The sequence below is a fragment of the Panthera tigris genome, chromosome D1 (assembly GCF_018350195.1).
Source record: "Panthera tigris isolate Pti1 chromosome D1, P.tigris_Pti1_mat1.1, whole genome shotgun sequence".
Taxonomy (NCBI): domain Eukaryota; kingdom Metazoa; phylum Chordata; class Mammalia; order Carnivora; family Felidae; genus Panthera; species Panthera tigris.
In genome coordinates this window covers 1,465,891-1,537,290 of record NC_056669.1, presented here as the reverse complement: position 1 = coordinate 1,537,290, position 71,400 = coordinate 1,465,891, and the positions used below count along the sequence as shown (strand labels likewise).

Sequence of the window (71,400 nt, the reverse complement as noted above, 5' to 3'; positions counted from 1 at the left end):
TCTTTCCCTGCATCTCTCCCTTTTGAAACTCTACCCACTGTTTCGAATTAACCGGAAATACCATTTAACCTCAAAGTCTTTCTGGAACCCTTGAGGCTCTCTCCCTCCTCATGTACTCTCATGGCACTTTCTGCATCCTTGTCACGATGCCTAGCTTCTGTTGCTTAGTGTTGCGGTGTGCCCAGGTCCTAGCCGTCTCCATAGGTCAGTGGCTCTGGTCTCTCACCAATCAGAACGTCCCTCAAGGACAAGAGACTCATCAGCAACAGTAACAGTAGTACATGATGGACGGCTGCTCTAGGTTGACTTCAGGATGTGTGTGGTTGGCGGGGGTGCCCGTGCGGGGGTGGTGAGTTTGGCAGATGGAGACGAGCTGGTAACTGTCTTTACAAAGATGGCCTTTGCCAAGTCAGCAAATACTCAGGAAACACCCATCACGCACTGAGTATCGTAATTACTCATTTGAAAAGGCTCCCGGATATTTTAAACGCGCCTAAAATGTTAATACTTTTGTCAGTTTTGAAAGGCGTCCTGATATCCTTTGAGTCATTTTTAAGAGAATTTCTAAGCAATGCGACCTACTGAAGAGTTCCTTTTCCTCGCCACCTAGCTATGATGACAGCAACCACGCCATGGATCAAGACTCCCCCAGGCTGATCGAAGAGGACTTTCCAGGGATTGGTGATAAAGTGGACGCCGTCTACGAGAAAAACGGTAACGAGTTCCATCACACGGACCTTAACGGGGGGCTTCTGTACCCCTCCTAATCATTTCTCCTACACAGAAGTTTTATCCAGGACTTAGATGTGCTAGTAAATGTGTGGCAGGTAAGGAATTACTGTGACTACTCACACAGGCAGCAAACAAAACATAACACGCTTAGTTAGAATAAATGAAAACGGTGCTTAAATGACTGCGAATTCTCCAAATAAAGGGTGCCGAACTTGAAACATTATCTTGAATTGTGCTTAACCGTGCCAAGAGGCAAAGATTATTGTCATAATTTAAATCAGGGGTAGAGTGGGGTGTCATTTATAAGGAAAATGACCCCAATCACTATATTGTTGTTTTTGCTTTAATCTTGAAAAGGGGTATTTTTCCCCACTTAAATAACTAATATCAACACGTGAAGCATCCACACTGGAGCTCATGGCAAGGTGACGATTTCAAGGTGACCACTCAGGAGACCCGGGAAACCTTGTACATTTTTTCCTCCCTGAAACTATAAGCAATGTAGTAAAGCATTAGAAGGGTTTAAACATAAATGTTGCCATGTTAAAAAAAATGGGACCCAACAGGTTGCACTTTTAACGTGAGCTGGCATAAACCCTTATTGTTTCCACACGGTGAAATTTTCTTTTTGGTCTTTTTCTTACAGGTTACATCTATTTTTTCAACGGGCCCATCCAGTTCGAATACAGCATCTGGAGTAACCGTATTGTTCGCGTCCTGCCAGCAAATTCCCTGTTGTGGTGTTAATTGTCGTTTAAATACTGTTGTTATTTAAATCCTGGAGAGCATTTGAGATAACACTTCCGGTGATACTGGGTGTGGGGGACGACCGGGTGTCAGGGGAAAGCTTCGTTCTGTGAACAAGCGTCAGTAACTTATCTTTGAATGGGTGGGATGTGTATAGCTAGACGTGGCTGGAACCACAGCGAATCTTAAGGTGATGGAACGGATCCTCTGTAAGGATCGCCTCATTGTTGCACACACTGCAGAGGTCGTACTCAACAGTGCTTCCCGCAGCAGAAATGGGACATATGGGGTGTCAGAGTCAGTTAGCATCATTTTTTAAAATATATTTATAAGGAAACTTTGCAAAGGTATAGAAGTAAATCATAGTTACGTAATTAATGAATCATCTTTATGAAAAAGCATCGAAGAGTATGAAAGTGGAATTTTCTTGGTAAGGCACCAAGAAAAGACAAAAACCAGAGGGAACTATCTGTCATAAAGATGCTGTAGACAACTTTCCAAAGAAGCCATTTTGGGTTTGCACTGACAACATCCGAATGTACATGGCCCCGTTCATAACACTAGGATGTATCAAAGTCACTAAAGAGGAGAGACAGAGGCCAAGGCTAAGGATAATACATGTGCCTGTGGGTTCTGTTTAATTTTCCCTTTGACCGTGATTCCAGAGCTACTGTCAAAGAAGACGTTTTTTGCCTGTTATAGAAGATAAAGAGAGACAGTTTCTTTTTGTATCCAAACATTACAGGTCTCTCAAAAATATCAGAGCATTAAAATTCTTATCACGATGATCTAAGGCCATGGTATCACTCTTTCATAACTCATCTGATTAAGACTCAAAGTCGTATTTTAGCCCTATTTCGCCCAGATCATTGTTTTAATCGTCCAGTTTACCTTGGATACACAGGCTATGTTCCGAAGATAGAGACTCGAACATATCTTATAAACTGGAAGTATGCTAAAATGGACACATCCAAAATAAAAGCATTCTGCATTCAACACGACAGCAGTCTCCTTGAGGGTGTGAACTAGCTTTCTCTCTCCTTCGTTCCCATTCCTGCGATCCCTCAGCGCGTTTCCCTGCCCGGCACAGTGTTCACACTGAATATAGGAATGACCACCGAGGGAGGAACATCTTGTTCACAGAAGTTCAGGCAAAGAAAATAAAGTGTATTATATTTGCAGAATGTGTTAGGAAGCGTCTATGTTGTTTCTAATAAAAAAACATGTTTTGAACAGAGAGCAGTGTATTTTGCCTTTCGGTGTAATTTTAGACTTTACTCACACAAAGAGGGTCCTTTTAAATCATTCCTGTTTCTTGCCCATTTCTCGGTGAATGTAGCTCGCTCACTTTTTTTTGTTGTGTGTGTTTGTAGGGAGACTCAATCCAGAATTTAGAATGAACTGTCCCAGGCTGTGTTAACAAGATCCCTGGCGGGGTTGGTGGGCGGGCAGCTCCCTGCGTGGAGCACAGGATCCTCAGACTCTCCCTGCTGAGAGCACTGCTGGGAATGAAGTGTGAGGGTCCCTGGATCTGGAGCGAGGAAGACAGAGTTCTGCCACTTACTCTGCCATGACCCCTGGCGGGGGACCCTAAACAAGTCCTTGAACCTCTTGGGGCCTGACTGTCGTGATGTCTACCACGAGACCGGTGCCACTTGGTGAGGTTGTGGGAATACGGGGGGCAGGGGCCTCTCAGGAGGAGGGCAAACACTGCCGTCCCCAAACATTCGGTAAGGGTCCACTACAGGTCAGGCAGCCGAGACATTGAGACTGATGAGAAAAACTTGCTCCCTACCCCCTGAAGAACTTATATCCTACTGTGGAGGCAAAATGATCAAAACTCAGTAAGTTAAATGATTTTAGGAGAGCATGACCGGTGGCTGCGGGTGCAGAAGCAATGCTGGCTATTTCCTCCCAGGGCGCCCCTCAGAGTAGGACTTCATGCATTTTGTCTTCCTTGACTGCGCCATAGGGCTCCTGATTTCTAAGCCTTGCTATCGGAGTAGAACATGCCCGTTCATCCATCTGTTCATCCACCTGTGTATCCATCTGTCCATCCATCCATCCATCCATCCAACTGTCCATGTGTCCGTCCATCCATCCATCCATCCATCCATCCATCCATCTGTCCATCCATCCATCTGTCCATCCATCCGTCCATCCTCCCCTCTCTCCCTCCCTCCCTCTCCCTTTTCCTCCCTCCATCCACCCAGTAAATCTTACTTGAGCACCTCTGCTGTGTCAGGAACTTCAGTAGATGCTGTGGATACGATGCAGAGTAGAACCTTATTATTTTCTTGGGGCTCACAGTCTGGTTGCTGAGATGGGCATTAATCAAATAAGCATGAAATACAACTATGATACATGCTGTAAAGAAAAGACACACAGTCCTCAGAGACCCTCCAGGAAGAGGGATTTTACCTACTGTATGGATGGGGCAAGGGCCACAGGAGGGAAGCTCGGGGAAGTCCTCCTCGTGGAAGAGACGCCCAAGAGCATCCAGCACGAGCATCTCTGGGGTGGCGAAGAGACTCAGGGAAAGGGCTCCAGGTCAGCCCTCCAGACTAAAAAGGACTTGTTGGAGCCCAGTAGAGAGTCACGGGGATGTTTATGATGAGTTGCGCAGCCCTCGATGGGTAAACTATACCAAGGAGCCCCTGGATTCCACCCTGTTCCTCCTACTTTTCCCGAAGCTACGGAGGAATCTGCACGTTTCTCTGTGACAAACATACAAGCAAGCAAACCGAAAGTTTATGGAGTGCTAAGGCCTGTTAGTTGAAAAAACAATACAGGGAGGTCATTCTAAGGATCAGCATATGACTATCTAGTTCTTAGTAATTTAGCCAGTTGATGGAAATCCTGACTTATTGAGCACATGGGTGCATTTTCAACATTATTCTGGAAGAAGGTGGGCACCTGTCTCTGTAAGAAGCTTCGAGGTCTCTCCTGGTGGCCTCTCTCTAGTCCTGGGCCAGTGGATTGCCCTGGTGTGGTTCAAGGCCGCTCACTGCCCCCGGACTCGGTCTTCAGCAGATGACTCCGCGCTGGGGGACACTCCAGCTCCTCTCTGAATATGAAAGGCTGCTTTAGAGAGTTCTTCTCTGATGTGTTCCTCAGGCCAGCAGATCAGCATCACCTGGGAACTTGCTAGAAAAGCACATTCTGCACCACCCTAGACCTGCCGCACGAGGGACCCTGCCTGGGATTCGGAAATCTATGTGTGAGCAAGTCCTGGGGTTCCACGGGCCCTCAGGAAGTACTTAAGGAAGCGCTCTGAGCAGCGCTTCTGAGAGATTGCGTGACTGTTGCTGGGGCTCCCGGCTTCCTGGAAAGGTCTTGAGATCAGTGTTCTACCCCTCTTCCAGGAGATTCATGGTGCACGCTGGCGTATGAAAGGCTATAAGTGGTCTGTGGAGAATAAACTGTTTAAGTTTGTGGAACAAGATTTCCCAAACATATCTGAACATGGAAGGTCATTTTCTTTCTTTCCCTTTCATTTTTAAAGAGAATCTTTAACTTGATTTCAGAAAAAAACTTCCTCATTTGCTTGTATGTTTTCTCTTCTCTAGATTAGAGAGCTAGATGATAGATAGATAGATAGATAGATAGACAGACAGATGGATAGACAGATGATAGATGGATAGATACATAGACATAAATAGATACAGACCTACTGTCAGGATTGTTTCCCAACTCCTGTCTCTGCTCCAGTCTCAGTTCCAAATTCCCAATTTGATTGGTGTTACTTGGATCAGTGTCCTTCCGTTGGGGCCAGATCATCAAATCCAAATACCAAATGTCTATTTGGAGCTTACCGATGGGGGTAAGTGTGGTATTTAAGAGAAGCTCGTTATGAGTTGGGCAGTCGGTCCTTGTAGGATCTGCTGTAGAATATGTTAGCTAAAGCACAGAGAGCCGGCTTGTGCACACAGATATCCGTGAATGCCGCGAGGAACCGAAGCGACTTTTTCTTGAGAAGCAATAGCACGTCCACAAACGTTGGAGGCCGAGTAAGAGCTACCGTCCAACATCACTCAAGTGGCCTTGCGGCTAGTAAGACTCTGTGTGGCACATAATCGGGGGACAAGTCTGCAGAACCTCTTGACGTGAATCCGTAGGCCAGACGGTTTTGAAACCGGAAGACAACCTGATTTTAGGGACTCATCACGAGGCGGTGGGATTTACAATAGTTCCACTAGGTGGCACTGACAGTACTCTTTCAAAGACTGTAATTGGATTAAGTCACCAAAATAGTGCTGTGTTGTTTAGTGTGGGGATGAGAAGCACGGCCAAATCACAGATGGTTTAATTCCTGACACAATGCCATCGATTTTGGATGAGGTTTGTGCCCCTGTCACGGACCCCCTCAGCTACAAGGCTTCCTTCAAGGAGATGGGAGTCAGAGTGGGGTGTCCTGCCAAGCCACTGAGACTGTGGCCAACGCTTGGAGCCGGGACTTGTGAGTCACAGGCCTTGGAGGGTAGACTGGAAGGCGAACCACAAAAATACACAACGTTCGCAGAACCTGGAGCTGCCCGCTAAAGAGGAAACAAAGCAGCCGTCAGCAAAGAGGAAGAAGTCCCCAAACCGCTGGGCCGACCACCTGGGACAATCACTTCCCGGAGGAAGAGAATGCTTGAGGTTTCCAAAGTTTCCTTCTCCCACGTGACTTAGTTTTTCTCATTTTTTTGGACTTTTCATACCTGATGTTCCGGAGTGTGCCAAATGCCGATCTAGAATTCCTCACTGCTCATAGAGCACTTTGATTCCACCCGATGGGCAGAATTATGCCCTAAGACTACATACTCAGAGAAGGAAAATGTCCATATGTTTAAAATTCATTATAACCCACTCTGGAACCAACCTTTTCATGATGTCACCACACGTCAACGGAACAAGAAACATCATTAAAGTACGCGGTATCCAGCCAGTTGCTGAGCGTCTGAAGTCTTGGTTGTCACGGAGCTGGGTTCACATGGATCCGCCTGCTAAATGTTAATAGTTGTTCAGGAATGAAGATATTACGGTTCCTGTTTGTTGAGCTCCACGTTGAGTTCAAGACATCATCCAAGCTTCCCTAGCTATGTCCCTACCTCCTATGCCAAAAAGACTTAAAAAATCAGTAATGAAAGTGTGTTTTCATTTATTTGTTTTGTAATTGTTATTATTATTTTTAAAATAGTTATTTAGGGGAAAGCACAAGTGAGGAGGGGCAGAGACGGGGACCGAGGATCCAAAGCCGGCTCTGTACCGACAGCAGAGGGTCCAATGTGGGGCTCAAACTCATGAACCACGAGATCATGACCTGAGCCAAAACCAAGAGTCGGACGCTTCACCGACCGAGCCACCCAGGCACCCCTGTGACCCTTCCAGTTCTATCTGAAAAGGACTTACTTTCTGTGGTTAAAGGCATGGACCTTCCGGGTCGTATGATTTAGCCCGCCTGTGCCTCAGCTGGCTGGGTCCCCAGTGGCTTGTGCTGGCAAAGCAATGAGAGGGAAAAAGGATTCTGAGAGCTCTAAGTACCTCTGAGCACATGGGGTACTGTGTGTATGCTTATGTTGGCTCTGTTTCTGGAAAGTCCTGGCCTGGACCATTTCAAGCTGAGCTGCGGGCCTGGACACCGAACAGAATCTTCGCCTCTGGCCACGCTCACTTTTCGGAGTCCACTCATCAGGCTTTATCCCTTAATAAGTAAGATCCCTGCTAAGTAGTTTGTTCCCAGTTTCATAGGGAACTTATAAACTGATGTATGGCTTGAGTAACAGCAAGATAAAATGAAGGCCAAGGAAGCAGGGCCACGCGGAAGTGAAATGCTGGGCCATATTTTACAGCAGCAGCAATGGAAGCAGGCTATTTGGGCGACACACGGACTCAGGACTTTCTGTAGGATTAGCTGGAGAAGGAACTCGTGAGTCAGCTATTCTACTAGAATTGCGTTATGCACTGTGTATACGTGTTTTGTTTCCGTTTGATGTTTTACAGTTAAGTTTAAAACATTTCCTGAAATCTTCCAATGTGGCCAATTTGGGGGTGGGGGGATATGACAATAGTGTGTGTCCTTTGTTTACCGAAGATGAAAAAAATTAGAGGAACCGGCTAGATCATCTGATTCAAGTCTGTCATTTTACAAATGAGAAACTGAGGCCTGGAGGGAAAGAATGGTCTCTCCAAGATCATACAGTTGTCTTGGAGACTTTCCATAGAAATCATCACCGCCCTGTCTCCGATCGGCTTGTCAAGTCCCCCGCCTTCCGTGGGCCACATACTACGTGTGGACACACCCACGACTCGTCAAAGCTCACGAAACACACTTCTTTCTTCCGAGAGGAGACCAGTAATGCGATGTTTCAAGGGGAGCTGTATCTATATGACTTTGCGTAATTGTCGGGCCAGATTCTCAGCCTTTGTGGCTCATCATCTCCCCACAGCCAAGGTCATTTGACCTTGACTGACCTTGGTCAGGAGCGATTGAGGGAGAGCCAGTTCAGCCTCCTGGGACCCAGCAAAATATTTTCTCTGCCAGGACAACTTTGGCTTTGCATCCAATTTTGACAACTCGGTTTTTGTGTTCTTCTTGAGTTGGGGTCCCTACTTTGGCTGCAAATTGTACCCCTCTTCACTCCCCATACCATAGTCCCCACTTTTCAATACTCTGCGCCCAGCGCATTCTGTTTGTGATTTGGCAGACTTGGGTAACTCAAGTTCTGGTCCTTGCCTCCACCCTGAGGTTGGGTCCCCCAATTTATCAATGAGGGGTTGGCCTTTTCCTTCAGTGAAGACATAAATACTGAGACAAATACATACACCTGTCTCAGCTTTGTTTGGTCCATCCTGAACGTCTTAAATTTTTCGTCTCCCTCTTGCTCTCTGAGGTCAACTCAGCTTCTTCACAAAGAAAATAGCTGTCAGCTGCAAAGACCTGCCCCTGCTCGATGCTCGGGCAAGCAATCTGGAGCCTTACTCTGGACAGCGTCAGCACAAAGCCGATCACAACCTTTGCTCCTCCCAGCTATCAGTGTCGGCTCCTAGAACTATCCAGAACTATCCAGGTTCTCTGATGCTCTCACGACCACCTTAACCCTATACCTGTCTCTGACATCTGTGAGAGCCTCTCTTTCTAGCAGATTCTTTTCTCTCCCTCTCTGTGGCTTCGTTTGGCACTTCAGGAAATCTCAACCCATAGGTATGGACGCCCGATCCTATGGACCATCCCCACCCACTGTATGCAGCAGCCCCTCGGCCAGCACTCGGGACAAACACATCACTGAGGGGCCCACCCTGGTTGAACAGGCCAGTGTAGGAGCCCATCCAGGCCATGGCAGCAGGGAATTCAGGGGACCCATGATCTAGAGCAATTCTGTGCAACAAGAAATAAAACACAATTCACATACATAATTTTAAATTTTGTAGTAGCCATATTAAACAAATTAAAAACACACAGATAAAATGAGATTTCACAATACATTTTATTTAAGTCAATATATCCAAAATATCAGTATTTCAAATACAGTTCAAATTTTTAAAAATTAACGATGAGATATTTTACATCGTGTTTTCCGTATGAAGTCTTCGGAATCCAGTGTGTATTTTTACACTTACAGCGCATCTCAGTCCTGATTAACCGCATGTCCAGTGCTCAGTAGCCTAGTGGCTGTGAAGGAGACACGGCAGGAAGCGTGTGGACGCAGGAAGGCCACGTGGCCGGCACCGTGGAAGACTGTGGCCTCTCACTGTCCGTCCTTTCAGTTGCTCTCCTCTATTAGCTGCCTGCTGTCTTCCAAGTTAGATTTGTGATTCCACATCTAATCCCAACCGATGGGAGCCCTCAGCTCCTTTGTCCAGTTTGTCACCCCAGCCTACCAACCCTTTGCTCTTCCCGAGGTCCCGAAGGGGCTGTTGGAGGGACCTGCACAACCATGGGAGTATGAAGTCCCCACCTCTGGAGGATGAGTGGGTGATGGGAACACTGTACCGGGGAGGCCAGAGCTGGTGCTGTAACGGGTACAGGTACCATCTATGAAACTGTGTGCACCCAGGCAGCGCCTAACCCACCCGGGGTCCTGGTGCACAGCCCGCAGGGAGACTCGGCCTCTCGGGTCTCAGCTATAGAGCACATCCCGTCGTAAAGGAGGTTGTACTCACAGTACTGGACGTTGATACTTTTCCAGGTGCCACAGCTGTTGAAGTGTTTCACGTGTGTTCGTTTACTTACTGTCACAGAAGTTCCGTTTCCCTTCCTACTTTAGAAGTGAGCAACCAAGCACAGAGAGGTTAAGGGCCTTGTTCTTAGTCATACAGCTGTTGGGGGAGGCTTGGGACTTAAATCCCGGATATTCAGACTGAAATAATGCCTGTTCTGGCCCTCCGTGGACCCCCAGGCACGTAGCAAGGACAAGCACCAGGCTGCTACTTGAACACCGGGGAAGACCGGGTGGGGGTGGGGGTGGGCCGTGGGCGGCGGAGTCACGGCTCCCGCTAAACCAGAGACGCGGACGTGGAGCTCATGGTCAGAGCAGGAACTGAAGTCACGCTTTCGGATTTGCAGCCGAGATTTGTAAGCACTTCCTGTTCCCACAACGTACAGGCCACTTCTCTTCGGTCTGGTTGAATGAGTGTTTGTGTATCTTCTCTGCTTCTTGAGGATCTGAAATTCTATTTTAAAACTGCCAAGAAGGAGCACTATGGAATTAACAATAAAAACATCCATCATCCACTTCTCTACAGTCAGAAGTCCTGCCTCCCTTTGGTTCTGGGCAAAGCGAGGGTTGTTCCTACGGTGGTGGAGACCGACTGGTGAACAATCGTGCAGTCTATACCGAGAGCAGATGTCTGCACAGAAACGCACTATGCAGACAAAAGGAAAGAGTATCCAATAAGGATTTACTATTATTTGGCCATTATTTGTCTGCGAAATATGTCTTAAGGCTTATTGGAGGAAATAGGTTTTTTTTTGTTTTTTGTTTTTTTTTTTTTAACTAGATGTGTTATTTAGGCTAGTTTCAAATCTGATCTGTTATTTCCTAGATCTATCCTAGGGGAAAGACCCAGTGGCTTCTAACTGCACAGAGATGAGCCGGGCATGAAGGATTTCTCCCAAGGTGGGGTAAGGACTCGATGGGGTGACGGAGACGCTGACTCTGGGGTACGGCCCACCTGAGACTCAAACCCTGTTGAGCCCTCAGGACGGGCACACACGGGGGCTGTTAGCATCTGGTCCTTTACTAAACCCGTATCTTCCTGCACCCACACAGCTCAGCCATGCCCCGTGACCCGTCCGCAGAAGCACAAGGCGGTCACATTTTCCAACCACGTGCCTGTCTTTATTCGCGCACCAGGAACTCAATCAACTGAGCACTCATGCCATAGCCCAGAACACCAAATCCGGAGTCTAATCCCATTGTCATAAAACCATGTGGAGTAGATGTAGTCATTCCATAAACAGCACATTCACACGGCCTCACCCTCAGTTACGGCACGGGGAGCCTGTCTAGCGCTGCCGGGGAGATGTGCTGGCCCATCTCTGTGCCCATCTCCAGCCTTCGATTCCTTAATCCCACCTCCCTGGGAATAGAAAGAAGAAGGTGTTTCCCTTGGCGGTACAATCACTGATGAGTCTTTACGTGCTGAAGAAGAGCTAAGGCTTTGGTGCCGGGGGCAGAAACACACCCAGCAGGAGCCTGGGTTTTACACCCGCTGAATGCCTGTTAGTGAACACGAAATCACAGTAATCAGAGTTGAGTCACGCTCGGCAAGGCCCTCGCTAGATGCCCTCCAGACTACCTGTCACCCACATTTCTTAGAGTAAAATTCAACTTCGTTCCTCTTCTGCGGTAACTCTGTGTACATAGCCGACTTCTGCTTTACTGAGGCTGTTGGTATATTTCTCAGACAGGAGCTGCAATTAGGTTTGGATGTAAAACTGAGCCAAGCCACCCAAGCAAGGAGTTCAAGTAAAAAGTGACAGAAACATAGTCAATCATGTGAATTGATGTGCAGGTTGGAGTCACAAAATATAGGTTATTTTTAAAAAGAGGGTTTGGACAGCCGTGCACAGTAGGTGAATAAAGCCCCTGACCACAGGGAACACAGTTGGCGCTCAAGGGGTGAGGAGGGTGGAAAGTAATGTGTCCCTGGAATTGATTGGGCCAGTGAGTCTTTACCCAGCTGCTCCCTGGGGCCCTGGAGCTGTCATGTAATGTCCAGGCAGTCACCAAATTCAGACTAGACACAGGTGCTTATGGTTTTATGTGGCACTGAGCAGTTTCAGTCCTTATCTGCAGCAGAGGACAGCAACTTCAATGTGTCTTCCCATGGGCGGTGGTCCCCATGGCTGCTGGTCCCCATGGCTGCTGGTCCCCATGGGTGGTGGTCCCCATGGGCGGTGGTCCCCATGGCTGCTGGTCCCCATGGGTGCTGGTCCCCATGGCTGCTGGTCCCCATGGTCACTGGTCCCCATGTCAGCTGGTCCCCATGGGTGCTGGTCCCCATGGCTGCTGGTCCCATGTCTGCTGGTCCCCATGGGTGGTGGTCCATATGGGTGGTGGTCCCCAAGGGCGGTGGTCCCCATGGGCGGTGGTCCCCATGGCTGCTGGTCCCCATGGTCACTGGTCCCCATGTCTGCTGGTCCCCATGGGTGGTGGTCTCCATGGGCGGTGGTCCCCATGGCTGCTGGTCCCCATGGTCACTGGTCCCCATGTCTGTTGGTCTCCATGGGTGGTGGTCCCCATGGCTGCTGGTCCCCATGGGTGGTGGTCCCCATGGGTGGTTGTCTCCATGGGTGGTGATCCCTATGGGTGGTGGTCCCCATGGCTGCTGGTCCCCATGGCTACTGGTACCCATGTCTGCTGGTCCCCATGGGTGGTGGTCTCCATGGGTGGTGGTCCCCATGGGCGGTGGTCCCCATGGCTGCTGGTCCCCATGGTCACTGGTCCCCATGTCTGCTGGTCCCCATGGGTGGTGGTCTCCATGGGCGGTGGTCCCCATGGGTGGTGGTCCCCAAGGGCAGTGGTCCCCATGGGTGGTGGTCCCCATGGCTGCTGGTCCCCATGGTCACTCGTCCCCATGTCTGCTGGTCCCCATGGGTGGTGGTCCCCATGGGCGGTGGTCCCCATGGCTGCTGGTCCCCATGGTCACTGGTCCCCATGTCTGCTGGTCCCCATGGGTGGTGGTCCCCATGGGCGGTGGTCCCCATGGTCACTGGTCCCCATGTCTGCTGATCCCCATGGGTGGTGGTCCCCATGGGCGGTGGTCCCCATGGGTGGTGGTCTCCATGGGCGGTGGTCCCCATGGCTGCTGGTCCCCATGGTCACTGGTCCCCATGTCTGCTGGTCCCCGTGGGTGGTGGTCTCCATGGGTGGTGGTCCCCATGGGCGGTGGTCCCCATGGCTGCTGGTCCCCATGGTCACTGGTCCCCATGTCTGCTGGTCCCCATGGGTGGTGGTCTCCATGGGTGGTGGTCCCCATGGGCAGTGGTCCCCATGGCTGCTGGTCCCCATGGTCACTGGTCCCCATGGGTGCTGGTCCTCATGGCTGCTGGTCCCCATGGCCACCATCCCAAGGACGATGGTGAGTTGGGGACTGGATAACGTCAATTTCAGGCCAGGGCCAGTCGAATCCGGCAGTCATTCTACTTGTGCGAGAATCAGACTGACTGCAAAGCCTCCCAGGCTCCTGGCTCAAACTCAGAAAGACCTTCATATATGTTGTGTGTATATATAGGCTCAGTGGCCTGGAGGAGGGGCTCTCTCCCAGGACCCGGGGGGTCCTAGGGGTGGAGGGCATGAGGGTCCTGGAGACTAGAAGGCCTCTGTTCTTTGCAGCTCTTTATCCTGCTGGAGACAGCTGTGCCCAAATGACACCTGGGAAATGCATCTGCAAAGTCGGACAGATTCAACGGCACAGAAGTGGAGAGTGTTGTCGGGGGCGTGTTGTGTGTGTGCACTCGGCAGGGGAGGTGCTGGGAGCGTCTAGACCACAGCGTGGGCCACAGGAGGGGTGCGTACATCCTACATGCTCCGCAAGCTAAGGGCTTGGCTCCATGCACAGGGGAGGTCAGCGTTCATCCCGGGAAGTTAATGTTACACTATCTCACTCTGATGAGTTAGCTTCTTCCTCCCACAGTTAACCCAAGTTTTCCTCAGGAATCAGACCCTGACCGATAGGAAGGAAGAGAAACACAGCGAGCCCACCCACTGCATTTAGGGCTCATTTACTTTACAGAAGAGCACCTGGTGTATTGCCCACAGTGAGAAATATTCTGCCCTTTCTGTCTCCAGTCCTGCAAAACCTATTTCTGGAAAGCCTGCTGACTCTCGAGTGGGCATCTTGTGGTAACAATGAATTAGGACGAGTTTTGTTACTGCATGATGGCTGAGCCAAGGCAAACTGGACCGAGATGATACAGCCCTGGAACAGGCTGAAGCTTGTACCTCATTTGTAGTGTTAAAAGTGACTAATTTGGGAAAAAAGAAAACCAATGTACAGCATAAGCCAATTTTATTACAGAGATATGCTTTAAAGCAAATGCCTCACGAATAACCCAGACACTCGTGCTCCATGCTGCGTCTCTTGTGGCAGTCCACATACCTGACCTACCAGCCCGGAGCACGTGTTTTACCATCAAGGTCCCCTTCCAGGAGGGTGTAATATCATCCAGGAGATTCGGAATGACCAGGAGGGTCTTGGACAATGTGGGGGTTAGGGGTACCCTAATCAAAATCTGCATCTCACTTTTGACTCCCCCTCCCCAAAACTTAACTACTGATACCCTACCGTTGCCCGGAAGCCTTAGGATAGATCACATATGCAGTCAGTTAACAATCACGCAACGCAGTCAATTAACAATAACAACACGGTGCAGTCAATTGACCGTAGCAACGCATTGCAGTCAATTAACGATAACGCATTTTGTATGTTATACGTACTATATACTGTATGCTCCTAACGAAGTCCGCTAGAGAAGAGGAAACGTGGTTAAGACAACCCTAAAGAAGGAAAATATGTTTACAGTCCCGCGGGTGTATTTACTGGAAGGCGGTACAGCCGGGCTGGGCGGGGCTGGGCCAGACACTGCGCATGAGCAGAGGCGCCCTCACAGCCAGCCCGCAGGTGTAGTGGTCGCCTGGCGGCGGCAGCCCCGGAGACACCCAGTCAGGGAGGACCCGGCCTCCCTGTGCTGCGCCGACCCGGGCCCCCAGCGTCTCCAGGCCTGAGCTCCCCTGGGAACCGGCCCCTGCAGCCCAGGCCCCTCCTCCCCGGTGCGAAGGGTCAGCGCACAGGACCCCCGCGCTCTCGGACTGGTAAGGTCTTGTGCGGACGGAGTGGGGAGGGGGCGAGGTTGGGAACTAAGGCCTTGTGGCTTCTGTCGTCAGCACTTACAGAAAGAAAAGCGTAGAAGTGGACCCGTGCCGTTCAAACCCAGTCCTTCCAGGACCGCCTGTGTACCCCTGTCTGCCGACCCTCCGGGACACCCCTCTTGTTCCAGGGGCCAGCACTCCTGGAGGAGCGCGCCGGGGCATTCAGCAGTCTTGCTGGCACACTGGCCTTCACGCAGCAGGACGGTGCCTGACCCTCCAGTCTGCTCCTCGGACCCCACGCGCCTCGTAGTATTTATCCCTCGTTTGTCCTCTGCCCTTCTGCTCTTGGCACAAAGCATGCTCGTTGCTCCGTGGAGCCCAGTCCCCTGGTTCTTCGCACTGCGGGCGGGTCCCGGACGGGCCACCCTGTCCCCTGCCCACCTGGTCTGTCACATCGCAGCCCCAGCACCCGTGCAGGGCCGTGCGCCCTAACGGTCCACCAGTGGATTGTGCGTTAGGGAACCTGGGCCACCGTCCTGCTGATCAGCTGTGAGCCCTGAGAAAACGCACTTTGCCTGTTAGGGCAGCAGTCTTACCTGGGAGGGATGGAGGGTGATTCCCCCACCACTCTGGGCACCATCCAGGAGGCCCCCTAAGGCACGTGTGGAGGGCGGGGCATTGGTAAGAGGGACCCTCCCACCCAGCGCCACCTCGGCAAGGCCCACACAGTCCTGAGAGACGCAGGAGGGAGGGGGCCGGCGTTTGTCGGGCGGCAAAGGGAGGATTCCACCCACTGCTTCCAGCCTCCGTTGCCCCACCAGGGAGTCACAGGCCAGGAAGAGTCCAGTTCTCCTGGCCTGAACCCCTCGGCCACCCCGGGCCCGAACCGACGCTCAGTTCCACAGCTGGGTGATCCCGGGGAGCAGGGAGCAGAGGTGCTCTGTACGAAGGAAGGCTGCGTTTTGCTTCTGGAAGGGGAAGGATGTTTGCAGGCAAACACAGAACATCGAACCGGAGCGCCGTCCTCTGCCCGCGACTGCTGGCAGGGGTGTCTTCGCGTCTGCCCCACGGAGGCGGGTAGCACGCACCCCCCCCTCCAGGGCAGGGTCCGTTCGCCAAGTCTGTTTGACCTTTCAACCTTCACAAGATTCCTGTTTCTGGAGAACACTTAGCACACAGCAAGCTGCGAACCGGCCCAGGGTCCGTCCTACGTCCCGCGTGTCGTCTGACTTTGGCGGTAGTTGTGTTACTAAGCCCCCTTACCCTGGAGAAAACCGCAGCTGACACAGGTTATAGGTGCGCTGGCCAAGATGTGAGGGAGGACAGGCTACCAACGGCGGCAAGGAAGCAAACGGTCGCGGAAAGGAAGTCTGAAAAGCAAAATGACCCTCAGGTGAATCCCCTCGGTGGCTGGTCTGGTGGACCCCATGTCCGTGGACTAAGGGACGTCCCAGGTTGTGAAAAACACCTGGGCTGTGCATGGGGCCCTTCTGTAGACAGCAAGTCTCCGTGCACAGAGAAGACTGGGTTATTTTGACTCTCGGACATAGAACAGACGGAAATGTTAAGTAAAAGCAACACGTTTTAGACGGATCTGGGGTTCACATGAAGATAAGGCCCTCGGGGGCTGTCTGTCCCTTTGCGGGTCGAAGGTGGTGGAGTCCCGGTCCCAGCCTCGACGCCACCTGGCCGGGCTGGAGGGACTCGGAACCTGCCTCTCGCCACGAGACTGTGACTCCTTCCCGGGAGGTGACGCTGCCGGGCTGGACATGCCCACCTCAGGGACACCTCGAGTGTCACTCGTGTTCCTAGAAGGCGGGCCTGGGGAGGGGCCAGAGGCATCCGGGTAGAACCAGTCGGAAACGGACAGAATCCAGGTCGTTTGGGAATCCAGGCGACCCTGCCCTGTGCGCTGGCCTTCACAACTAACAGCCGTGGTCTCGCTCCTGGCTGCATCCCCGCGGGGGACAAACCTTCTAAAAATGTCACAGAGAATGGAACAGAGTGTTATTCGAGCCACGGTAGGGACAGGTGCCTGGGTTACACGGTTTTCACAAAGAGGAGAGGCCCCCGGGAGGGGACATTTGGCACAGGGTTATGTATGGCTCTTACATAAAGACTTACAAACCATCCTCACGAGGGACATTCCAGAAAGTTACACACTTTATGTTACGTTTTCAATACGTGCAAGTATGTTCAAGTGTCATCTTAGGGGAGCCAGGGAGGTTTTGGTTTTTCTCACCTTTGTGTTTAGAATGCTGCTTTTTGGTTATTTATTTTTTTTAACTAATAATAATAATAATATTTTTTAAATAATAAAAAAGCAGATCTGCAATGTGTGCTCGGGGCAGAAACAGAGCCCGTGCTGTGAGGTTTCACGGAATCATTTTGACCTTGGTAAATGTTAAATGTTAACGTAAAAAATTGGAAAATGTCAAATGTTAACGTAGGGCTTCCGTGGGAGCCCAGGAGCAGGGCCACAGACATCAAAAGTAGAAAATTTCCGGGGCACCTGGGTGGCTCAGTCACTTAAGCGTCCGACTTCGGCTCAGATCACGATCTCCCGGTTTGTGAGTTCGAGCCCCGCATCGGGCTCTGTGCTTGGAGCCTGCTTCGGATTCTGTGTCTCCTTCTCTCTGTGCCCCTCCCCAACTTGTGCTCTGTGTCTCTATGTCTCTCAACTAAATGTACAAAAAAATTTTTTTTTTTAAAAAGTAGAAAATTTCCTTGATCAGGGTTTCCTTCGTGACAGGTTGACCCACATCTAAAACAGGGGACGATCCGAGGGAAGGGAGAGGTTCCATGGAAGACTGTGGGTTCCTCCACAGTCTGACTCATCCCTCTCTCGTCCCGACCTGACCCCGCGCTCCGCTTTGACCATGGGAAAATGAAATCTTCACTCCTTCCTTTTTGTTTCCTGTAACGCTTGCTAGTGGCTTTCGAAAGGCAGCGTGTGTCTTACACGGGGTCCTTACCGGGAATGCAGATTGTAGGTGACACCCCAGGAGCTCGCGTCCGGTGGACGCCCACGGGCCTCACAGCAAGAGGCAACAACTCCTGCGGTGTGAGATGGGGCTTCCTGCCCGGAGGGTGCTTTCCTGGCCGGGCTTCCTTCCTTTGCCCTTCTTTCCTCCGATGACATCGTAATCTCCGATGTCAGGACATGCTTAGAGTCCTGAAGGTAGACCTCACATGTGCACACGTATGCCGGAGGGGTCCCGATCGGCCACAAGTCGGTAGAATCTGTTCCTTCGTGCTCGTCACGTGAATGTCAGGGCTGGGTGTGAATGAGACGGAAGTACCTTCTAGGTTGAAAGAACCTTTCAGAAAAACGGAGAAGGTTTTCCAAGTTTATATAGATTATTCAAAACACACTGGGAAAAAACCCCCCATAAAACGGAATTTTAAAACCTTTTGTTTTCTCAGCCATAGTTTTGCTCAGTTAATTCTACTTAGAACATGATCTAAAGAGGTGAAACTATTGCTTCCTTCTACTTTAAAATGAGGGCCTATCCATTGCTTTCTTTTATTAATAATTCACAGAAAAGCAAAATTTCAAATCAGCTCCAAGTTAGTCAGGAGTGCAAACACCAGAGGCCAAAGTCAGGCACTAGTCATAGCTTTTGTTCAGGGAGGAGAGGGGAGGGTCCGGGCACTTCCTCCTTCTTGAATGATGTGTCACTCCCTTGCTTAAAACCCACCGGTGGTTCCAGTCAGCTGTCGGGACTAGAGGCACACTCGCCCGTGTGGCTTACAAACGGGGTCTGACCCCGTGCACCTGCCGCCGTCTCTGGCTCTGTGCGCTCCATCCCCTAACGTCCCTCCCCCTTCCCAGCACCCTCCATGCTTCTCTGATTCTTGCTTGAGTTTCCTGAAGACTCCACACCTGTCCCCTACTTGCCATTCTTTCTGTCCCAGCTAACTCCCTCTTCAACCTTCTCCCTCTTCAACCTTCAACTCCCTCTTCAACCTTCAATCTCACTTTATTCTTTTTTTTGTTAAAAGTTTTTAAATGTTTATTTCTGAGAGAAAGAGAGCAAGTGAGCAAGCATGAGCAGGGGAGGGGCAGAGAGAGAGGGAGACACAGAATCCGAAGCAGGTTCCAGGCTCCGAGGTGTCAGCACAGAGCCTGACGCGGGGCTGGAACCCATGAACCATGAGATCATGACCTGAGCCGAAGTCGGACACTCAACTGACTGAGCCCCCCAGGTGCCCCTGGATCTCACTTTCAATGTCACTTAATCTGGGAAGCCTCGCCTGACCTTAGGTCTGGGCTAAGGGTGTGACTCCTTTTTTCATTATAATTGCCTGTTTTCTGATGGGGTTTTTTTTGCATTTTTTTAAATTTAATTTTTTAAATTTACATCCAAATTAGTTAGCATATAGTGCAACCATGATTTCAGGAGTAGATTCCTTAATGCCCCTTCCCCATTTAGCCCATCCCCCCTCCCACACCCACTCCAGTAAGCCTCTGTTCTCCATATTTATGAGTCTCTTATGCTTTGTCCCCCTCCCTGTTTTTATATCATTTTTGTTTCCCTTCCCTTATGTTCTTCTGTTCTGTGTCTCAAAGTCCTCACATGAGTGAAGTCATATGATATTTGTCTTTCTCTGACTAATTTCACTGAGCATAACACCCTCCAGTTCCATCCACGTAGTTGCAAATGGCAAGATTTCATTCTTTTTGATTGCTTGAGTAATACTCCATTGTATATATACCACACCTTCTTTATCCAGTCATCCATCGATGGACATTTGGGCTCTTTCCGTACTTTGGCTATTGTCGATAGTGCTGCTATAAACATGGGGGTGCATGTGTCCCTTCGAAACAGCAGACCTGTATCCCTTGGATAAATGCCTAGTAGTGCAATTGCTGGGGCCTAGGTAGTTCTGTTTTAAGTTTCTTGAGGAACCTCCATACTGTTTTCCAGAGTGGCCGCGCCAGCTTGCATTCCCATATAATTGCCTGTTTTCTATTCCGTATTCTCGGCTAAGATCGTAAACTTGGATCATGGCAGGGAGGTGAGAGCCGTGTATATGCTCACACACACACGTGTGCACACACATATGTGCACAAATTGAACAGGAAAGAGGTAAACTGATTTGTGTCACTTCTCATGATCCGGTGCCCTGTCCTTAGGTCCCTCCGAGTGCTGGGTGCAGGAAAGCCTGGGGTACCCCAGAGAGGGAGTTAGTTCATGGGGAGGTTGCTGTGGGCTGGGGGAGACGGGCACACAGCCAGTGCCACCGTCTGGGCCCCAAACTGGGCCCCGTGCTGTCGGGAGTCTTGAATATGGAAACACTGAAATAGAGAAGCTTTCTTTCTACATGAGATCCCTAGAAGGTGTTTCGAAAGTCTCTTACCCCCTGAGTGAGCCGCATCTTGAAGAGGAACGCTCACATGGACGCGGCCCCCGCGTTGGGAGAGGCACGGCTGGGGTGTGGCTGTGTGTGTGAGTGTGGTGGGGAGACCCCTCGTCTCTGACGCGTGCATCTCTGCAGATGGCCCCCAGATACCTTCTCTCCTTTGCTCCTCTGTTGGTGTCACATAGTCTGGAAATCTTGAGTCGGGAAAGTGAGGCACTGGGGGGGTGGGGCCCGAAGTGCTCGGCCGCATGAGCCCCCATCGCAGGTCTGGACAGGGCCCGCGGCTCCCAGGGTCCTGGCCAGAGCCCAGCTTCCATCCTGCCCCAGCAGACGTGTGCCACATTTGTGCCAACAGACCGCTGGCACCTGTGGGGCCACGGCCCGTGAGCCCACCTCTGCCGCGGGCTGTCGGGTGGGGATCAGAGCGGATTTATAACCTCTCAGTGTTTAGACGAGGAGTAGGTGGGCGTCCACTGGATCCTCCCTGGTGCTCCCCCCTCAGGATTTCACTTCATAGCCCAGGACTCTGTGCTGGTTGGCTCCTTGGAGGCCACTGGGCATCATTACTCCGTGTCACCTGCTGTTCAGGGAGTCACTCGCCTTTGGACATGTGCTTCTGTAGATTCCACTCCCGCCTGAGCTGCTCACGTACAAGGTGCCTCCAAGGGGATCCTGCCGGTTGGCTGGGCACCCCGCGTCCGGAGCCCCGCTGGGGCAGACCTCCAGTGCCCGTGTCTCCAGACCATCTGCCAGCCCGCGAGCGTCGTGCACCTCTGTGGCCACAAGGGCAGGTCAGTTGTCCACAGCAGCATGGCGGCCTTGGCTGAGAAAACCATGCTGGGCGCTGGCTGCACAGGGTCTGCGAGCTGGGCATTCAGAGCACCCAGCCCGTACCTGCGGCCTCCCTTCGCCCGCTGAAGGCTCACTTGCTTTAAGTCATGTATGCAGTTATTCTCATCCCCACCTAAACCACGCCAGCTAAGCAAAGGTGTAAGAGTCTAAATTAGATCATTCGGAGTCTTCTGCAAAAGAGGAAGGAAAAATAAGAACTCTTCAAACTTCAGTACCCGCTGTAGAGTGTTTCAGATTATTTAGGAAGATGTGGTCAGCTTTTTCACTGTAAATTCACTCTGTTATCAGCAATGGCTCATGTGTCCGGGAATGGCTTCACTTCCTCTCCAATGGTCACCATAAAATTAAGACGGGGGATAAAATCCATGTCTATATATAGACAACAGATTAATTCCTTTGCATGACACAATAGTTTGGGGCACTTGTAGTGACTATTTTTGTAGAATTCGTACATAATGTGAGTTACAGAGCTTCTATAATCCGCTCATTAAGCTGCCCACAAACTCGTCTGCCCAGTTTTCAGCCCAGCAGTTTGGTCACAAAGACCTAACCATCCTTCGTAAAGCCGTGGGGCTCGTATCACTGTGAGTCCTGTGCCGTGCGTAAGAGTGAGCCAGTAAGTTGACCTCGGTCTTTCTTCGTGCTTGTCACTGGCTCCTGACTGCCCCCCACCTCCATGGGGGCAGCGGGATCGGGTCATGGGCCCCCCAGGACCCTCCAGGGTCGTGGTTCCTGGCTCCCTGCAGCCACTTCCACGGAGTGTGGATGTGGATGTCACCCGCCTCTCCACGGGCTACCTGTCCCCAAGTCTTTGCCTTATCTTGGGAAAAGAGGCAGAAACAGCTGAGAAGAGATGAAGCTTGGGTCTCCTGTCACTAGAGAATTCAAGTTCTCAGAACCGAGAATTTCAACATGAGATTCTCAACTCTGGTTGTTCCCTGGGGCCAACCGCCGTGTTTTAGATGCCCACACTCTAGCACAAACCTGGAGGTTCTGAGGCCAAAGTCAGGGGCGAGGACGGGCGAGTGCTCGTGTTCTCAGATTCTAGTGGTCGTGTTCCGGCTCAGGCAGGGTTGAAGCCAGTGATTCGGATGAGACGCTTATATTTGCTCTTGTTCCGCACTCCAGCCAGGAGCGCAAACCGTGTTTCCCTAGGTCGCAGGTGCACACATTGCGGCCGTTTCCGTCTTGTGGGGGAAGGACCTGGGCTCGGAGAGGACCGGGCTCTGTCCACCAGAGACAGGCAAGGAAGAGTGTCTGGAGTCAGCAGACAGACTCATTCAGCAAAGTCCGCCTGACTTCAGATACGAGTTCCCTCCGACCCCGCTTGTGGCTCAGGACGGCTTCTGCTGCCCAGGTGTCGCGTTTGCTTTGGGGGGCATCAGTTATCAGTGTCTTTTGTGCACCAGTACTGCGATGTGAGGGCGCTGAGCCAGAGGTGGGCGGAGTGATGAGCGTCCCAACCGCACCCTTCCTTCTCAGGGGCCCCCACACCTGTGCCCCTTCCTGCCAGTGCTTGGAGTGGAGCCAGACAGAGACCAGCTCCTTGGCGGCCCCCTGAACAGTGTCTAGTCTTTTTCTCCCAAGAGAGGCGCTGGGAGCTGGCACTTTTCTGCTTACCCGCCGTGCCGATCCGGGGAGGGGGCTCCTCTGGGGAGTACCTGCCAATTTTGCCCTCATTGGGATGCAGGAGCCACTCAGCTGCCTTCCGGATTTCTCACGAATGGACCTGGCCCGGGAGGTGGTGTTGGATCCGTGTCTGCAGGTGGGGAGGGCGAGTGTGGGGGTGCCCCCGCTGCCGTCCGGCTGATATCGCCGCACACGCGGTTTACGTCCTCGTTGTGGTTCTGCTTTGTGTCCATTTCCCAAAATTCACCAAAATACACATGTTACCGTATAAAAATTATACATCAGTAAATGAGACGAAAATAAGTTTGTAAAAATTTAATGTCACAAAAAATTTGTAAACCAGCAGTATGTTGTAAACTGCTCCTAGAAACCATCCTTCAGCACCAAACAATTTATATATCTGTCATTCAATTCCACTTAGAAAATAGCCTTGCATAGACAAAATTTTCTGATATATAGGCTATACTTGCTTTTACTGTTCTTTTTTTTTTTTCTCTCTTTATTCTCAAAATTGATTCCAGCCACACTCTCTTTTTCAGGACGGTGAGGAAGTCACGTAGGGATCACCATTTCTAAATAAAAAGTGGGTTGAATCCTACATGTACCACTGCTCAGTGCCTAAACAAACGTCTGATACGTAGTGGACATTCGTTAACACTTCTTTGCATGAACGGATGTAGTTTTCTTCTTTGATAATCCACTGTCAAAAGAGTGAAGAAAACCAGACCTTACAGTCAGATCCTTGATTTTGCCAGTTAGGGGCGGTGCGGTCTCAGACGGTCTCAGCCTCGTCTACCCCCCCCCCCCCCCCCCGTGTCACCAGGGATGATAATAATCCAGCAACTCGTAAAGTGAGCTTCGAAAGAGCTAAAGAAAAAAGACAGCTTTCCATCGTCTGAGTGTTGTCACCTGGACAAGAATTCCCATTGGTTCTTCTCACCCGACAATCTTATCTGGCTGATTACTGAGCATTTGTGTCGATTCCAATCCACATTCGGGATGCTTGAAATGCCGACTAGACTGGTGTTTTCGACACTTTGTCCTTCTCCCCCCAACCTAATTGCATCACTCATTTCTACTGTCCATGGTTTGCTACAGCCTGGCAGTGCCTAACATGAACTAGATACAAACAGGAACCTTCAATAAATCTCCTGTAATCAGGAGTTTATGGCCCTTGCTTTCCATGTTTGCCAAGCTCTCTCCCTGGCCAACCGGGTGCCCGTGCGGCACATGAGAGCGGAGCCCTGGTGGAGGAGTGTCCTGCCATCTGTTTGTATCGTACTTCGCTTGTGGCTTAGTTTCCTAATGCTTCGCCAGTGCTTGTACCTCTGGGCAGTTGCTTCTGGTTCCAGCCTCCGCTCTGCAGTCTCGACTTCCTTCTCGTGGGTCTCCGTCCCACCACCATCCACTGTCCAGTCACGGACCTCGCCTCTGCCACCCGCGATCCACTGTCACAAAAGGCAAGCTCCAGTTCATATCCTGCAAACCCAGGCAGTGGGCGTGTTGTTAGATACTCTGAGTTGGTGGTATTTGCCTCACGCTCTTGTTTTCTTTATTTTTCTAAAAACGAATCTATTATATACTTATATATGATATGTATTATGATGCGTATATTTAACGTATATTGTAATAATTTGTTGCATTCGTTATTTCTATAATTTTATGTCTACCCTAAATAGTTAGTCTATTTATGGTAGAAAGAAAATATTACAGATATCACTGAAGCTCCCCACGTCCCAGGGATCCAGAGTTTTCTGTTTGAACCAGAAGTTGACTCACTGCTCTAGGGTAATGGTGTGCCTGACTGAAAATTCCTTGGTAACATTTAAGCTCCCGAAGAGTATGGTTTGGAGATCAGCCTAGGATGCTCCTGTTCTCTCTTCCTTTGAGGCTGGCCTAGCAGAAGGCTCGCTCTCTGGCTCCTCAATCCTGGGAGGGCTGATACAGCTCAGATTTTGCATGACACCCAGCTCCAAGACGCATTTGGCCGCTCTCAGCAGACCTGGAGACCGACACTGTCACATTAGAAAGGCTGGCACATGACTCAGGGCCATCGGACCCTAATCTTTTGTGACAAGACTGATTCCCTTCTTCATCCTTCCCTCTTTTGGAAAGAAAGATTGTGTATGTTTTCTAGCATAATACTGTGTCGGTTCTGCCTCGAGAAAAAGTCAAAATTCGCCTGGGAGCATTGGACGTGGCCTGTCACATTTCCACAGGCTCCGTGACGTTGCCTCTGGCTTCATATTTTCAGTTTTCCTTCCAAAGCTCTGCCTTCCTGCACGGTTTCAGACTGGAGACTGGACTGAATTTTCCAGACCTTCGTGATGCCCCTTCTTATAGCCATGCCAGGTGGAGAGGAGCACTCGTCCCACGATGCTGCAAGGGGTAGTTAACGGGCCGTCTCTTCTTGGGAATGCATGAGCAACAGGTGACTCATCCTGTCCCTCTGTTATAGACCCAGTTACTTACATGAGACCTGCCACGCGGCAAATGCCGTGTCACTGAAAATACATCTCAGACTTCTCCCTGTCCTCTCTGCTCTTTGTCACTGCTTTGTTTTTCTTCCTGGTATGTAAACGTCAAATACACTATACACTGTATTTTTTAAATTTGAAAAATTTTATTGATTATTCAGCCGTAAGGCATGTTCAGCTTTAATAGAAATTACCAATTTTGTTCCCAGAATGGTTGTAGCTGTTGACGCAGCTCCCAGGCAAGTAGGAGATTCTGACTATTCCAAACCATATCCAACCTTTGGAGCTATGAGGTTATTTTCTTTTTCTTCTTTTGAAAATTTTTTTAAAGTGTACTCTTTAATTCCCATACCCTATTTTCCCCATACGCCTCCCCTCCCACTACCCCCGGTAGTGTGTTCTCTCTCTCTTTTTAAATGTTTATTTATTTGAGAGAGAGCGAGAGCAGAGGAGGGGCAGAGAGAGAGCGAGAGAGAACCCCAAGCAAGCTCCACGCGTCAGTGCAGAGCCCAATGCGGGACTCAGTCCCACAAACCATGAGCTCATGACCTGAGCCGAAAGCAAGAGTTGAACGCTTAGCCAACTGAGGCACCAGGCACCCCACCATCAGTGTGTTCTCTATAGTTAAGAGTCTATTTTTTGGTTTCTCTCTCTCTTTTTTTTTCCCCTTTGCTCATTTGTTTTGTTCCTTAAATTCCACATATGAATGAAATCATATGGTATTTGTCTTTATCTGACTGATTTATTTACTTAGCATTATAGTCTCTAGCTCCTTTCATGTTGTTGCAAATGGCAAGATTACATTCTTTTTGATGGCTGAGTAATATTCCAGTGTGTGTGTGTGTGTGTGTGTGTGTGTGTGTGTGTACATACATACCACATCTCCTTTATCCATTCATCAGTCGGTGGACACTGGGCTATTTGCATAATTTGGCTGTTGTTGACAACACTACTATAAACATTGGACGGCACGGAACCCTTTGAATCTATATTTTTGTATCCTTTGGGTAAATAACTAGTAGTGCAATTGCTGGGTCGTAGGGTAGTTCTATTTTTAATTTTTTGAGTAACCTCCATACTGTTTTCCAGAGTGACTGCACCAGTTTGCATTCCCACCAACAGTGCAAGAGGGCTCCCCTTTCTCCACATCATCGCCAACACCTGTTGTTGCCTGAGTTGTTAATGTGAGCCATTCTGGCAGGTGTGAGGTGGTATCTCATTGTGGTTTTGGTTAGTATTTCCCTGATGATGAGTGATATTGAGCATCTTTTCATGTGTCTGTTAGGCATCTGGATGTCTCCTTTGGAGAAGTGTCTATTCATGTCTTCTGCCCATTGTTGTAATTGGATTATTTGTTTTTTGGGTATTGAGTTGTATCAGTTCTTTATATATTTTCATACTGACCCTTCATCAGCTATGTCATTTGCAAATATCTTCTCATAGTCCATAGGTTTCCTTCACTGTGCAGAAGCTTTTTATCTTGATGAGGTCTCAATAGTTCATGTTTGCTTTTGTTTCCCTTGCCTCCGGAGACTTATATAGAAAAATGTTGCTACAGCTGATGTTAGAGAAATTACTGCCTGTGTTCTCTTCTAAGATTTTTATGGCCTCAGGTCTCACTCTTAGGTCTTTAATCCATTTTCAGTTTATTTTGGGGTATGGTATAAGAAAGGGGTCCAGTTTCATTCTTCTGCACGTTGCTGTCCAGTTTTCCCAGCACCATTTGTTGAAGAGACTGTCTTTTTCCCATTGGTTATTCTTTCTTATTCGTCAAAGATTAATTGACCATACAGTTATGGGCCCATTTCTGCGTTTCTTTTCCATTCCATTGATCTATGTGTCCGTTTTTTTTTGTTGTTGTTGTTGTTGTTGTTTTTTGTCAGTACTGTACTGTTTTAACCACTACCACTGCATAATATAACTTGAAATCTGGAACTGTGATGCCTCCAGTTTTCCTTTTTCAGGATTGCTTTGGCTATTTGAGGACTTTTATGATTGCATACAAATTTCATTGTTCTACCTCTGTGAACAGTGCTGGTGGTGCTTTGATGGGGGGTGCTCCAAATCTCTAGCTGGCTTTGGGCAGTGTGTTGAGACATTTTCATCTTAACCATCCTGGTAGCTTGGGTACTCATCTTTCACTGTGATCTTAATTTGCATTTCCCGACTGCTAGGTTTTCATATGCTTATTGACCACTTAGATAGTCTCTATTTTATGAAGTGTCCTAGGTTTTTGCCTATTTTTTAAAAAACTGAATTGTCTTACCAATTTCTTATTGATCGGTAGGAGTTTTTTATGTACTTTGTATATGAATTCTTTGTCATTTATGTAACACATGTATACATTTATTATATATACAAACATACAGATAGATTTATAAGCAACACAGGAAATCTAAAAGCCAAAAGAGAAAAGGTGGACAGATACCATCATACATCCCCCCAAAATTTTTGGTGTTCAGGATGATAAAAGACACCAAGACATCATATTATAGATGATACTATATAGATAGTATGTATAATTGACTATATATAACTGACTGTATATATCAATATACCGTATGTATAATTGAACCAGCCCAATCCATTCCTGAGTTCAGAGAAATGAGATGAGTTATATGATCACCCATACACATTTAGAAGAATGTCCATACCACCTTTATTCCCCATATCCCCAAACTGGACATAATGACATATCTAGAATAGATTAAAAAACTGATGACATGTTCATAAAATGGGATACCACACAACATAAAGAATAAATTTCAGCTCTGTGCGACAACATGAGTGAAAGAAGTCAGACACAAGATAGTACATATTATGGTTCTATTGATATTGAGGCAAAACAAATATTTACTGATACCAATCAAGTAGTAGTTACATTGCGGGGGGTCTTTCCCGTGGAGGGAGGGAGAACAGGAAGCCTGGGAGGCTGGGACCATTCTCTCTTGCTGTGGGAGGTGGTTACAGAGGTATATGCATATGTGAATGTTAAGCGAGCCATGTGCTTGACCGTATATGGTATGAGGTAAGGATTTGTGTGTGTTTTGTTTACTGCTATATCCTCAGTGTCTGGGAAGCACCTGTCGCACAGCCCGTGCTCGGCGCGGAACCAACATTGCGCAGTGAACGTGCATTCACCCAGTGTCCACATTGAAACAGCACCCCTGGTAACCACAAAGCAGATGTTGATGTTTTATCTACTTTCCTTCAAACATGTTGCTCGTTAGCTGAGTCATGTTTAGAAAGGGTTAACCTGTAGAAAGAGCCCATGTAGAGATGTATGTGGAACCAAGAACCACAGCGGTGTTATTCGGCCGGATAGCTGTATGGTCCCAGAGCTTCGGGGAAACCAGGCTTGTTTCCAGTGGACATGTCTAGACAGCTGTGAGTAGTGAATCATATGCACACTTACAGGAACCTGAAGAAACTCTGGCCTGTGTCCAAAATGGGGATTTTACAAGAGTTTAGGAATTAATCTATAACAAGATGAAAGTTAAGAAGAGGCAAGCGTACAAGGGAACTTGGTGTAGGACAAAGGTGGCATTTTAATTCTATTGGGGACTTGATGGTTAATTTGAAAAGCAATCCTGGAACAATTGGCTGTGAGAAGAAAAACTTTAGGTTCCTATTCATGCTACATATAGAATTAAATTCAGCTTTGGTTAAAGATCCGTATGTAAGAGCTGTATACAAGCAAATATAAAAGATGTTAGAAGAAAGTTTACGAGAATATGCCGGTCACTTTAAGAGTGGAGAAGACACACTTAAACAATGTAGGAAAACTAAAAGCCAAAAGAGAAAAGATGGGCAGGTATTATCACATAAAAAACCTTCTCCACTGTTTGGAATGCTGTAAGATATTGTAAATAGACTCAAAATGATAACCAGGAGAAAATATTGGCTGTGGATATAAATAAAGAGTCATTTCCTTTATAATTATAAAAGAGCTTTTACAGATTTGTAAGATGAAAGAAATTAACTCAGTAAGGAAAGAAAGAAAGAAAGAAAGAAAGAAAGAAAGAAAGAAAGAAAGAAAGAAAGAAAGGTGAAAACTAACGACCTGAGCAGGAAATGCAAAGGAAAGCATGAGTGTAAAAATGTTGAACCTCTCCAGTAGCCCTCAAATCAAGCCAGGAATAAGATGCCGTTATTTTACTGCTAAGATGGGCGAACACGGGTTCACTTTCTCATTTCTTTGGTTCTTTGGGTGTATTTTGGACGTTGCCTTCTTAAGTGCTTTTCAAAGTATAATGTGAAATTTATTATTTCCTTTGGAAGGTGGGGGCTACTGGGTGAGAAGGTCAAATGCATAGTGTAGGTTGGACACCTGACCGAGAAGGGGACAGCTGCTTAGACACGGGAAGGCAGTGCCAGAGCCGCACCCCACACCCAGCTCCCAGGGACGGCCGGCTCTCCTGGCTCCTACTTTTCAACACTTTGCCTCCCACACAGGCCCAAGAACCCATAGGCATTCTCACCTCTTGACATTTTTTGGGAACAAAGCCTTTGTTTTAAAAAATGACAAAACTTATAACTCGGGCAGAAGACAGCATGTCCTTTTAGTGTCCTGCCAGGGCATCATGTGACGGGTCTGCCCATGGGTTATTTAATCAGGTAGGAGAATGCAATTTTATTGAACTGTTATTCACTATTGATTAAAATCTAGGCTTAGAGAAGCAACGTGTTAATTTATAATCTTTGCCTCTCAGCACTATCAGTGGTTTCTGTCCAGTAGGAAAGATAACCCCGATGGTGGTGGTTTTATTGTCCTGTAGGACAATAAACCACGTCATCATTGTCCTCTGGCTAGGACAAAAGAGGACTAAAGCAGAAAAAAAGCATCTATCGAATCACTAAAAAAGAATCTAAGATTGTTTCAAATTGAAGTAAAAATAACTGATAAAAGCTTTGGTTCACATTGAGGAATGAGCCTTTAAGAGGGAGTATAATTTGTGAGCTAATAGGGAGATCCTCTGGTAAGTATTTAGGGGTTCACCTAGATGGAAAGGAAGCTTTCCCCCCACCCCCAGGAAATCACCCAGTACCGCCACACCCACCACTGGGGACGCTCCCATCTCAGGTGGGTATTTCATACCCTTCCTGGGTCATGTGGGAGAAGTCCGCAAAAGAAGGGAGGGGCCAGATCAGAGAGATGTCTTTGTCATACTTTGAATGACCAAGAAATTTGACCTTGGAAAACTGGGCTACAACTCCGCCTTTCTCTCATGCATTCTCTACGCAGCCACCAGAAAGACATTTCTGATGAAAATTCAACCCTTTCCTGCTTCTGCTTAAATTCTTCATTTCCTCCTAGTGCCCTTAGGATTGAATTGGAGCCGTTGCATCATCGAGGCTCCTGATTTCCTCTGCAGTCCCATCCCTAGAGATACCTTCCCTCCCCAACACACATGCACGCACGCATACACCCACACACATGCACACGCACACACATGCACGCATGCATGCACACACTTAACATGCAGGCATGCATACACATGCTTGCACGTACATAAGCACTCACTCCCCTCAGCTCCAGCCATTCTCTCTGGCTTTGCACAGTCTCTTCCCAGTTCACTTGCCTCAGCCCCTGCTTTCCGTCTATATGCTCGCCTCGTTTAAGACTCCCCTTACACTTCCTCTGGGAAGCCCTTCCTGCCCCTCCTGTGTGTTTCCCAGGCTCCACGACAACATACTCACTGCTTGATCCCCATAGGGCCCCCAGGGCATTACCCCAGGACAGCCTCCCTCATTACACCGTGAGCCCCTTGGGAGCAAGACTGTGTCCCCAGAACCTAACACCATGCCTAGCATACACTCAGCAAATATTTATGGAATTAGTGGTTGAAAGAACATTACCTTTTTAAAAAAAACAATATGGGGCACCTGGGTGGCTCAGTCGGTTAAGCGTCCGACTTCGGCTCAGGTCGTGATCTCGCAGTTTGTGAGTTCAAGCCCCATCTCGGGCTCTGTGCCGACAGCTCAGGGCCTGGAGCCTGCTTCGGATTCTGTGTGTGTCTCTCTCTCTCTCTGCCCCTCCCCTGCTCATGCTCTGTCTCTCTCTGTCTCAAAAATAAATAAAACATTTTTTAAAAATTAAAAAATATATACTTTGGAATTTTGAAATAAAACTTGTACTCTAGAAAATTTGGAAAGCACAACAATGCCCAAGGCAAGAAGTTCAAATCAGCTGTAATCCCCCCTACTCCGAGATAGCCCCTTTTAGTTGATGCATTAATCTTGAGAAAGGGGACACCACGTAAAAAGGAGACTGTGGGAACTTTCGGGCAACACCGTGTCTCACACAGAGAATGGGATTCAAAGACCAGTTAGAAGAGGGTCCAGACTCCAGGTATAAAATGACAAGCGTGTGGACCAGATGGGACGAAGGGAGGCCTGAGATGCATGTGGTTACCAGGATGTTTGGTGGCCGGGCCTGGAAATTGATTCGGGGCGGTGGTGAGCCAGTGGGAGGACCGTCTGCTGACCTGAGGTTAATACGCAGCTAAATAAATGGAAGATTTTGAGATTGGGTGAACGGAGGTGTCCTGCCCTCATCTCCTCCCTCATCAAATATTTATCAGGCATGTCTTCTGCGCCCGGCGCTGGTCTGCTCGCTGGGAAAGCGGAAGAACTGCCACCACACGGCCACACAGCTTTGTTTGCCCTTCGCCTTCACCCCTGCACTGGCCACAGTGACCACGTTTTAAGCAACTTCTTGAGAAGTTGATGAGAGAACAGATACGCTGATCGTGGACTGGCGGTTGTGGGCTTTCTGGAGGAGCAGCCAGGAGTCATCACCGTGTAACACAGAACAGCTCAGTCCATTGGCCCTGGTAGGAAATGGTTTTCCTCCAGGTCATGTAGCTGTGTCTTCCTTTTCCTCACACGTCCCCTTGCTTCCACCCCGCATGTGGGGGCACTGCTTGGGTTTCGATCTGGACCTGTGTCCCCCGAACCGCAGCCCCTCGTCCTCAGGGTAACAGGTGCATCAGTGAACACATCAGCAAAGCCCCCAGCCTTGTCCAGAGTCAGCTCTGGTGGTGGGAATGTGGTGCCTCTGGGAGAGCTCTCAGATTTAGGCCTGGAGAGCCATCGAGGAACACTAAAATGTCCTTGAAAGGGGCGCCATGGTGGCTCAGTAGGTGAGGCCTCAGACTCTTGGTTTTGGCTCAGGTCATCATCTCGTGATTTCATGAGTTCAAGCCCCATGTGGGGAGGGCTCTGCGCTGACAGTGTGGAGCCTGTTGGGCATTTTCTCTGTCCCTCTCTCTCTGTCCCCTCCCTGCGGATGCTCTCTCTGTCTCTCTCGAAGGAATAAACTGAAAAAAAAAAGTCCATGAAAGAATGTTCAAAGCACAGACATATTCCTTCAATCCCCCCGAGCATACGCAGTGATGATGGGAGGAATGCGTGTTCAGGGCTGTGACACAAGTGGTGAGATGGCATCTTCCTGGCCAGAGACAAAGGAGACACTTGTTTGACACAGAGGCATAAAAACCCCTGATTGTGCAATGGCTACTTTTTCGTTGGTGCCAGATGTGAACGAGCCAGATTTCTTTGTGAGGAAAATTGGGAATCCATCTCACTAATAAAAAAGTCCCTTAATAGTCAATAGCTAGGAAATTTAAGAAACTTCAGAAGAAAAAAGCACTAAATAAATTAAATGGCCCCATTAGGGTTACATGAGTGGTACTTTGAGATCAATCATTTGAGATTTAGGATGTGGATACTTTTCTCTGTACATATATTACATAGCAATACAAATTTTATCTAAAAGCAAAATTGCTCTGGATACAGCATCTTCTAAAAAAAAAATGACAAGAACACAACAAACCGGGAGAATCCGTCTCTGTTTCTCTGATGAGGAGAACGGTTGCAGACTTAGGACAGAACCTTCGAGGCAGCTTTCCAGGCTTCAGACTCTGGGCTCGGTCAGTGGGGACACACCACATCCTAATTCCACTTCACTGGCTGGTTGACCGCTGCACATTATTAAAACTCTCCGAGCTTCGTGGAACCCATCCACAAAATGGGAATCATATCACTCTCTTGGGGTCATTACGGCTTGAACAGGATGACGTGTTTACAGTGTCCGGTCGAGGTTTTGCCGCACAGAACCCCCTCATGAATGTTGGGTCCTCACTCGCTCCAACAATGTCCCTCTTTCCCACCTTCATGGGCTTTCCTCCGTCTGAGCTCCCGGGGAAGCCAAAGGGAGATGCTAAGGGGCAAATATGCCAAGGACTGGGAGGCAGGAGAGGCCCCGGGAGGAGCCGAGGTCAGCCGGGTGCTGGCACTCGTGAATAAGAAGGAAAATGTGAAGGGATCCCTGTCACTGTCGAAACCCGGCCAGATGCTGCCGCCCGGGTGCCAACGATAACAAGAGAAGCTGAAATTAGAGTATTTGCTCACCGCGCAGATTTTCCCCACAGAAAACTAGGAGGAGTAGGTCAAAAAACGGCAATATGATCTATCAAAATAGTGGATTTTCCCAGGGTATGAGTATAGCAGGGAATCTGGGGTTACTTTTCGGTACCAGTCTTACAGGAACGTTTGGTTGACTCATTAAAATCCACTCAGTGGCAACTTTCGTGTGTGCCATCTTCTGACATGGGGTTTTGAGGAATTGGGATATCCTGTCATCAGCAGCCTGTGACATGAACTTGCTTTTCTTAAAATGGTTTCCCCTGAGTTGTCCACTCTCCCTCGCGTGGTGCCTAAGGTAACTCGATCAAGGTTCATCTAGCAATAGAATCTGCACGGTCATTAGCTCTAAAACTTCCCCAGGTTCCTCCCTCCGTTTCTTCCCTGGGGACCCTCCTGGCCTTTGTCGTGTCTCCTCTTCTGTGCCTTCTTCACGTCAGATTTACCCCGGCCGTAGGCTGCAGATTGGTGTGCTTGAATGGTGGGTGACCTGAGGGATCCCTTCCTCGTCACACATCACCAGTTCAGTGGTCCCCCACTGATACCTCGTCTCCTTGGGGTGAGGAGGTCGCTGTTTTCTTGAATACTGTGCCACCTTAGACCCCAGTAGGTGGCATTTTTCTCTTTGTGTATTTCTTATGTGGGGGCCAAGGGCAGGCTGCCCCAAAATGTGCCACTTTGGCATATCAGTTATTTGAAATAAGTTACTTAAGAGATAGCCTGTGCAGGAAGGACACCGAGACCCTCCTCTGCCGCCCTGGACACAGGAATACATCTCCAGGTGAAAGTTGTGGTCCTTATACCAGGACGTAAAGACACATCCTCATCACCAGAGATGGGACGTTCAGAGCCAAGCAGCCTGTGTAAACAACCCTTGTTACTTTTTACTGATGTGCTCCCCCAGTCCAAAGTCTGTTGAGGATTCCTTACTAATTAAAAATCCCACAGTTCAGTTTTCCTTTCTCGGTCAGTGCCTCACAGATTTATGGTTTCTTTGTCTCGAAACTATGACAGGTGTCTGCATCGGTCACTTCTCTGGGTCTCAATTTCATTATTGGGCCTCCACGTACACGTTACACAACTGGTTTTTTCTATTGTTAATTTGTCTCATGTAAATTTAATTCTTAGTCCAGCTGGAAGACCTTGAAGGTCAGAGGCAGAAATTTTCCTTCCCTTCACTTCATTGTAAAGTAATGATCGATCCCACCAAACTGTGACTTAAACAGAGGACACTTGTTATTGAAAATTACATAGTGCTTAAATGCAAAAGCTACTCCAAAGGTGATACCACATGTGGATACCAGGGTTCCATCCGTGGCTCAGTAGAACATCTGACCTGGTCTGTCCCTGATGCCCTATGGCCTTGGGCCAGCCTCTACCTTTGAAGAGACACCTGAGGAAGGGGAAACATACAGAAGAGGTGACCCATGGGGTCTAGTACTTTGACCTTAGCATCTCCAGTCCACTTGTTGATTGTTACTACAGAAACAGGGGTTGGTGCTCAGGAAGGCTCTTGGTCTCTCACCCATCAGTCTGTGATACAAGTGCTCCTCCTGTCCTATGGAGATGGGAACGGGGGGGGTGAAGGTAGCTCTTGGCTGGAGTTTGGGATTACGTTTTGCCATTAGAATTCCAGCCAACAGGCAAGCATCAAAGGTGTGGGGAATTCAGATTGTGTGCATCTGTGGGGGAGAAAAATTTTACTTTGCCATTTAAGATTCTTCTAACTGGACTAAGAATCAGATTGACAGGAGACAGATTCACAGGAGAAAATAAAATTTAATTTCGTTTGTGTGGGGAACCCACACAGACATGAGAGTCTAAAGGCAGTCAGGCACAGTGAGGTATAAACGTCATCCGGGAAAAGCAGAAGGCAGTAGAGGTAGGGGCCTTCAAAGGGGAGGAATGAATTCGCAGGAGGATGAAAAAAAGGACATGTTTAGTAACAATTTTCTGGGTGATCAGAAAGAGTGGGACGCAGAGAAGGCTTTGAACAAACAGGCCTCGCCGGGTTCCTCCCTGTGCACTGTCACTCGTTCATATCGTAACACGGTTATGTGTGGTGACCGTTCTCTTCCTGGAACAGGTCCTCTCTATTCTTTTAGGCAGTGAGGGGGAAGGTCAAAGTTTCTTCCTGATCGTTTCAGCTCAAAATAATCTGCATGTCAAAGTGACCAGTGTCGGAGGGACCTGTCCTTGTCCCCTACACATGATTGAATGATCTGGGTTTAAGGAGTCATTATGCCCATTGTCGCTATCAGAATGAGAACTGAAACAACATCAACAGTGACAGGTGGCATGACAGTCTGTGAGCATAAAGGGACCCGCAAGTGATAAGAGCTTACTAATCAGGTTGCATGGAAGGCAGCAATCGCCTGCTAGAAGCCTCTAAGCTCACACATGTCGGGATGTGCAGGAACATTTGTCCAATGGCCTGTGAGGTCCCTTGCTCCTTCTACAGAGAAGGGGGTGGGCATCGCCTTCTCAGCTGCCTGCTTGTTCTGTGCTATGAGCCCATCATCTGCTACAGGCCACCATCACAAGGAAGAGCTCTGGAGATTTAGGGGATGATTAGGACCGTGGCAGAATCATCTTTGCCGTGCATGATTTTTCTCAATTTCAAGAATTCTTCACCAGGGACCAAGGCCACTAAAATTATAAGTAATTTTAAAAAGATGAGTACATTTTCCTAAGAGGTTTTATCACTTTGCTGAGGTTTTTTTTTTTTTTTAGTGATTGAATTGAATTTAATTTAATTAATTAATTTATTAATTTATTTATTTTTTAATATGATTTATTGTCACATTGGTTTCCATACAACACCCAGTGCTCATCCCAACAGGTGCCCTCCTCCATGCCCATCACCCACTTTCCCCTCCATCCCACCCTCCATCAACCCTCAGCTTATTCTCCGTATCCAAGAGTGTCTTATGGTTTGCCTCCCTCCCTCTCTGTAACGTTTTTCCCCCTTCCCCTCCCCCATGGTCTTCTGTTAAGTTTCTCAAGATCCACATATGAGTGAAAACATATGATATCTGTCTTTCTCTGCCTTAGTTCACTTAGCCTAATACCCTGCAATTCTATCCATGTTGCTAGAAATGGCCCGATTTCATTCTTTCTCATTGCCAAGTAGTATTCCATTGTATATACAAACCACATCAGAGGTTTTTGAAGACACTCATGATCTCCAAGTGTTCTGAGGCACTGCTCCACAAAAGTCACTAGACAGCCATATGGAGAAAAACAGAAACTACTTCCCAAATCCGTGACCCAGAGGGAAGGCAAGTGCCCCGGTACCATGGACTTAGGATCCCCTTTCCTTCTGTGGAGGGAAGAGCTGGAAACAGAGCACACGTGTGCCAGTGAGAAAAGCCTTGAAGAGTGCAGTGCACCTAAACTTTGGAGTACAGTAATGGGATGTTTTAAGGGCGGTCTGAATCCACCCTGGAGGCCTTGGAGGTGTTTCTATGTGGCAGTCACTAGTGAGAAAAGCAAGAATCAGAGAAATGTATGTAACATAATTCCATTTCATAGAACAAATCATGACAGACTTCCTTCTCCCTTAGATGTGTGTGTGTTCTGTTAAAAGGCAAACCACAGCCCCACAGTGGCAATGGCATTGCTTACACTAACACCTCACTCAGTAAACTCAGACTTAATACCTAACTTAACTACAGTTTGAAGTGTGCCCGGAGCGTGACCTTAACCAGCCAGCCTGGAATGTCCTGGTCAACACAAGGAGGTAATCTGCCCCTCGGCCCCTAGGAAGGCAACCTCGCCTAAAACAACACATCCTTTGCCAATAATTTCCTTTTTCCTACTCCTGGAAACACTTTCTTTTCTGTAGCTCGACAGAGTTCTTCTGTAGAGCTCCCCTCTACATGCTGGATGGGATGCTGCCTGATTCATGAATGGCTTTTTAACGATACAATATGATCAAGAAGGAAAAGTACAGAATATATGTAGAAGGAAAAATATAGAAGTCTGTATCTGGATTGTTAATGGAGAGGAACCAGAGAGCAGGAAGAGGTGAGTTGTTCAGTGGAGAGAGAAGAAACGAGGGGCACACGTGTGAAACACACTAACAAACAAGTCCCCTGCCCTGAAAAAAGAAAGTGTCCGTAATATAAGTTGCATGCACGGTACGAAGTCTTCTGAATGGACTTAGCTGCATGTGCATTTACGCACGGAGACATGCAAAGCACAGCGACTACAGTGGCAGTGATCTCACACATGGAATGTTGACTGATGTTCTATTCTTCATGTTTCACAAAGTTGAGCCCCATTCTTTTCCTTAAATCTTTTGTAGTTCAAATATTTTATGACTCGCATCCGTTATTATATAATCAGAGAAAAACATTTAAATTTCATTGTGATAAAATGAAAAATATTGGTTTATTTTTATTTCAGGTGGCAGTTATCATTGTCGGTGTATAATTACAGTAGCCATTAAATTAATTATGTTCAGGGGGTGCCCGACTCTTGATTTCGGCTCAGGTCGTGATCTCACAGTCCGTGGGATCGAGTCCCGCATCAGGCTCTGCCCTGTCAGCACAGAAATTCTCTACTTGGGATTCTCTCTGTCTCTCTCTCTGCCCCTGCCCCGTGCTTTCTCTCTCTCAAGATAAATAACTTTAAAAAAGTATTATGTAAAGAACTTGGACATAGCACATAAATCCTGATCTCTGTGTCATGTAACTTGTTTGGGCAGATTCAACAAGGATATGGCATGTCGTTGGCACCAACGGACTAGATTAAAAATTGAGATGAAACCCACTAAGTCCACATTAGTGGTGTAGGGGAGGCAGAACTTCACCTCTGTTCGCCTTAGGCATTCAGCCGGAGCTCTTGAACAGTAAGAGAGACTTCCCAAGAGAAAAGCGGCAGCTGTGGACTGCACACAGCAAAAACCTAGAAGAGAAGTAACTCGGAACGCTGGCTTAGAATTCCAGCGTACGTCCATGTTCAACAAAGAACAGTATGTTTGCAGAGAAATGACAAGACAGAGAAAAACGGTTTTAGTGTTCCCAGGGTGGCAAGCTGTGGGAAGGTAAATGTGGGGGGAAGTTAATGGAGTGAGGTTTGTGTGTGCGGGCTCCTGACTCCAGTAAGAGGAGGATTTGGATCTTGCCCTTAGGCAGAAAAGGGGGAACTTTTTCTGCCTTTGCCATTGCTTAATCGTCTTCAGCCCAAAACAGTTTTCATGCCAAAGAGACATATTTTGGGGTGACATAATCTGGTTTCCTTCAGTGGAATTAGGCTCCGGGAAAGAAGTCAGAAGGAGGACCATCTGCTCGGTCCCAAATGTGGAAGCGAGAAACAGAACGTGCTAGAGGCTTGAGCAGGGCTTGAAGCAAAGGAGTGGGCTTCGCGGGCAGTGTGTGACCAGAACATACCTGTGGACAGGCACCGGAAGGCCAGCTTCCCTGGGGCTGATGAACAGCAGGATTGGTCTTTCCAGAAGCAGACAAGAATGTGATTAGATGCATAAGGGACCTTCTTGAACTTCCTTGACGGATGCCGAAATCATGGTTGTTTAGACATTATTGTCACTCACTGTGAGATATTTTCCATTTGTAAAATGAATTCTCAGCATGATTCATGCTTCCTTGCAGGACTTATTAATCATCTGATCGAGTTGGTGTTGGAAAGGAGGAAGTTCCTTGCTGTCTCCACAGAGTAGATCTTTTTAGGGCCACCTTGGGTTGGAAATCCCAAGAGCTTTGTTATTCATAGTGAAACTAAGATATGAAACCTGACTTCATGAATTTCCTTGGTACTAAGGAAGAGCCTGTCTTTCTCTGTGTTTGTCTAAGTTACGTTAGGTAGCCGTCATGCACAGAGAGTGTTCCACACGGAATTTTGTAAAGCCATGCCCAGGTGGCTTCATTCGGTTCCTCCTTGTGTGTGTGTGTGTGTGTGTGTGTGTGTCCCCGTCCTTCTTTTTGCCTTCCCTTCCCTAGGTGCCCCCCTTCCCTTCCTCTGTGTGGGCCCATGTCATTGTTCAGCAGGATCCCATACAGTGCACTTTTGGTCACGACCCTGGCATATCCCAACTTTGGATAATAAGAGGGTTTCCAATGGAAGAGTCCTCACTCAGAAACCATCTCCCTCATAGGCTAGCTGTGCTGATTCCGAATCTTCCAGTAGAGACTGGTTATGACTGCACATTTTTCCAGCGGAGAGTCTTAGGTCAATATTTTGAAGTTCTTTATGTCTTTTAGAGTGCTTTATGGCAATGAAAAGGTCCATTATACTGTAGCTCTTTCAGGGGACCTCGAACAATATCTGGTAGAAAAGTTTGTTGAAAGGCAGCTGAGAGCAAGAGAGGCTTCCGAGGGCTCTAACTTGTTTGGATGGAAATGGCTCAGGAATTGAGGTGGGCAGGCATCTCAATATTTCATTAAGTTTGCCTGGGATCATCCCTGATTTAAGGACATGCATAGACGAGAGACTCCTGCTGCGGAAATGTGAGCCCGTTCCTCCTCTAGGTCCGGGCTAGAGGACCCAGAGGACCTGGGCTATGGTGACGCCTCCATGTTTCTATTTGAATTCCTCCTCTAAACTCCGATGCCTAGGTATTGACTGTTTAGTAACACTATCCTTTTGTGTTCTTTGAGGGCTAAGACAGGGTCTACAACCATCGCTAGTTTATAAAATATATACACTTTCTGGAAAAGATAGACAAAACGTTCAAAAAATTATGCTTAAAGTATGCTGATAGCAGCAACAATGATGATGGTGATGATAGGCCACGCCCACTCTGCAGAAAGGATCGTGTTAAGTAGCTGGTACATGTAGCCTGCATGAACCTCAGTCCAGCTGTGCCAGGTACAATGCGTTTTTAAATGTTTAACTTCAAGTCTGAGCTTCCACATCACTGGACTGGCAGGAAATTCAGTCAGTCATGCTGGCTTTCCATGCCCTCCATATCGATTCACCCAGCCCGCGTGCTCTTGACTTCTGCTGCCTGTGACTCCTGTGGCCACAGGACCCGGACCCCTGAGGGGAGCCAGAGCCTCAGGCCCAGGGTTTCACTTCGTTGCTGCACCTTGCGATGATAGCTTCTGTGGTCCCACCTCATCCCACTGAGCAGGGCCCAGTTCATCATGGTGCCCGGAACCCATAGGCTCCCCAACCACCTCCGGCACTGGCTCGGTGAAGAAAACATCCCTCTCTTCCCAAACGGTAACCATTTCGGGGGATTTCGATTCTTGGGAAAAAGTCAGAATGAGCATAATATGTTCAACGTCACAAAGGTTGAGGCAAAAACCACAGAGTTGGCTAGCGGCTTGAGTGGAGCTTGAACGAAAGGAGAGAAACATAGGAAAACATCACGTAGTTTAAAAATTACCTTGTCCCACTCTCGAAGGGAACTGTGCGGATTGTCTCTAATCTCTTCCCCTCTCTCTCTCCACGGGTTTGTTTTCCCTCTGCGTTGATCTGGCCCACAAATACAGCCAGTTCGTCTTTTCTGCAGATGCAGATACTTTTCAGTGACGCTTCAACAGCTTTGCCTTCTGTGGTCTAAAGAGTCTCTCTGAGATCCAGGCCTCTGGGCTTGATGTGCTCCTCCAGAGACTGCCTAGATCAGACGTGAGGTGTCGTGTCAGGCCAGGCAGAAGTGGTATCACAGGTCTGGTACCGACCCAGGAGTGTGGAGTATGTTGCATATAGGACATACATTCTCAGCGGAGCAGTGCACTCCTCAGTGGGTGAAATTGGTCCCTGGGGCAAAAAAATCTTATTTTTTATGTATAAAGGACAGACATCCATGTGGCATATGAACAGATACAGTTTTAAAATTTTTTTTAACATATATTTATTTTTGAGGGACAGAGAGTGAGTAGGGGAAGGGCAGAGAGAAAGAGGGAGACACAGAATCCGAAGCAGGCCCCAGGCTCCGAGCTGTCAGCACAGAGCCTGACACGGGACTCGAGCCCACAAACCGCGAGATCATGACCTGAGCCGAAGTCAGACGCTCAACCGACTGAGCCACCCAGGCGCCCCTGAACAGATACAGTTTATCTCTGGTGTGAACATTTCATGGGGAAATGTCTCAACTGTCTGTTTATGGGGGGCCCTGCGTGGGTGGCACAAGAGGTTACGGACAGACCGTTCAGGTGCCGGGAGCAGTGCCCGGTGGTTCCATGCATCCTCTTATTTCATCCTCCCAACAGTCGTTTATGGATCTGGGAGCTGCATGTTAATGACTTGCCCAAAGCCACACAGTGTGTAGGTCGCGTAGCCGAGGTCTGAGGCCAAGTCTCTTTCCCAAGCTTTGAACCTCCTGTGAAGCCAGGCCTTACAGCTGAAGCCAGTGGGGAGATATCTGCGTCCTTATCTCCACCCCTGGGTATTTACCGTGTTGTTGGAGAGCAAGAACAGGAAAATAGACAGCTAACAGCACGCGGGTTTATGTTCTCACACTGTGTCTACTCTGTGATGTGCGCGTCAGACATTGGCTTCCTGCTGCAGTTTGTGCCTTGGCTTATGGTCGCTTGAGGGGGAGCCACTCGCAGGGGGAAGGAAAGGGACCACGGAGAGAAACCATGGCGACCTTCACCTTCCGTGTTTCCTCCCTCCTCGCCCCTTCTGTGGGCTGCACCCCGTGGGGCTGGCCCCACTCCCGAACCCAACACACTCTGGGTTTCTCACCAACACGCCACAACCTTCCGCTTGGGGTTGGTGAACTCGGGTACGATGCAGGGCCGAGCAGCCATTTGAAGGCAGCAGATTTCTGACCAGTCACTCTGACATTCTCTGCCTTAGGGCTTAGTAGCAGCTCCAGGTCGGGTCAAGTTCCGGGTCATTCTGGAAGAAGGTGGAGGGGACTCTTCAAGCTGTCTCCCCCACCAACATCCGCTCTTCTCCAGGCTGTTTTCGATTCAGTGCCGGATGTACATGGATAGTCTTGTGGGTGAAAATTGGTCTTTAGGTGAACTCTTCTCCCATGTGGAAAAGGTTAGCGGGTCTAACCCAACCCTAACATGACCAACATTCAGGGACAAGAGGTAAAGGGTAAAGGCGAAGAATGAACATTTTTGAGGTGCTGTCATAGGAAGATAAATGCTTTTCACGAATTATGTCATTTGTTCTTCACACAACCTTAATATCGTCCCCACTTTACCCATGAAGGAAACGAAGCAGGGACACGGAGAAGTTAGGTTTAAGTGCACACGACTGGTTGACTCTTCATGTCGCGCTTCTCGGGGGTGCTCTGGGCCAGTTCTTGGGGGGCTCTGGCAGCTAGCCACCTTGGCAGTGGCCACGGCCCAGGCCAGGGCAGGGGGGAGGGGCGCAGAGGTGATTCTCCAGGGATGGACGGGGCCTGCCACCTTGCTGGGCCTCCAGATCCCCTACAGTGTCTCAGGCTGTCTGCTTCCTCCGGGCCCCACAGCAGCAAAGGGGAGAGCCTGGCTTCAACGGAAAGGACTGAGGGCATCGCAGGGACACGCGTGGTGGTTTGTGGTAGTAAGATAACCCTGGGAAGACAGAAATCTGCAGAAAAACCCGTGAGGTGTGACAGAACCATGGCTGTTGTGACAACAAGTCGGGACAGTCAGGAGACCTCCCTGATGCATCCTCAGGCAATTCACTTCCTTTCTCTGGACTCCCAGTTTTTCATCCATAAAAGGAGAGGATTAACTAGCTGAAGTTTTCTCCCCGCAACTGGTGAAAGGGTAAGCTGGGGGATTTTTTTCTATATTTGGGGAACGTGTCTCCTCCCTGGTCCTCACCGATGACCACACTGCCCTTTGCCTCTAGATCCTTAGGGACGACGCCCCGAATAGTTGGAGGTGATTATATCGGGGACATGCCTCAGAATGTCCTGGTATCTGGCTCAGGAGGGAAACAGAGTAATAGGGAAGCTTTGTGCTATTGGATCTGCTTTTCAATAAGAAGGTCTTTCCAGCAAGTTGTCCCCGTTATGAGGGTCTCCGACCTGGGGTACTTTCTGTACTTGCGTAGACACACTGTTCTTTACAGGGAGCGTTGCCCTTGATTCTGACCCCCCTCAGTGCATCCCCTGGAAGCCATGTGCCTGCTGGGACCCTCAGCTCCCAGGCTGGGCCTGGATCACAATCTTTTTGTGACCCTAACGTGGGAGGGAGGTCTGGACATGCACGTGATTTCCCTTCTCATCCCCAATACCACCCTCTTTTAAGTGTCTCGCCTAAGCGTGCAGTAAAGGAAGCAAGACTTCCTGAAGTCTCACTGAAACCATAAGGTGTGTCAGGCATTAGACTAAGTACTTTTCCCTGTAATTTAAGGTAATCCTGGCAACAACTCTGCAGGTAGCTGCTATTTTTATTCCAGTTTCACAAACGAAGACATTAAGTCCTAAAGAGATCAGTGATTGTGAAAGATCGTAACATGAGCTCAGATTCTCAAGCTTGTTGACTTGACCCCAGAACCTAAGGTCACACCCCCTGTAACATTCAATGGCTGCCCAAATGGCCCTTATTGCTCATACTTAACCCATTTGGGGCATTTGATAAGCCAAGACCAGAAACTATTACAATTTGAGTATAGGGTTTTGTGTTTTTTTTTTAATGTTTGTTTATTTTTGAGAGAGACAGATTGGGAGCAAGCAGGGGAGGGGCAGAAAGAGAGGGAGGGAGGGAGGGAGGGAGGGAGGGAGAGAGAGAGAGAGAGAGAGAGAGAGAGAGAGAGAGAGAGAATATATCCCAAGCAGGCTCCACGCTGTCAGCGCAGAGCCTGATGTGGCTCTCAAAGCTGCAAACCGTGAGATTATGACCTGAGCTAAAGTTGGACACTTAACCCACTGAGCCACCAGCTACCCCAGTTTTGTTTTTTGTTTTTTGTTTTTAAAGACAGCTTCCAGTGAGGACATTTTTCACTTCCTTTGTAGTTGGGCGGCTTTTACCTTGTATTTTACATCCTACGCTTTCTAGACTTCCTGAAAGTCTTCCCCACACCCGACCCCTTCCTGCTTAGGAATGCAGTGGGTTCTCGTGTGCTTTCAGTGAGGTTTAGGGGCACACCTGCTGTGTAACAACAGCTCCCACAAAGACGGTTCAGTACTGTTGTTCTACCGGCCCTATTCTCCAACAAGATTGCTCCATACCTATTTCTTGAGCACCTACTAACCTCAAGGTGGTTTTAGGCACCAGAAATACAGGGCTGAACAATGCAACCAGACCCTGCCCTCGTGGGGCAATGCTCTGTGGCCAGAGAACCAGCCCCTCCCATGTTTTCTCTAAATCCCATGTTCTGCTGCTTCCTAGCCAGACCATCATGCTTCTCCAATGATTCTTAAGTTCAGTATCTGACAGAACTGCCTTCCAATACTTCTGCTTGATCCTCGTTTTCGTGGGGCATACAGCCTCACCTGGGTGCACCCTAAAGGTGCATGATTCTCTCCTTTTGGGCCGAGAGAAAGGACCTGAATATTCGTCTATACCACTATAGACGGATAATACGACTATGCGCTGGTATTTATGATACACCATCTTGTGTAATCATCACAAAAGCATAAGGAGGTGAAGGTTATCAGCCTCATTTCAGACGAAACAGCTGAAGATCCTAGAGGTCAAATCAGAGAGCCTGAAAGGGCAGAGTTGGAGGTGGGATGCTGGCTGTAGGGCAGACAGATCCCTTGTTTTCCCGGAGCATCAGCCTCAGGGAAGCGCTGGGGACCCACTGGGAGGTGGGTGACAGCAATGGCTGAACCCTAACCCAGTGTCATGCGACCCCTCAACCACCAGACCGTTCACACAGAATCGGGGGACAGCCCCACCGCTCACGCTTCCACCATCGTGGTTTATTCCTGGATTCTTAGACAGAATCTAATGCTCGTCTTCGAGCATTCCCTACTGACTGAGAGGCAGATGCTGTGCGAACAGAGCAACCACATCAAGGGAAAAGGGGGGAGCTGAGCGGAGAGGGAGATCGATTCCGGGAGCAAACGTTTCCCTCTACACAGTTGACCTTAAGCTGCTGACTCCAGCCAGTTAGGGAGGCACGGGATCCGCCTCTGGGATCTGTCTCCACAGCCTGCACACAGAACAAAACATCAAAGCATCGTGATGTTACGGACTTTTCCTTGTTCAACACAATGTCTCCATACATCACAGTTCTCTAGGGAGCTAGACTCAGCTTGGAGAGGATTCTTCCAAGTTAGAAAAAAGGCTTTTATGCATCCAACTTTTTACATGTTTTTTAAAAAGCTTATTTTGCCTATAATAAATATAAGGAAATTATTATAGCAAAAATTCAGACACTGAGCTTTCTAGACACAAGTTTCTAAGTTACTGTAACATTGTAGTGCTTAGTGGTCCTCATATAATGCCTTATTTCATAGGGCCTCTTTATTTTGAGGAAATATACTCTGAATTGCCTGAGTCATGAGTTCGGTGCTAATTGACCCATTGTTGGTCCTAGAAAAATATCTGTGCTTGTGTTTGCGGGTTTTTGAGATAAGTCAAGGGATGATATCAACTGTGAGTCACTCAGGATTTCATATTCACAGAACAGGGCCTAAGGGCTATATAAGCAGGGACATTTGAGGAACTTTGCACGGAGGAGGAACAGGGTTAGTTGGGGAGAACCCTCCAGAAGTGGAGAATGAAGTTTCCTCTATTAATGCTGGTCCTACAGGCCACTGCCTCTGGAGCCGTTCCTCTGACTAACTCCACAGGCTCTGAGGAGAATGATGTGCTCTTCGCTGAAGTAAGTACTGACCCCACAGCATTTACGCAGCCTGACTTTTGTCTTCAAAATTGATCGCATTGACCAGTTTTCTCTTGACACGGACTAGTTGCAAACTGGTTTAGGCGGCTCTTTGCTTTGAACACTGTATTTTTCTTTGCCACAGACGAATGTAGGAGAAGTACTGGTTTTGAAAGTTTTATAAAATTGGGGGATGACTTTGTTTCTTTTGCTAAAAAGCTGTGGCCAAAGAGTTTTAGTTAAAAAATAATTGGAGTCGTACATCTGGTCTGTGTTTTACAATCGTCGTTTAATGTCATTTAACAATCTGAGGTTTAAACAGTGGCTTCATTATTTAACCGCTTCCGCCCGCCATGATCTTTCAAGACGACTTGTTACCTTCAGTCATCCCAGCTGTTTCTTCATGAGCTTTTTTTTTTAAAACAGGATTTTTTGGGGCGCCTGGGTGGCTCAGTCAGTTAAGCAGCCGACTTCGGCTCAGGTCATGATTTCGCGGTCCGTGAGTTCAAGCCCCGTGTTGGGCTCTGTGCTGATGGCTCAGAGCCTGGAGCCTGTTTCAGATTCTGTGTCTCCCTCTCTCTGACCCTCTCCCATTCATGCTCTGTCTCTCTCTGTCTCAAAAATAAATAAACGTTAAAAAAATTTAAAAATAAAAAACAGGATTTTTTTTTCCATTTGTCTCTTTCCTCTGAGTTTGGATGCTCTCCCCATTTTCCAAGACTCTTTTCACTTTGAATTTGTCGTGGTTGTCCATTGTGTTGAGCTTTGGATTTGTAAGCAGGAAAATTTTATCCCAACTTAAACTAATAATTTGTGCATCCTGACAATGAAGGTCTTGCTCTTTACTTGATGCTGTGATGTGCTAGATGCTGAAATACATTTTAAAAAAATAGAAGCCCGTTCAGAAAGGTAAGGAGACATCAAGGTGTTTTCAGTGGGCTTCCAGCAATCAAAATCGCTAATGGTTTATGACTCACCTTGACGGCACAGAAAATAAAGATTTTTTTCTCATTATAATTAATTGTCTGATACCTGGTTCGGAAGCATCAGTGTACCGTTCAGTCATATATACAGAGGTGCCTCAGAAACCTTTCTGTGTAGTAGAACGTCTAACTAAAGTAGAGCGTCTAACGAAGTACATCTTTCCAGAGGTACCTGGAAACCTTTTACGGTTTTGTCATGGATGGAGTTCCAGTGACAAAAATGAAAGTCAGTCCGAACCTGATGAAGAATAAACTTCAGGAAATGCAGCAGTTCTTGGGGCTGAAAGTGACTGGGAGACTGGACGCCTCTACTCTGGACATGATGCACATGCCCCGATGTGGGGTGCCTGATGTCCACGAGTTCAGGACACTGGCAGGGAGGCCTGTGTGGAGGAAACGCTTTCTCACCTACAGGTAACGTCGTGGCGGTTTTCTCCTTTCCCTGAGGTCTGACTTCCAGAAGCCTGAACCATTTAGATATAGCCCCAAGTCTGAGAGTAGGTGAGAAGCCTCTCTCGATTGTCAACGCCATCCCTGTGTTAAAATTCGTTCTTTCTGGAAGGGGGGATTGTTCACTCAAAGAGGGACTGTTTGGCTTGTCCACCCAGAGCAGAGTAGAAAGCCTTCAAATAAAAGGAGAATTAAGCTATATCTATGATAAACAAGAGACAGGAGAGCATTTTATAGGATAGTCAAGATGGATAAATCCAGACGTCTGGGAGTGGGGACAAAAGGCATAGGCTTCTATGAATGTAAGTCCTTCGCAGAGAAAACCCATAAATCATAAGCGAGAAGAAATCCAGTTAGATTCTGTTTCAGGAGGAAGCTGTCCAAGGATACATGTTTTAGTAGTTAATGATGTGGGGTTTGGTTATCCAGAGTATCGATTTACGAGAAGATTCTTTCTCCAGCGATGCAGACAGAAGTGAGGTGTCACAATAAGAACTAACACATGGTTCCCATATATTTCTCCCTCTCCCTCTCCCTCTCCCTCTCCCTCTCCCTCTCCCTCTCCGTCTCCGTCTCCGTCTCCCTCTCATACAGAATCAACAGTTACACTCCTGACATGAAGCCTGCAGATGTTGACTATGCCATCCAAAAAGCTTTTCAAGTATGGAGTGATGTGACTCCCCTGAAATTCAGGAAAATTCACTCAGGAGAGGCTGACATTATGATCGGATTTGCATCTGGAGGTAAAGGAGGTGGATTTCTTTCATCTGTGTCATTGGCACGACCTGTTGTCTGTAAAGAAGGACTAATTGTCTTTACTCTTTCAAAAGCTCATGGAGACTTCAATCCTTTCGACGGCAGAGGGGGAATCATAGCCCATGCTTTCGGACCCGGACCCGGTATTGGGGGAGACACACATTTTGACGAGGCTGAAACCTGGACTGCGAACTACAGAGGTAGGCAAAAATAAAAGCTCACCCGGAGTGTGAACTCAGGAAGCTGAGAAGCCATAGTTTGGAAAGGTAAAAGCATTTAGGCGGTCAGTTCTTGACGGCACAGTCCGTGAAGTCCAGCAAAAGCAGATGCCAACCCTGGGCATACGGCAGTCCCCACGTACGTGGCCATCCACACATGTCATCATATGCTGACGTTTCCTTAGGTTTCTAGTGGCGCAGAAAGATGAAGTTCTATAATAGAAAGTTTAGAAATGCCTGTCGCAAAACACAAGGTTATATGGTCACATACTCTCCTGAGCTTCTGGGATAGAAATTTCAGGATGCCCAGCTGACCCTTGAACAAAGCGATACCTTGTGTGTATTTACGGAGGAGGCTGTAACTCACCATCCCTCTCAGGCAGTTGGGGAAGAGGAACAACTACTCTCCCCTGTTTGAAGGAATCACTACCCATTGGAAAATTCAAACCATCCTATCACAAGCCTTCCTAATCTCTCTGTGGGAAATTCTATGCTGTATGACTGACTCACGAGGGAAGTCATTGGAGAGAAGGTCTTCAAGAATGAGCTCCTCTCAGCATCCCCCTCTCTCTGGCCGATACTACATGCATTGGATGGCAATATTTTTACAGACCAGAAAGGCTGTTTGTTTTAGTCTGATGCATGCCCCAAGGCTTATTAAGTTCTTTATCGAGAAGAGGAGTTTTGCACTGAGACAAAAAGCACACAATGGAGTGGGAAACAGAGGACAGACAGACACCCGGGATTTTGAGATAAGGACCGGTGGTGGTCTTGTGTGCAACACATTACAGGGATGGAGACTAGGATAAATTTAGGATTTAGGTCAAAGTGTAATAGGTTTTGTTTACTTTTCCCGGTTTTAGGCAGAATGCAGAGAATGACAGTCTTTGGTTCTTTCTCATTATTGGAGAGAAGTGAGTTAGTTGCTCAGCCCAGTGTTAGAGGGAATGCTTAGGGGGTCTGTGTTCCTGAAGACCCCCCCCCCCCCAGAGATGCTCACTCTTGGGTACTGGCCACACCCTGCAGCTAAATGGCGTGTGACTCTGGGAAAATCTATTTTTCTGAGCTTCAGTTGTGCCGTAGAAAAAGAAAGATAAAAATGAAGGCATGGGAGTAGAACAGAGATTTAAAAAAAAATCATAACAGTCCAGGGCTAGTGAAATCTTCTGAAAACTGAGAAATGTGAGAGAAAGGACACACCCCTTCTCTCTTCCCTACAAATGTGCATCTCTCTAGAACATACAGAAAAAATGAACAGGTGAAACTGTAACTTGGTGACGTCACTGTGTCTACATTGTAAGCATAGACTTTGCCTTCATTTTGAGTCATGTATAGTAAAAAAAGGAGCTTTTGAGCCAAGACATTTAGATTGGATTCTTGGTTCAAGCCCTTAATTTGGTCCATTAATCTTGCTGATACTGTGTCCTCGTCCGTAAATAGACTGAGTGCTGGCTTCCTTTCAAGTTTCGCAAGGAACAGACAGGGTATGATACATTCCTTGGTGGCTCAGAGGACCTGGAACTTAATTTGGCCTTTTATTTGGGTTTAGTAAAGGATGGTTAGTAAAGATATTTCCATATCCACTGAAGTCTGATCAAGCGTACCTGCAGAATGGAAAGGGAATGTTGTAGAAGTGGTGAGAACCGGGGCGCCTGGGTGGCTCAGTCGGTTGAGCGGCCGACTTCGGCTCAGGTCATGATCTCACGGTCCGTGAGTTCGAGCCCCGCGTCGGGCTCTGTGCTGACCGCTCAGAGCCTGGAGCCTGTTTCAGATTCTGTGTCTCCCTCTCTCTCTGACCCTCCCCCGTTCATGCTCTCTCTCTGTCTCAAAAATAAATAAATGTTAAAAAAAAAAAAAAAAAAGAAGTGGTGAGAACCAGTAAACACAGCTACAAGACAACATTCTGGAAGTGTTCACGACAGAACACATGCCATGTGAGCTGCTGCTGTGATCCTTTTTGCCCCCAACGGGAAATTTGATGATGTGGAGAGACATTTTTGGTTGTCAAAGTGGAGGGAGTGTGCTACTTGAATTAAGTGGCAAACCCGAGGGCACCTGGGTGACTCAGTCGGTTAAGCATCCGACTTTGGCTCAGGTCATGATCTCGCAGTTTGTGGGTTCGAGCTCCGCAAGGGGCTCTCTGCTGTCAGCACAGAACCTGCTTCAGATATTCTGTCCCCCTCTCTCTGCCCCTCCCTTGCTCACGCTCTCTATCTCTCTCTCAAAAATGAATAAATGTTAAAAAACAAGAAAGAATTTTAAGTGGCAAACCCAGAGATTTCTAGACATCTGTGATATACAGGACAGCCCTAACAACAAGGGATTATCTGGCCTATAAAGTCAATGGTCCTGACATCAAAAAACCTTATGTAAGAGAGAAAGGAAATAAGTAAAGTATTCGCAAATGCGTCCCCTTTCATTGTGTCAGATTTCAGTTGTGTCATTGTCTTCTGGATGCAAATATCTTTCACTGCTCTTTTCCCCCCTCTGATTTCCTCTTAGGCACAAACTTGTTCCTAGTTGCTGTTCATGAGCTTGGCCATTCCTTGGGTCTTGGCCATTCCAGTGATCCAAAAGCCATAATGTTCCCTACTTACAGTTACGTTGACCCCAACACCTTTCGCCTCTCTTCTGATGACGTACGTGGTATTCAGTCTCTCTATGGTGAGTTGAATTTCTTTACCATTTTGCTTCACAAAGATACTCACTCTCATGAATAGTCTCATAATATCTGCATCTGAAAAAAACTTTAACATGGATCTTTTCTCTTGAGCCCCCTGAAAACCCTGTGAGGTAGGTCACCCAGATATTATCTTCATTTTACAGAAAAGCACAGAGACCCGGTGTGCTAATGCCAGTGACGGGCAGATTCTGAGTCTTCTGGCCTCAAGCGTGTTCTTTCTGTCCAACATACCATTGTCTTTGATGAAGGCACACAGAGAAATAATCGGACCGGAACAGGAAAACTGGAGTGATCAGATTTTTCTCCTCCCATGATGTTGCAACCACATGGGAGAAAGATCTTTATTATATGCTTCCTGTGAATATTATAAGAATCCTAAGTTGCTTTTTATGCACTTCTCATCCCGAAAAGTGAATGTTGTAAAAGAATGATTCTTCCCTTTAGCAGCTAAAATGCAATTTTTTCCCCTAATGCTTCTTGAAATGTGTTTTACAGGAGGTCCAGAAAGGCGCCAACCCCCATCACATCCTGACAGTACAGAATCGGCCACCTGCAACCCCATTCTGAGTCTTGACGCTGCCACTACTGTGGGAAATAAAATCATTTTCTTTAAAGACAGGTATAAGAATCCTCCTTACATCTAGCCAATATGGGAGGCTCTGTCCTTGGATTTATAATTTTTTTTTGGTCAGAGAATCGTGGAAAATGATGGAGAATGACGTAGATGAAAATGAAGAGGGACTTGGACTGAATTCTGTAGGAAGTAGACAGCCTGAAGGTTTTGAAGGAAGAGAATGGTGTGATTGCATTTGTGTTTAATGATAAGATTAGTAAGTAAAAAAAAAAAAAAAAAAAAAAAAAAAAAAAGGATTTACAGTACGAATCTGGGGTGAGGAAAGACAAGACAGGAAGAAGTGGAACAAGGCTATTTTAATCACAGGTAAAAATGGTTAAGTCTGGGACTACAGGTGTGACAGTACCTATTAAAAGTCTTGATTACAGAGAAAGTAATTCCAGGATAACTTAATGGTTTCTGCCTTAGAGCATAGATGGAAGCAGGTATTGGAGGTATGAGGAGTGGAGAAAATTAGTATTTGATGGACGGGACAAATATTCTCCATTTTTTAAATGGAAGAGTAATTGACATACAACACCGTATTAGTTTCACGTGCTCAACACAGTAATTTGATATTTATGTATCTTACCAAAGGTCACCAGAATAAGGCTAGTTACCATCTGTCACCGCTTAGAGTTCTTACAACATTATTGACTGTATTCCTTATGCTGTACATTACCTGTCTGTGTCTTACTTATTTCATCACCGAAGTTTGTGCCTCTGAATCCCCTCCAGCTATTTTGTCTACCCCTGACTGACTCCCCTTGGCAACCATCAGTTTGTATCTGTGAGTCTGCTTCTCTTCTGTTTTGTTTGTTCATTTGTTTTTGTTGTTTTGTGGACTCCACATCTAAGTGAAATCACATGATGTTTCTTTCTCTGCCTGACTCCCTTCGCTTAGCCTGATATGCTCTAGGCCCCCCGTGTTGTCGCTAATGGCAAGATTTCATTCTTTTTTTGTGGCCGGTATCCCATTGTATACATACCACATCTTCTTTATCCATTCATCTATCAGTGGACATTTAAGTCGCTTCTGTATCTTGGCTATTGTGAATCATGCCGCAATGACCGTAAGGGTACGTATGTCTTTTCTAATGAGCGTTTTGTGTGCTTTGCATAAATACTTAGAAGTGGAGCTGGTAGGTCATATGGCATTTTTTTATAACTAACTTTGTAAAGAGGCTCCAGACTATTTTCCAGAGTAGCTGCACCAATTTGCATTCCCACCAACGGTGCTTGAGGGCTTCCTTTTCTCCACATCTTCACCACCACGTGTTATTTCTTGTCTTTTTGATGACAGTCATTTCGACAGGAGTAAGGTCATAGCTCGTTGTGGTTTTATGTGCATTTCCTGATAGTTAGTGGTGTTGAGCATCTATTCATGTCTCTGTTGGCTATCTGTAGGTCTTCTCTGGAAAAATATCTGTGCCAGGCCTCTATTTTTTTTTTATCAGATTGATTTTTTTTTTTAAATATCAGGTTGTATGAGTTCTTTATATATTTTGGATGTTAACATTTTATTGGATATATCTCCGGCAAGAGTCTCCCATTAAATAGTTTGCCTTTTCCTTTTGTTGATGGTTTCCTTCACTGTACAAAAGGTTTTTAGTTTGATGCAGTCCCACTTGTCCATTTTTGCTTTTGTTGTCCTTGTGTGAGGGGACAGATTAAAAAAAAAAGAAATCTCTAAAGCTAGTGTCAAAGAGCTCACTGCCTATGTTTTCTTCTAGAAGTGTTATGGTTTCAGGTTCTACAGAAAAATCCATTTTGAGTTTTTTTCTGTATGTGGTGTAAGAAAGTGGTCTGGCTTCATTCTTCTGCATGTAGCTGTCCAGTTTTCCTGACACCATTTGTTGAAGAGACTGTCCTTTCCCTGTTGTATGTTCTCAGCTCCTTTGTCATAAATTAATTGACCATATAAGTGTGGGTTTATTTCTGCGCCCTGTATTCTGTTTATTGATCTCTGTGACTGTTGTTGTCTAACACCATACTGGTTTGATTAATTTTTCTGTGTAGTATAGAAATCTGGAGCATTTTACCTCCAGCTTTGTTCTTTCTCAAGTTTGCTGTGGCTACTTAGGATCTTTTGTGGTTCCATACAGATTTTAAGAGTCTTTGTTCTAGTTCTGTGAAAAGTGATGTAACTATTTTGATAGAGATCTCACTGAATCTGTAAATTGCTTTGGATAGTATGGATATTTTAGTAATATTTCCTCTTGCAATCCACGAGCATGGAATAGATTTCCATTTATTTGTGTCATCGTCAATTCTTTCATTAGTATCTTAAAAGTTTTCAGAGTACAGGTCTTTCACTTCCTTGGCAAAATTTATTCTGAAGTACTTTATTTTTTTGATGCAATTATAAATTGGAATGCACTATTAATTTCTTCTGATAGTTTATTATTAATGTACAGAAACACAACAGATTTCTGTGTATTGGTTTTTTATCCTGAATCTTTACTATGTTCACTTACTAGTTGTACCGGTTTTTTGGTGGTGTCTGTAGGGTTTTGTATAGGTAGTATTATGTCATCTGCAAATAGTGACAGTTTTACTTCTTCCTTTCCAATTTGGATGTCCCCCTTTTTTTTCTTGCCTAATTTCTGTGACTAGGACTTGCAATAAGAGTGAACTTCATGGTCTTGTTCCTGATGGTAAAGGAAAAGCTTTCTGTTTTCACCATTTAGTATAATGCTAGCTCTGGGTTTGCCATGCATGGCCTTTATTATGTTGACATATATTTCCTCTATAACCATTTTGTTGAGAGTTTTTCTCGTGAATCACTGTTCAATTTTGTCCAATTATTTTTCTGCAGCTATTGAAACGATCATATGCTTTTTAGCCTTCGTTTTGTTCATGTGATGTATTGCAATGATTTGTGGATATTGAACCATCCCTGCATCCTTGGAATACATTCCACTTGATGGTGGTGTATGATCCTTTTGATGTATTGTTGAATTTGGCTTACTAATATTTTGTTGAGAATTTTTGTATCTATGTTCATCAGGAATATTGTCCTGTAATTTTCTTTTTTTGTAGTACATTTGTTTGATTTTGGTATCAGAGTAATGCTGGCCTTGTAGAATGAGTTTGGGAGCATTCCTTCCCCTTCATTTTTTTTTTTTTTTTTTTTTGGAATAATTTGAGAAGGGTAGGTATTAAGTCTTCTTTCATTGTTTGGCAGGATTCACCTTTGAAACTGCCTGATCCTGGATTTTTGTTTCTTGAGAGCTTTTGATTACTCAATTTCATTTCTGGTAGGGTCTGTTCAAATTTTCTATTTCTTTCTGATTCAGTCTTGGAAGATTGTATGTTTCTGAGAAATTATATCCATTTCTTTTGGTTGTCCAGTTTGTTCACACATAATTGTTAATAGTAGTCTTTTGTGATTGTTTGTATTTCTTTGGAATCCATTGTAACTTCCCTTTCATTTCTGAATGTATTTATGTGAGCCCTCTTTTTTTTTTTTTTTTTTTTTCTGGTGAGTCTGGATAAAGGCTTATCAATTTTGTTTATCTTTTGAAAGGCCAAAATCTTACTTTCATTGATCTGGTAAATTTTTTCTCAGTCTTTATTTCATGTATTTCCACTCTGATCTTTATTATTTCCTTCTTTTAACTAGCTGTGGGCTCTCTTTGTTCTTTTTCTAGTTCCTTTAGATGTCAAGTTAGATTGTTTATTTGGGGTTTCTCTTGTTTTTTTGAGGTACGCCTATATCGCTATAAACTTCCCTCTTAGAACTGCTTTTGCTGCTTCCCTAAGAGTTTAGACTGTTATGTTTTCATTTTCATTTGTCTCAAGGCAATTTTTAATTCCTTTTTTGATTTCTTCATTCTTTATTGGTTGTTCAGTAGCATCTTACTCAGGCTCCACATATTTGTGGGTTTTTTTTTTTCCAATTTTCTTCTTGTAAATGATTTCCGGTTTCGTTATTCTCCATTTTTGAGATCCAAAAACTGGACATTTAGGTTGAATAACTTCATTTAGATTACAAAACTGGTGAATGAATTGTGGGTGCAGATGAAAACCTAGATCCCTTGAAGTATCAAAGCTTCCATATGGTGATTTGCCCATTCAGATCATTGTTATTATGAAAGACTTGATTAAGGTCCTTTCCTCATGCTCCTAGAGAGACATTCATGGAACAGAATGTAAGAATATTGAAAAACAGCATTGCTTTAGGTCATTCCCACTGAACATTTCATGGCTCTTGAGTCTACAGTGATTTTTTAACATGTTTTAAATGTTTTTCATCAGATACTTTGGGTGGAGGAATCCTGAGAGTCCAAAGAGCAATATTAGTTTAATTTCTTCTTTCTGGCCAAACTTACCATCTGGCATTCAAGCTGCTTATGAAATTGGAGACAGAAATCAAGTCTTTTTTTTTAAAGGTAACTCTCATGTTTAGTTTGCTATTGAGTGTACTTCAAGGAAGAGAATACATGAAGGAAATACTACTAATTTTTATAAACATAGAAAAAAGTACCCCAGATCTAATTAATGGTGAGTCTTAACTATGAGCCAAAAATAGCTTAAATACCTAGGTAATGTGTAAAAATTTCAGGAAAAGTTTGTCAAATATCGATCATAATACTTGTGAAAAATATACAGAACCACTGGAGACAAATCATGTTCAAGAACAAAGAGCAGTATGTTTTAGAACTATGGATAAAGAATGACATTGTTTGTAGTGAGTCGGTGTTTCTGTGACTCTTTTTATATGACTCCAGTGTATTCTTTTTCTTTATCTTCACAGATGATAAGTATTGGGTAATTAGCAACTTAAGACCACAACGACTCTATCCCAAGAATGTACGTTCTTTGGGCTTTCCTAACTTTGTGGAGAAAATTGATGCAGCTGTTTTTAATCCACTTCTCTATAAGACCTACTTCTTTGTAGGTAGTCAATATTGGAGGTGAGCTTTAATGATTGGTTATTTGACTCCTAAAATTTGTGGAATGGGCAGGGAGTGGGGTTTTCCAGTAGGTAGTTTTTCTATTTAAATTCCTAAGGATCCTTGACCTTCCTAGAAGAGAGATCAAGAGAACATACGTCTGGAATAGTTAATTATCATCCTGGGTCAGTTCTCGGGACTTCTGGATTCTGATTTGTAAGATGGCACACGATGTGTTTTTTTTTTAAAGGAACACTTTAAATAAAATGTTCCATTATTAATCATAGTGCAGACACATTGGGAAATAGTGGTATAATGTACGAGACCCAGAATTTACACAGTCTCTTTAGGGAGTGTGGGTATTTTCAGATTCCTTTTTATAACCTTGGGCCCAGGAAGACAAAATGAGGAGACCATCTTCTGAGTGACAGCAAATCCTGCAAGGTCTTCCCTAACAGGAAATTAGACAGTCTGGCTCTGTAACGCAAGACCAGGTCCTGGTGCAAGCCTTGCGCAGGAGCGAGGGAAGTTCCTGACCAGAAATTGGGACTCCTAGGGTCCGAGTCCTGTGGGGACTAGGAATAAATCAGTGAACTGCTTAGGTCTTTGATCTTCTTATCAGCGCAGTTTAAGCCTGTTCAGAAAAAGCCTTTCAAGAGAGAATAGGTGGGTTTTGTGGTTCATGTCATAAAATATCAAGGTCTACATCATGAAATCCATTTTTCAATGGAGGTCCTACTGATTGTTTTTTTGCTCAGGTACGATGAGAGGAGACAACTCATGGACCCCGGTTATCCCAAATTCATTACCAAAGCCTTTCCGGGCATTGGGCCTAAAATCGATGCAGTCTACTATAATAACAGTAAGTAGATTATGGGAATCCCTTTTTAAAACACTGAAGATTATAAAGGCTCCAAGGTCAGAGGATGTGGAATCAAATCAGAAAAGAACAGAACCCTGAATCTCTCCACAGGGCGACAGATAGAAAATTCATAGTCTGCTTAGTTGAGAATCGGTAGGCTTGAAGAATGAGGGAGCTAGAACCAACAGTTTATTTCTAGGGTGGTCTAGCAGGTGGGAGCATATGGTTGTTGCCGCATCTATGTGTCTGAGTCTCTGGAGTTGCTGTTCCCATCAAGCTTTGCAGTTGTGCAAGTGAGCACATGGCAAGACTCGGGCAAGCTGGACTCACACACTTATTTGTGCCTTGCATTTTTTTTCCCTTCCTGGCAGCCCCCTCCACCCTTTCTGGGTTTTCATGGAGCAGGGCTAAGGGTGGGATAAAAAAAAAAAAACGCTGAGCTTGTTTGCGTTTGTGTTGAGGAATATCCTCAGGCAAGGTCAGCCTAAGCAAATTGTTGGCTGGGCCAAGGCATTTGGCTTCTATGCCAATGCCCCTGTCTGTCTTACTTCTCCATCGAGGCCTCCGTGTGCCCTGCCTGGGCCCAGTGTTTTCCCTCTCACTCTGAGTTCTCCACCTGGAGTGTGACCTTTCAAAAACTCACCTCTTAATAGTCAGTTTCTAAGACCAAGCAATCTTCTCAATAAAATTACTGAAGATACTTAATAGTGAAATGATGATAAACACATATCCAGGGACAGGATACCCAGTGCCAGGACCCAACGTTTATATTCTCAAATGTCTAATATAAACCATCTATAAAGTCTGGTCTAATATAGATATTCTGTAAAAACACAGATGTGTGTTACCTTCTTTTTTTAAAAAATGCAAGTGGGGATTTAAGCTGTTCAATGTGTTTTCGTTTTCAGGACACTACTATTTCTTCCAAGGATCTGTTGTATCGGAATATGATGTCCTATCCCATCGTGTCACCAAAAGGCTGAAACACGATATCAAGTTAGGTTGTTAGGAAGGGTGTAATTAGTAATGTTGGTCAATTCACTTCAGTTAAATAAGAATTTATTGCTTACTTGCTCTGTGGCCAGCGTACCAGTGCATGATGGTGCATTTCATAAAATAAGGTAAAGTCTATAGGCCAGAGATAAATGATCATACACGTAAATGGTCATACAAATTGCGTAAGATTTTTCGATTTTGAAAACCCTCACTGTCAATTTTTACTTGATTCAACTTTTCAGCTTCAAAACAGACACCTTCAAGGGGCCATAGACTATCTTGGTCCCTGACCATCCCACAACTGAGACATTATCATGATTTCTTTGCCTTAACTAATATTAAGAAATAATTTGTTTCTGTGGCCATTAAAGGTTTGAACAAGTACATTTTTTTAATTCTTTTGGAGTAAAAATAGAATATACCAGGAAATGACAATTAATGTAAGTAATATATAAATAAATTATATAATTATGGTGACAATGTTATTTTATTCTGTTGTCAGTGTTGACTTTTCTAAATCGTATATGAAGTATACATAGATATATTTTTTTTTCTTTTGCTCAAATAAAAACTTTGAAAGAAAGTATTTGGTTTCTGGGAATTTTTTCATGAAAAACTGTATTTTGAAAATAGTTTTGGACCTACTCCTAAATAAAGAGTCTCTACATGACTGAGGTGTGAATGGGAATATGGCAAATGGGAGAGGTCATATTTGCCTTGGCCACTTATCTAAGGCTACCTAAATCCCTGGTCTCAAGGCAGGAAAGCATTCTCTGGACTGCGTGTGACCCCGAGGGGCACGCCCAGTGTACGACCATGCGCCTGGAGAGAAAAGATGTAATGGGAACTTCCTGGTCTCCTGTGATTCCCACTGTGGCTCAAGTCTCCCCGTGTGGGCCTTGTAATTACTGTGTCACCTTGACAAGGCATTAAATCTAAGCTTCCCCAAATTTAGTAAAAAGTATTAGAAAGTGTTACCTTCTTTCAAGGTTTTTATTCATTGAGAAAACAAGATACACGATGAGCACGTCACGCTGGTAGCTTGTTCTGCCTAGTGTCGATTTTGTTCGCTGCCTTGACCCACAATTTCCCTATTTCTGGATTGCATATACGCATGTTAAAGTTCCAATTCGTATGATACGGGTTTGTGGAATGCTTGTAGCTTTCCATTTATTTGCACACCATCACTGCTGATGGCAAGATCCAAGCAATAGTGAATCCCATTTAAGCTCAGATGATCCCTTTTGATTAGTGGGAGGAACTGAGGTCAGAAAATATGAGGAGCAGATCGATTCTAGATGGGGATGGAGTTCTCTGTCCTTCGGGGCTTAGATCCATTCTCTAGTAAGTGCTTTTTGAGTATAATAATCCTGGCATTGTCTTTGCAAGGCACAGGGTCAAGCCATTCTGAGAAGGAATGTTATTTCCCCTCAGCAAACTACACGCTGGACATCCTTCAAAAGAAGAAACTTCCCCACGGGATTAACATCAAAAGAAAACAGTGGTATCTGGGTTGGATTGTCTTTGGCCTTAGGTAATTCAGGGGCAGCCATTTCCCTTAACAGATGAGTGTGTTGGAGTAAAAGCCAAGAGCGTGCCCTTCTCAGTCTCAGCGGCACTCGTGACAAATGCCTCCACAGATTTACAGGTGGACCCTTCCTCCCTCTACCTCTGTTTGTGCTGCATCTTTAAATTTTGTTTAACAAATCCTTAGAATGGGAACCGTGTGCCAGGCACTGTTCTAAGTGATGCATGCGTGTGCGTGCACGCACACACACACACACACACACACACACACCTCACTGCTTTCATCCCAAGCTCCAGGCAAATGCTGTCTTTCTCTTTTGTTTCAATGAAAAGACCAAGGCACCGAGAGGTAAACCCAACTCGCCTGAGGCTACACAGTCTTGGAGGTGAAATTCAAAGCCAGTCAGTTTGACTCCAGAATCTGTGTTATTAACCACCACAAACCCTGCCTTTTAAAATCATTACGTGGAGAAAAATCAAAGTACCCACTCTGTACCACTTTGTACCTCCACTTGACCTCTCAGTTACAAGGTCTTTAATACATCATAAGGATTCTTTGTCCAGTCCACGGAGTATCATTTTGCTTTGGGAAATGTAGTAGTGTTATCTTGCTAATGACAGAGAGCAAATACCCAAGACTTGGAAATGATGATTGTCTTTACGATACAGTGATTCACATTGTCTAGTAGATCCTCTGGAGGACAGCTGATTTTACAAGGGTGAGCACCTCTGACTTGGCACCGACCAGGCTATCCATAAATCTGTAAAGATAGAAATAGTATAAAAATGGCAATAATGCAAATTGTTCCTTTCTGTAGCAATGCAAATAAATGTTACCTCTTAGAAATTTAATTGAGGGGCTCCTGGGTGGTTCAGTCAGTTGAGCTTCTGACTCTTGATTTCAGCTCAGGTCATGATCCTGGGGTTGTTGGATCGAGCCCCATGTCAGGAATTCATTCTCTCTCTCTCTCTCTCTCTCTCTCTCTCTCTCTCCTTCTGCCCCTTCCCTGCTCGTACTCTCTCTCACTTTCTAAAATAAAAAAATAAATATAATTTATTTCTGCCTTGTAGAAGAGACAACCCCAAACATTACATTTCATAGCCCTATAAGATAAATTCGTTATAGGGTCATCTGGGGGGCTTAGTCGGTTAAGTGTCTGACTCTTGACTTCGGCTCAAGTCATCATCTCATTGTTAGTGGGTTTGAGCCCTGTGTCAGATTATGCTGACAGCATGGAGCCTGCTTGGGATTCTCTCTCTCCCTCTGTCTCTGCCCCTCCCCTGCTCTCTCTCTCTCTCTCTCTCAAAAGTAAACTTTAAGAAAAGAAAATTCATTTCAGCATATCTTACTGCATACGCATTTTTCAAATCCTTCTTAAAACCAATTCCCTCGCTAGTTAGTGAGTTGGATAATATCTCCAACGTGTTCATCTTTTATGTACACAAAAGACACTTTTAACTTTTTTGAAAATTACGCTTCGGCGCTAGTTAGCCAACAGGAAGGAGCAGAGGCTGCCCACCATTGGGGCCACCAGGTAGAGAAGCCCCCATGCCAGTAAAGCAAATCCTCAACCCAGACAGAACCAGAAGCTAGTCTTCCTGATCCTGTCTCCCTCCTGCCCTCTAATGTAGCGAAGGACGTCACCACTGCAGAAGAGAAGGGAAAAGCGTGCCACTTCTGGGTGGCAGTCAGTTTGCCGGTTCACTTGTGTTGCCTTCGTTCATTCACTGAAGAATATTTATCATCTGCTGGATTCTTGACCCCGTGATGGGTATGAGGAGCCCAGAGAGAACTAGGAGAGTCTCTGCCCTCAAAGGCACAAAAGATGACAGACCAGATTGCCATGTTGTCAAGTGGGTAGAGTAACTGAAGTTTCCAAGATGGAAAACTCAGTCAGTCTCTGCCCAGAAATTCAGGGACACAGAATGCCTGCTGTGGAAAACAGTATCAGAGCTGTGCTTTGAAATACGAGAGAACGTTGTCACGCAGCAGAGTGTTCAGCTGAGGGGACTGAGAGCAGCGGCAGAAGCCTCCTCAGAGGCCCCCGATGCACAAAGAGTAGCTTTTACAAAATTGGAGCGTGAAATATGAAGGAAGGAATGACAAGAGTTGAGACAGCAGATCATGAAGGACCTTTCCTGCCATGAGTTTGACCTTTGTCTCGTAAATGACATGGCCTTATTGGAGGGGTTTAAAATGGAAATGAGCAAACTGCATACAGAAGATTTTTTTATACATTTTTTTAATGTTTTTTATTTTTATTTTTGAGACAAAGAGAGACAGAGCATGAGCAGAGGAGGGGCAGAGACAGAGGGAGACACAGAATCGGAAGCAGGCTCCAGGCTCTGAGCCGTCAGCCCAGAGCCCGACGCAGGGCTCGAACTCACAGACTGTGAGATCATGACTGAGCTGAAGTCGGACGCTTAACCGACTGAGCCACCCACGCGCCCCGAGAAGATCTGTTGTGATGGAAGTTTCAAAAGTAGATCCGAAGGAATTAGGGCTAGATGCAAAGGAGAACAACTTCTCTGCTCTCACCACTAGACCATGCGAGAGAAGTGAAGTCATGGGGAGGGTGGAAGTGACGTTCAAGAGGGGATATTATAACAGCTACAAGAGAGAATTAATAGAGTCTGGTGACTGCTTTGCATGTGGGTTATGGCTGAAAAGGACTAATAGAGGATGACCTTTAAGGATCTGGTTTAAGAAATTATCTTGAATAGGGAAGAGACCAGGAAAAGCGGGTCGTGGAGAGGGTAGTGATGTGGTTGGTGCAGTGGAGATCATTGGATCTGTTGAGTCTGGGAGCCTCAGGACATTCAGAAGAGGATGTCCGATAGACAATGGTATGGCATCCAGGCCCAGTAAAAAGGTCTGGATATTATGTGTACATAAATATGACTTCCAAGGAGCATTTTTGTTTCTGGCCATATTGGAGTAATTCTTTTTTTTTTTCTTCTTAAGATAGTGGTTATTACGTCTATTAGGAAGCAAGAGGATTTTTCTGGGGTCTCTTTCTAGGATTTGTGGCTGGGGCTTTTGGATGCAGAATCTCTACCTTGCAAATTGCTCAGGATTTAGTACCCTCAAGGTCCTTCTGACATAAGCATGTGACCGTGGAGAATTTCCCTTTTCCCCCCATTTGTTCTGGCTAGCTGCTCACTTGTGCTTTCATCCTTAATTTAGCTTCAGCTCACTGTGTGCATGCATGTGCGTGTGTGTAGCAGGGCTGGGGGAGCCCTAGAGATTTCCGATATTTCTTCAAGCCCAAGAAAGCATAGAAAAGTAAGCTTTAATAAGTGTGAGGTTGTCTTACAGTGAAAGGACCCTTTGGAGTACATCATCTGCTAGGTCGCAGGAAGTAAAAGTGTGGCTTTTCTCTTGACCAGCTGGGAAAATCTTGGAAAGTAGAGATGTCAGCAGTGAATTGTTGTATAAAGTCCTTAATATTGATAAGTTAGGAAGTTTGCGCTGTGATTCACTGTCTGGTCTGAAAAACAGGTAATTGACCTCTTTGAGTCTCCAGGAAAACCGTAGATGTCTCATAGGTCTGTTCTGAGGGATACTGTAGGCGAAGTTCCTGACACTCCGTAGTTCCTCACCTGAAGCTTGTTTCCTCCCATCTCAACTGCCCCGACCCAGAATCTCCCAGACTTGCTGCTCCCCTCCCCCATAGGCATGTTCACACCCAAGAACCTCTCTTTCAGGAAAGGCAGGGAGCTCACCGGGCCCCTCTTCCATTTTCTCCATGTTTCCTTCATCCCCAATTACTAAAGACCATTCAAAGTTAGAGTCACCTAATTTTGTTGTTATCGCTCTAGATCTCCATTTTTTCATGAATAATAATGTTTATTATATGCCCAGAAGTTTATATGTATCTTCTGTCACATATCAAGCTCACAGGACAGATTTTTATTGCCATTTCTAGAAAGAAAATGAAAAGGCATAGAGAAGACAGCAGCCTCTTTGGTGTCACAGAGCTAGTAGGTGCCAGACTAAGACTGGAACGGAGGGCCGTTCAGCCCCAAACTCATGCTCTTTTTCGTTCGGCACTCTCCTTCTCTTGGCTGATAATCTTTCAACTAACAAGGAGCATGATCTCATATTGTTTGGTCCCATGACTAACGGCAAGATAAAATAGTCAATAAGTTATCATCCAAACCAAAAATTCTAGTCTTCTTTTGTGCTTTTTTGGAGCAGCCAAGTTCGCAATAAAGTATCTTAAGGGAGATGTGAAAATAAGGTTCGAAGAGAAGTTTTTCCACTTAAGCCCTGAATTCATGACTTAGAACAGCATGTTCCCCTTTCGTCGCTGAATAACATACAATTTTGAAAAGAAACAAGGATTGTGAAATGTGTTTTGGGACACAAAGGTATCAACGCTGGGCGTTTATGCTCAGAACGTTAGAGTTGGATTTTTTGACAAGCACTCGGGAATTCATGGCCAGCAGGATTTTGCTAACTTTTTCAGGAATTGGAACATTGACTAACCTTGGTGAATAAGGAGGCTTTGTGGATTTCTGAATCTTAGTGATGCATAGTGACTGCTCACAGATATGTGTCCTAACTGGGTCACATCTGGGCAGCATGAGTGAAGGAAACGAACAGGAAAGGCTGGACTTGAGAAGGGAAGACAGAAGTCAGGGGTCTAAAATCGATGAGAGCTAGCTGACCCCCAAACTGAAGCCCCCCCAACCGAAGCCTGATTATCAGACAGACACCAGGTTAAGAGACACATAGAGGATTCAGTTTTCAAGAATGTGAAAGCTCAAGAGATAACATTTGTGGGACAGTTAAGTCCAGGCTCAGAAGGGTTTACTAACAGACGAGAGGCAGACACTGCAAACTCGTGTTCCTGTCTGTTTGGGTTTTGATTTGACGACATTTGCATTATCTCTGCCACTTAGTTTGCCTATGGACTTGAGCAAGTGTTTTAACTTTCCTGAGCGTCAAGGTTTTCACCTGTGAAATGAGGGTACTGATCTTGACCTGCAGTGCATGTGTAATGCCAGGACATACTCCGTGTAACACATGGGATGCATAGTAGATGATCGATATGCAGTTTCTTCCTTCCTTAAAGAATGGTTCTGAATAGACATCTGTTTGTATTACACGTGCTGGAAGACCCAAAGACATTTATTACCTAAAACTATATAAAATAATGGAAGTTCAGGGCCCTTGATTCCATCTTTGTCGCGGTATAGTTTTAATGGAGAATAAACTGGAACAATGCCACCAGTGAGGCTGTGAGTCTGCCGTGCCTTGGTAGCTATCCAACCTTCCTTCTAGCTATGACTACAATACAAAACTTCATTTTGTCATTCTTACATAATGTGACCCCTCCAAAGAAGTGTCAACATTAACAACTCATGACTCAGAAGAAAGTGAGGCATCTCAGAGCTGTGGCGAAGCAATGCCTGGGACCGCAGGTCCACAGATTTGTCAGGGCAGTGGGCATTACTGGTTTCAGGTATTTGAGAAAAATGTGAAGAGACCTACTCCCCAGAGTAAAGCACTTATGAATTCTAGGGTTCAAGCAAAGATATGTGGATAGCAAAAGAAGAGGCCATTCAGCCAAGGATGCATTCCCCAGACTTTGATCTCTTACAGAGCCACATAAGCCATAGGTTGGAAACAACTTTTCCACTGAGAGTCTGAATATAATATAACATGGACAATGGCCAGATCCTATATAAAAATAGAACTTTGACCCACAATCCACAGCAACCTGCCAAGGAAACCCATTCTCTTATCTACAATAAACAACTCAGAAGCCAGCCCACTCATCAAATTTGCAGGAAGCCCAATTGTTATCTCTAGTAATAATCCAAGAATCTAAACAGTCACTTCTGTGACAATCAGTCCACAATGGCCAGGACTTAACTGACAACTGATAGCTTCTCTAATTCATTCCCTGTTTCCAAGTCCAGACTAGTCAGAAAAAGCCAAATACGCGCTCCAAACAAACAGCGTGGGGGCCCGGCTTCTAGTTAGCTCACCTCCAGCCTCCTCATGCCAACAGCTCTGATCAAGGTGTATGTGAAGACTTTTCTCTTTCTACAATAACATTTCCTGCTCTTCTGTCTGCCGTTGCATGTCTGCCAAAACACAAGTGATGGTGGCTGACTCCCTTGTTACCGCCAGCTCTGAACAAATAACCATTTCTTATTCTCATTTGGCTGGTCTTCATTTATTTCCACACCAGGCAAAAGTGTGCCAAGTCCCAAAGAGAGAACTCACCCTTAACTGCAGACCAGCTGGATTCCATATTTCTCAATTGACAAGATTCAATGCCATGTCCTGCCTTTTCCCTCCTGCCTGTCCTTTCTCTATGTACCATCCCTTTCCTTTCTCAGTTCTTTTCACTTGTGTCTGTAGTCCTTCAGGTGCTCCTTCTAGTTTGCTGGGATGATTGTAATGGCCCGTAACCCCATCGACCTCACTTTCCTCACATTCTGATCTACCTCAACCACTGCTACCAGATAAATCTTCTAGAACGTAGTTCTGGTGCTGTCACATACCTAGCCAGGAACTCTAACTGGGGAAGTGCTCAGTCTAGGAAGACGAGTGATCTGGATCAAAATCCCAGCAAGTTATTGTATAGACATTAACAATTGCATTCTAAAGTCTATATGGAGAGGAAAAAGACCCAGAATACCCAGCACAATATTTAAGGAGAAAAACAAAGTTGGAGCTGATACTACCTGATTTCAAGACTTACTTGAAAGTAAGTCAGTGTGGTATAAGAGAAAGAGAAGATACATAGATCAATGGAACAGAACAGAAAGCCCAGAATAGACCCACATAAACATGGTCAACTGATCTCTGGGAAAGGAGGGAAGGCAGTGCAATGGGGCAAAGATAACACTTTGAGCAAGTGGCACTGGAACAATGGAGGTCCACACGCAAAAAAAGTGAATCCAGGCACAGGTCTTACACCCTTCACAAAAATGAATGGATCACAGACCTAAGTGGGAAACATAAAGTATAAAACTCCCGAAAGAAATCACAGGAGGACACCCAGATGACCTTGGGTGTAGAATGACATTTTAGATACAACAGAGGCACAATCCATGAAAGAAAGAATTGTTAGGTTCGATTTCGTTGAAACTAAACATTTCTGCTGAGTGCGAGACAGTGTCAAGAGAGCAGGAAGACAAGCCATAGACTGGGAGAGAATATGTGCAAAAGACACACCCGATTAAAGGACTATTATCCAAAAGATATAAAGAACTCTTCAAACTCAACAATAAGAAAACAATCCCAATGTAAAAAGCCTTTAAAAAGCCAAAGGCCTTAACAGACATCTTATCAAAGGGAATACAGAGATGACAAGCATATGAGAAGATGTCCCACGTCACGTGACATCAGGGAGATGCAGATTAAAAATGACGAGACTCCACCACCCACCTATTGGAATTGGCCAAAATCCAGAACACTGCCAACACCAAATGCTGACAATGATGTGGAGCGATAGCAACTCTCATTCATTGCTGGTGGGAATGCAAAAGGGTATCATTTGGAAAACAGGTAGTTTCTAACAAAACTACACATACTCTTACCATATGATCCAGCAATCATGATCCTCGATACTTACCCAGAGGTGTTGAAAACTTACGTCCCCGCAAAAACCTCCACGTGGATGTTTCTAGCAGCTTTATTCATAACTTTCAAAACTTGGAGGCAACCCAGATGTCTTTCCATAGGCGATGGAACTGTGGTCCATCCAGACAGTGGGTATTATTCAGCACTAAAAAGGAATGAGCTGTCAAAACGTCACAAGACAGAGACTCGCATGCATATTTCTAAGTGAAAGAAGCCAATCTGAAGGCTATATACTCTATGTTCTCAACCACATGACATTCTGGAAAAGGCAAAACTATGGAAACAGTAAAAGGATCAGGTTGCCAAGGGGGTGGAAGTGAGGGGAGGAATGAATACAGCACAGAGGACTTTTAGGGCGGTGGAAATGCTCTCTGTATGATACCATAATGACAGATGCATGTTATACGTTTGTCCAAACAGCAAGAGGAACCACATGTAAACTGTGGACTTCAGGCGACCACGACGTGTCAGGGCAGGTTTATCGGTGATGACCAGCGTACCTCTCTGGTGGGAGATGTTTACAACTGGGGAGACTGTGCATGTTTGGAGGCAGGGAGTATGTGGAGAATGTCTGTACCTTCCCTCAATTTTGCTATGAAACCAAAACTTCTCTGAAATAATAAAGTCCTTTTTAAAAAGTCAGTGTGAGTGGGTCCCTGGGGGCTCAGTCGGTTGAGCATCCGACTTCTGCTCAGGTCATGATCTCACGGTTCGTGGGTTCGAGCCCTGTGTCGGGCTCTGTGCTGACAGCTCAGAGCCTGGAGCCTGGCTCGGATTCTGTGTCTTCCTCTCCCTCTGCCCCTCCCCTGCTCATGCTCTGTCTCTCTCTGTCTTAAAAATAAATAAAACATTAAAAAAAAATTTTTTTAATAAAAAAAAAGTTAATGTGAGAAAATGAAGTGGTCCTTCTCCTAAAACCCTAATATTCCATGGATAGGATCTATTGAAGAGAAGCAGCCCATATAGATGTTAATTTACTCTCCAAGATAGAAAGAAATTTGAAACTTACTTGTCTCTATATTTATATCTATCCTTACAAGAAGCATTTCTAAAAAAAAAAAAAAAAAGGTGACCCTGGCTAGGAGTCACTGAAGGAACCCTTCCCAGACTTGCACACAAAATGAAAAAAAACAAAAGTTGTGACATTGAAAACAAAGTTGCCTCTTTAAATGAATTGTTCAGCTGCTTCTAGAGGCTGTGAAGTTATGTTGGAATAAAGGCCCATCTTTGTCTTTGGAAACCTCGGGAACTCTGGTAATTGGAAGGAACTAGAAAGGTATTTTTTGTTCCTCACATGTGCACTCGGGCACAGGACACTTACTTCTATCACTGTCTTCTCACTAGACAACATGAAGCTATGTCTCTACTGGATGAGTGTTGACTTGGAAAGAGAGAAAAAATTGTGTCCCATTTCATAACCATCCCAGGCACCTCCTGTAGGAGAGCTTAATGAAAGAGGGGCTCAGACGTGGTGGAATCAGCAAATTTCACTCTTGAACCACCCTTGGAAAAAAAATTACATACAGGCATAAATTGGGGCCAGTTGGCTCAAAATGAACATTTCCAGAATGTATAGGTCAGGCTCTAGGAAGTGTAACAGAGCTTTCTTTCCACAGTTAGCTTGGCAAAGCCCGTTTTCTTGTCTTCTTTTTTTTAATGTTTATTTATCTTTGAGAGACAGCACCAGCAGGGGAATGTCAGAGAGAGAGGGAGACACAGAATCCGAAGCAGGCTCCAGGCTGTGAGCTGTCAGCACAGAGCCCGACGTGGGGCTCAAACCCACAAACTGTGACATCATGACCTGAGCCGAATTCGGATGGATGCTTAACCAGCTGAGCCACCCAGGCGCCCCAGCAAGTCTGTTTTCTAACAGAAAGATGGCCGTGCCCCCACCGTGCTGTCGCCCCTGTGACCATCACATCAGAAAACGTGCTTCTCAGGCGTCTTTTCCATCGGTCGGAATATGCTGCCTGTCGGAGTACCACTCAAAACTTCAGTTCATGTTATTCTGTTTGCATAACTGGAATATTTATGCCAAGAACATTACAAAACACTCTCCTTCTTTCCATAATATCAGAGTTGCCCAGAGCCACATAAAGGCCGTTGCCACCACCCAGGAATGTCAGTGATGGATTTCAACATTTTTACCACTCACATTGGGTGATCTGAGTCATTATGCTCTCAGAAATGAAGAAAGACTGAGCCATCCACGTGCCCATGTTATCTGTTCCTAATTCCGTTTTCTGTTCTGGCTCATCTTCCAACTAAAATGTTTGGAAGTTTCTGGGGCAAATACTTGTGAAAATTAGCATATGTGGTCAGATTTCAACTATGAAAAACATACATTAAAAAAAAAAACCTGTAAGCAACATGCTTTATCCTATAATTCAAAGGAGATATATTGCCTTATAAGTACTCCTTTCTGGCTGGTGAGATTCACAATTGTGGAAAAAAGTGGATACAATTTTCTAAATTCCCCCTGATCATCATGATGTAAAAAATTAAAACTTAGAAGGAAGTACAGTAAAGCGTTCATTGTGTTTTTCTCTTTGTGGCATGACTATTTATGATTTCTTTTCTACTTTTAACTTTTTGTATATTCTGTATTTTCCTATAACAAAAATATGAAATTTTATTGAAAGACATAAAACTTTATTTTAAACACTCTGTAGAAACATGGCTTCCCATCACCAGCAGAATAAACTGACGTCTCAGCTGGAGACTAACGGGTTTCCACGAATGAGCTCCAACCTGCCTGCCCACAACTTCGTTTTTCACTTTTCATTACTACCCTTCACACACTTTTTATTTCAGTAAAAATTAATTCTGTCTTTTCCCAAACAGACGTTCAAATTTCTTGACTCTGCACAGTTGTTTCTTCTGTTTCCAGACTTTCCTCCGTGTCTGCCCCTCCGTGGCTTTCTTTCAGTGGGCTTTTCCTGGAGGAAACATCTTCCCTTATGCATAATTCCCACACACCTCCTCTCTTTATTCCATGCAGAGCTAATTATGCAGGAATCACCTCAGCTAGATGGCACCCTTCCTGTCTTTCTTTCTTCATTCCTTCATTTCATCTCCCCCTTCCTTGTTTCCTCTTTTTAAATAGATAATTCGGTCACGTTTTCTCTGAATTTCTCTTTTGCTTATTACCTCCAAATGTACACTCTTAGTTTGGGAGTCCTGAAACATTCAAGACGGAGACTCGGACACATGATAAATGAGTTTGGAGCCGAAGGGATGATTATATCAGCTGGCCGCAGCAAGCCTCATGTATTATCTTGTCTCATTAGTCATGGAGAAGCGTGGAGAGTGGGAGGACAGAAGGGAGAAGTTATGGGGAGGAATGAGGCTTGCACTGGCTGCCAGCTTTTGAACCCAAGTTTGGATCAGATCGAATTTAAGTTTCCTGCCAGGCCCGATCCCTTCAGGCTAGCTTTCCGCAACCTGCCGCCGTGTGACCCTTGTACGTGTTCAGCCCTGTGATAAATGGTCATCCGGCGAGTGGCCGTTCTCACTGCGGTGCTGGAAAAGCCAGTGTTTTTCTCCTAGTGTTCACAGATTCCCCTCTACCTTTGGGGTATTT

At 46.1% G+C, this 71,400-nt stretch overlaps 2 protein-coding genes across 3 annotated transcripts in view; both read left to right on the top strand.

Moving 5' to 3' along the window:
• Positions 1–1,664, top strand: part of MMP13 (matrix metallopeptidase 13) — a 10,675-nt gene extending 9,011 nt beyond the window's left edge. Inside the window, exons 9-10 of the mRNA XM_007075963.3 lie at positions 611–714; positions 1,379–1,664. Of these exons, the coding sequence (XP_007076025.2) occupies positions 611–714; positions 1,379–1,479 (205 nt within the window). The 3' untranslated portion in view covers positions 1,480–1,664. The remainder of the gene's footprint in view (positions 1–610; positions 715–1,378) is intronic.
• Positions 1,665–14,734: 13,070 nt separating this feature from the next.
• MMP12 (matrix metallopeptidase 12) lies at positions 14,735–59,104 on the top strand. Of its 2 annotated transcripts, none has more exons than XM_042958183.1 (10): positions 14,735–14,780; positions 47,375–47,622; positions 48,253–48,401; positions 48,489–48,614; positions 51,135–51,296; positions 51,811–51,934; positions 56,189–56,322; positions 56,688–56,847; positions 57,585–57,688; positions 58,597–59,104. In XM_042958183.1, the coding sequence occupies exons 2-10, from the start codon at positions 47,405–47,407 to the stop codon at positions 58,695–58,697; spliced, it is 1,278 nt and encodes a 425-aa protein (XP_042814117.1). In that variant the 5' UTR covers positions 14,735–14,780; positions 47,375–47,404; the 3' UTR covers positions 58,698–59,104. The 2 variants fall into 2 exon arrangements, with proteins under 2 accessions (XP_042814117.1, XP_007076026.1); XM_007075964.3 differs by lacking the exon at positions 14,735–14,780 and adding an exon at positions 46,103–46,225.
• The last annotated feature ends 12,296 nt before the right edge of the window (positions 59,105–71,400 follow it).

What these genes read in the sequence shown, in the direction of transcription:
- MMP12 (XM_007075964.3), top strand. Translation starts at nt 46,121, where the DNA reads ATGAAGTTTCCTCTATTAATGCTGGTCCTACAGGCCACTGCCTCTGGA. An exon ending in ATGATGTGCTCTTCGCTGAA is followed by an intron (nt 46,226 to 47,374) that starts GTAAGTACTGAC and finishes ACATCTTTCCAG; the next exon opens with AGGTACCTGGAAACCTTTTA. An exon ending in CTGGACTGCGAACTACAGAG is followed by an intron (nt 48,615 to 51,134) that starts GTAGGCAAAAAT and finishes ATTTCCTCTTAG; the next exon opens with GCACAAACTTGTTCCTAGTT.